Genomic DNA, 72,089 nt, shown 5'->3' on the forward strand with positions numbered 1-72,089 from the left:
AAATATAATTGATGGAATTTTTCCAATAGAGTTGATACCATGAACTTGAGGTTGCTTCCTCGGAAAGTGTACCGTATGCTCATTACCATTAACATGAAAAGTGACATTGCCTTTAGTGCAATCAATAACAGCCCCTGTAGTATTCAAAAAGGGTCTTCCAAGAATAATAGACATACTATCGTCCTCGGGAATATCAAGAATAACAAAGTCCGTTAAAATAGTAACGTTTGCAACTACAACAGGCACATCCTCACAAATACCGACAGGTATAGCAGTTGATTTATCATCCATTTGCAAAGATATTTCAGTAGGTGTCAACTTATTCAGATCAAGTCTGCGATATAAAGAGAGAGGCATAACACTAACACCGGCTCCAAGATCACATAAAGCAGTTTTAACATAGTTTCTTTTAATGGAGCATGGTATAGTTGGTACACCGAGATCTCCAAGTTTCTTTGGTATTCCACCCTTAAAAGTATAATTAGCAAGCATGGTGGAAATTTCAGCTTCCAGTATCTTTCTTTTATTTGCAATAATATCTTTCATGTACTTAGCATAATGATTGGTTTTGAGCATATCAGTTAATCGCATACGCAAAAAGATAGGTCTAATCATTTCAGCAAAGCGCTCAAAATCCTCATCATCCTTTTTCTTAGATGGCTTGGGAGGAAAAGGCATGGGTTTCTGAACCCAAGGCTCTCTTTCTTTACCATGTTTTCTAGCAACAAAGTCTTTCTTATCATAACGTTGATTCTTTGATTGTGGATTATCAAGAACAAATGCAGGTTCAATTTCTATATCATTATCATTACTAGGTTGAGTATCATTATGAACATTATTATTAGTATTATCACTAGTTTCAGGTTCATTACCAGATTGAGTTTCATCATCAGAAATAAAAATATCATTTGGATTCTCAGGTGTTTCATCAATAGGATCACTAGAAGCATGCAAAGTCCTATCATTTTTCTTTTTCTTCTTTTTAGAATAACTAGGTGCAACTATATTATTTCTCTGAGGATCTTGCTCAATTCTCTTAGGGTGGCCTTCAGGATACAAAGGTTCCTGAGTCATTCTACCAGTTCTAGTAGCCACTCTAACAGCATTATCATTATTCTTATTATTCAATTCATTGAGCAAATCATTTTGAGCTTTAAGTACTTGTTCTACTTGAGTGGTAACCATAGAAGCATGTTTACTAATAAGTTTGAGTTCACCTTTAACATTAGCCATATAATCACCCAAGTGTTCAAGCATATTTGAATTATTTTTCAATTGTCTACCAAAATAAGCATTAAAATCTTCTTGCTTAGCCATAAATTTATCAAACTCATCTAAGCATGGGCTAGCAAATTTAGTAAATGGGATTTCAGCTTTATCATATCTATAGAGAGAATTTACCTTTACTACCTGTGTTGGGTTATCAAGACCATGAGTTTCTTCAATAGGTAAAGGATTTGGATTATATGTTTCTTCAACAGGCGGTAAATTAAGACCATGTATTTCTTCAATAGGAGGTAAATTCTTAACATCTTCAGCTTTAATACATTTTTCTTTCACAGATTTCTTTGTCTCTTGCATATCTTCAGGACTGAGAAATAGAATACCCCTCTTCTTCGGAGTTGGTTTAGGAATAGGCTCAAGAATGTGTCCAATTATTTTCATTTGTCAACATATTGTTCAATAAAATTTCAGCTTCATCCGGTGTTCTTTCCCTGAAAACAGAACCAGCACAACTATCCAGGTAATCTCTGGAAGCATCGGTTAGTCCATTATAAAAGATATCAAGTATTTCATTTTTCTTAAGAGGATGATTAGGCAAAGCATTAAGTAATTGGAGAAGCCTCCCCCAAGCTTGTGGGAGACTCTCTTCTTCAATTTGCACAAAATTATATATATCCCTTAAAGCAGCTTGTTTCTTATGAGCAGGGAAATATTTAGCAGAGAAGTAATAAATCATATCCTGGGGACTACGCACACAACCAGGATCAAGAGAATTAAACCATATCTTAGCATCACCCTTTAATGAGAACGGAAATATTTTAAGAATGTAAAAGTAACGGGTTCTCTCATCTTTAGTGAACATGGTGGCTATATCATTTAATTTAGTAAGATGTGCCACAACAGTTTCAGATTCATAACCATGAAAAGGATCAGATTCAACCAAAGTAATTATATCAGGATCAACAGAGAATTCATAATCCTTATCAGTAACACAGATAGGTGAAGTAGCAAAAGCAGGGCCAGGTTTCATTCTAGCACTTAGAGATTGCTTACTCCATTTAGCTAATAACCTTTTAAGTTCATTTCTATTTTCAGAAGCTAAAATAGCTTCTTGATCAAAAACATAACCCTTAGGAATAACAAGTGATTCTTCATCATCACTTTCATCGGTATCATCAGATTCAATATTTTCAATTTCTCTAGCCCTAGCAATTTGTTCATCAAGAAAATCACTAAGTGGCACAGTAGTATCAGGCATAGAGGTAGTTTCATCATAAGTATCATGCCTAGCAGAAGTGGCATCATCAATAACATGCGACATATCAGAACGAATAGCAGAAGCAGGCGTAGGTGTCGCAAACTTACTCATAACAGAAGGTGAATCAAGTGCAGAGCTAGATGGCAGTTCCTTACCTCCCCTCGTAGTTGAGGGATAGATCTTGGTTTTTGGATCTCTTAAGTTCTTCATAATGATAAGTAGATATATATCCCAAGTGACTCAAAGAATAGAGCTATGCTCCCCGGCAACGGCGCCAGAAAATAGTCTTGATAACCCACAAGTATAGGGGATCGCAACAGTTTTCGAGGGTAAAGTATTCAACCCAAATTTATTGATTCGACACAAGGGGAGCCAAAGAATACTCTCAAGTATTAGCAGCTGAGTTGTCAATTCAACCACACCTGGAAACTTAATATCTGCAGCAAAGTGTTTAGTAGCAAAGTAATATGATAGTAGTGGTAACGGTAGCAAAAGGTAACAGTAGTAAAAGTAATGTTTTGGTATTTGTAGTGATGATAGCAATAGCAACGGGAAAGTAAATAAGCGAAGAACAATATATGGAAAGCTCGTAGGCAATGGATCAGTGATGGAGAATTATGCCGGATGCGGTTCATCATGTAACAGTCATAACCTAGGGTGACACAGAACTAGCTCCAGTTCATTGATATAATGTAGGCATGTATTCCAAACATAGTCATACGTGCTTATGGAAAAGAACTTGCATGACATCTTTTGTCCTACCCTCCTGTGGCAGCGGGGTCCTTACGGAAACTAAGGGATATTAAGGCCTCCTTTTAATAGAGAACCGGAACAAAGCATTAACACATAGTGAATACATGAACTCCTCAAACTACGGTCATCACCGGTAAGTATCCCGATTATTGTCACTTCGGGGTTAACGGATCATAACACATAATGGGTGACTATAGACTTGCAAGATAGGATCAAGAACACTCATATATTGATGAAAACATAATAGGTTCACATCTGAAATCATGGCACTCGGGCCCTAGTGACAAGCATTAAGCATAGCAAAGTCATAGAAACATCAATCTCAGAACATAGTGGATACTAGGGATCAAACCCTAACAAAACTAACCCGATTACATGATAGATCCCATCCAACCCATCACCGTCCAGCAAGCCTATGATGGAATTACTCACGCACGGCGGTGAGCATCATGAAATTGGTGATGGAGGATGGTTGATGATGTTGGGGAACGTTGCAGAAAACAAAAAATTTCCTACTCGTTTCACCAAGATCTATCTAGGAGTTCATCTAGCAACGAGTCATCAGATGCATCTACATACCTTGTAGATCGCGTGCGGAAGCGTTCAAAGAACGGTGATGATGTAGTCGTACACGACGTGATCCAAATCACCGATGACCAAGCGCCGAACGGACGGCACCTCCGCGTTCAACACACGTACGGGACGGGAGACGTCTCCTCCTTCTTGATCCAGCAAGGGGGAAGGAGAGGTTGATGAAGATCCAGCAGCACGACGGCGTGGTGGTGGATGCAGGGCGTCACAGTAGCAGGGCTTCGCCTATACTACGAGAGAGAGACGTAACGGGGAGAGAGGGAGGCGCCAGGGGCTGGTGTATCAAGTCCCTCCTCTCCCCCACTATATATAGGAGGGCCAAGGGGGGGTGCGCAGCCTAGGAGATCCAATCTCCTAGGTGCGGCGGCCAAGGGGAGGTTTCCCTCCCCCCGAAGGCACCTCGGGGTGCCTTCCACTAGTGGGACTCCTCCCCCATGGAAACCCTAGGCGCATGGGCCTAGTAGGGCTGGTGCCCTTGGCCCATCTAGGCCTAGGCGCACCCCCTACAGCCCATGTGGCCCCCCGGGACAGGTGGCCCCACCTGGTGGGCCCCCGGGACCCCTCCGGTGGTCCCGGTACAATACCGATAACCCCGAAACTTGTCCCGATGGCCGAAACAGCACTTCCTATATATAATTCTTTACCTCCGGACCATTTCGGAACTCCTCGTGACGTCGGGGATCTCATCCGGGACTCCGAACAACATTCGGGTTCCTGCATATACATATCTTCACAACCCTAGCGTCACTGAACCTTAAGTGTGTAGACCCTACGGGTTCGGGAGACAAGCAGACATGACCGAGACGACTCTCCGGTCAATAACCAACAGCGGGATCTGGATACCCATGTTGGCTCCCACATGCTCCACGATGATCTCATCGGATGAACCACGATGTCGAGGATTCAATCAACCCCGTATGCAATTCCCTTTGTCAATCGATATGTTACTTGCCCGAGATTCGATCGTCGGTATCCCAATACCTCGTTCAATCTCGTTACCGGCAAGTCACTTTACTCGTACCGTAATGCATGATCCCGTGACCAGACACTTGGTCACTTTGAGCTCATTATGATGATGCATTACCGAGTGGGCCCGGTGATACCTCTCCGTCATACGGAGTGACAAATCCCAGTCTTGATCCGTGTCAACCCAACAGACACTTTCGGAGATACCCGTAGTATACCTTTATAGTCACCCAGTTACGTTGTGACGTTTGGTATACCCAAAGCACTCCTACGGTATCCGGGAGTTACACGATCTCATGGTCTAAGGAAAAGATACTTTGACATTGGAAAACTCTAGCAAACGAACTATACGATCTTGTGCTATGTTTAGGATTGGGTCTTGTCCATCACATCATTCTCCTAATGATGTGATCTCGTTATCAATGACATCCAATGTCCATAGTCAGGAAACCATGACTATCTGTTGATCAACGAGCTAGTCAACTAGAGGCTTACTAGGGACATGTTGGTGTCTGTTATTCACACATGTATTACGATTTCCGAATAACACAATTATAGCATGAATAAAGACAATTATCATGAACAAGGAAATATAATAATAATGCTTTTATTATTGCCTCTAGGGCATATTTCCAACAGTCTCCCACTTGCACTAGAGTCAATAATCTAGTTACATTGTGATGAATCGAACACCCATGGAATTCTGGTGTTGATCATGTTTTGCTCTAGGGAGAGGTTTAGTCAACGGATCTGCTATATTCAGGTCCGTATGTACTTTACAAATCTCTATGTCTCCATCTTGAACATTTTCACGAATGGAGTTGAAGCGACGCTTGATGTGCCTTGTCTTCTTGTGAAACCTGGGCTCCTTGGAAAGTGCAATAGCTCCAGTGTTGTCACAGAAGAGCTTGATCGGCCCCGACGCATTGGGTATGACTCCTAGGTCGGTGATGAACTCCTTCACCCATATTGCTTCATGTGCTGCCTCCGAGGCTGCCATGTACTCCGCTTCACATGTAGATCCCGCCACGACGCTCTGCTTGCAGCTGCACCAGCTCACTGCTCCACCATTCAACATATATACGTATCCGGTTTGTGACTTAGAGTCATCCAGATCTGTGTCGAAGCTAGCGTCGACGTAACCCTTTACGACGAGCTCTTCGTCACCTCCATAAACGAGAAACATTTCCTTAGTCCTTTTCAGGTACTTCAGGATATTCTTGACCGCTGTCCAGTGTTCCTTGCCGGGATTACTTTGGTATCTGCCTACCAAACTTACGCCAAGGTTTACATCAGGTCTGGTACACAGCATGGCATACATAATAGAACCTATGGCGGAGGCATAGGGGATGACACTCATCTCTTCTATTTCCTCTGCCGTGGTCGTACATTGAGCTGAGCTCAATTTCACACCTTGTAACACAGGTAAGAACCCCTTCTTAGAATGATCCATATTGAACTTCTTCAATATCTTATCAAGGTATGTGCTTTGTGAAAGACCTATGAGGCGTCTCGATCTATCTCTATAGATTTTGATGCCTAATATATAAGCAGCTTCTCCAAGGTCCTTCATTGAAAAACTCTTATTCAAGTAGGCCTTGATGCTGTCCAAGAGTTCTATATCATTTCCCATCAACAGTATGTCGTCTACATATAATATGAGAAATGCTACAGAGCTCCCACTCACTTTCTTGTAAACGCAGGCTTCTCCATAAGTCTGTGTAAACCCAAACGCTTTGATCATCTCATCAAAGCGAATGTTCCAACTCCGAGATGCTTGCACCAGCCCATAAATCGAGCGTTGGAGCTTGCACACCTTGTCAGCATTCTTAGGATCGACAAAACCTTCCGGCTGCATCATATACAATTCTTCCTTAAGGAAACCATTAAGGAATGCCGTTTTGACGTCCATTTGCCATATCTCATAATCGTAGAATGCGGCAATTGCTAACATGATTCGGACGGACTTTAGCTTCGCTACCAGTGAGAAAGTCTCATCGTAGTCAACCCCTTGAACTTGTCGATAACCCTTAGCGACAAGCCGAGCTTTATAGATGGTCACATTACCATCCGCGTCTGTCTTCTTCTTAAAGATCCATTTATTCTCTATGTCTCGCCGTTCAACGGGCAAGTCAGTCAAAGTCCATACTTTGTTTTCATACATGGATCCTATCTCGGATTTCATGGCTTCTAGCCATTTGTCGGAATCCGGGCCCGCCATCGCTTCTTCATAGTTCGAAGGTTCACCGTTGTCTAACAACATGATTTCCAAGACAGGGTTGCCGTACCACTCTGGTGCGGAACGTGTCCTTGTGGACCTTCGAATTTCAGTAGGAGCTTGATCAGAAGTATCTTGATCATCATCATTAACTTCCTCTCTAGTCGGTGCAGGCACTTCAGGAACATTTTCTTGAGTTGCGCCATTTGCCGGTTCAAGAGGCAATACTTCATCAAGCTCTACTTTCCTCCCACTTACTTCTTTCGAGAGAAACTCTTTCTCTAGAAAGGACCCATTCTTGGCAACAAAGATCTTGCCTTCGGATCTGAGGTAGAAGGTGTACCCAATAGTTTCTTTAGGGTATCCTATGAAGACGCATTTTTCCGACTTGGGTTCGAGCTTCTCAGGTTGAAGTTTCTTGACATAAGCATCGCATCCCCAAACTTTTAGAAATGACAGCTTAGGTTTCTTCCCAAACCATAATTCATACGGTGTCGTCTCAACGGATTTCGACGGAGCCCTATTTAAAGTGAATGCGGCAGTCTCTAAAGCATAGCCCCAAAAAGATAGCGGTAAATCGGTAAGAGACATCATAGATCGCACCATATCTAATAGAGTGCGATTACGACGTTCGGACACACCGTTACGTTGAGGTGTTCCATGCGGCGTAAGTTGTGAAACTATTCCACATTTTCTTAAGTGTGTACCAAATTCGTGACTCAAGTATTCTCCTCCACGATCTGATCGTAGAAACTTGATTTTCCTGTCACGTTGATTCTCAACCTCACTCTGAAATTCCTTGAACTTTTCAAAGGTTTCAGACTTGTGTTTCATTAAGTAGACATACCCATATCTACTTAAGTCATCAGTGAGGGTGAGAACATAACGATAGCCACCGCGAGCCTCAACACTCATTGGACCGCACACATCAGTATGTATGATTTCCAATAAGTCGGATGCTCGCTCCATTGTTCCTGAGAACGGAGTCTTGGTCATTTTACCCATAAGGCATGGTTCGCACGTGTCAAATAATTCATAATCAAGAGACTCTAAAAGTCCATCTGCATGGAGCTTCTTCATGCGTTTGACACCTATGTGACCAAGGCGGCAATGCCATAAGTATGTGGAACTATCATTATCAACCTTACATCTTTTGGTACTCACATTATGAACATGTGTAGCATTACGTTTGAGACTCATTAAGAATAAACCATTCACCATAGGAGCATGACCATAAAACATATCTCTCATATAAATGGAACAACCATTATTCTCAGATTTAAATGAGTAGCCATCTCGAATTAAACGAGATCCCGATACAATGTTCATGCTCAAAGCTGGCACTAAATAACAATTATTGAGGTTTAAAACTAATCACGTAGGTAAATGTAGAGGCAGCGTGCCGACGGCGATCACATCGACCTTGGAACCATTCCCGACGCGCATCGTCACCTCGTCCTTCGCCAGTCTCCGTTTATTCCGCAGCTCCTGCTGTGAGTTACAAATATGAGCAACGGCACCGGTATCAAATACCCAGGAGTCACTACGAGTACTGGTAAGGTACACATCAATTACATGTATATCAAATATACCTTTGGTGTTGCCGACCTTCTTGTCCGTTAAGTACTTGGGGCAGTTCCGTTTCCAGTGACCCTTCCCTTTGCAATAAAAGCACTCTGTCTCAGGCTTGGGTCCATTCTTTGGCTTCTTCCCGGCAGCTTGCTTGCCAGGCGCGGCAACCTCCTTGCCGTCCTTCTTGAAGTTCTTTTTACCCTTGCCTTTCTTGAACTTAGTGGTTTTATTGACCATCAACACTTGATGTTCCTTCTTGACTTCTACCTCCGCTGATTTCAGCATTGAGAACAACTCAGGAATGGTCTTTTGCATCCCCTGCATGTTGAAGTTCATCACAAAGCTCTTGTAGCTTGGTGGAAGCGACTGGAGGATTCTGTCAATGACCGCATCATCCGGGAGATTAACTCCCAGCTGAGACAAGCGGTTATGTAACCCAGACATAGTGAGTATGTGCTTACTGACAGAACTATTTTCCTCCATCTTACAGCTGAAGAACTTATCGAAGACTTCATATCTCTCGATCCGGGCATGAGCTTGAAAAACCATTTTCAGCTCTTCGAACATCTCATATGCTCCATGTCTCTCAAAACGCTTTTGGAGCCCCGGCTCTGAGCTGTAAAGCATGCCGCACTGAACGAGGGAGTAGTCGTCAACACGTGTCTGCCAAGCGTTCATAACATCTTGGTTCTGTGGGACGGGTGGATCACCTAGCGGTGCTTGTAGGACATAATCTTTCTTGGCAGCTATGAGGATGATCCTCAGGTTCCGGACCCAGTCCGTATAGTTACTGCCATCGTCTTTCAGCTTGGTTTTCTCTAGGAACGCGTTGAAGTTGAGGACTATGTGGGCCATTTGATCTACAAGACATAGTGTAAAATATTTTAGACTAAGTTCATGATAATTAAGTTCATCTAATCAAATTATTAATGAACTCCCACTTAGATTAGACATCCCTCTAGTCATCTAAGTATTACATGATCCGAGTTAACTAGACCGTGTCCGATCATCACGTGAGACGGACTAGTCAACGTCGGTGAACATCTTCGTGTTGATCGTATCTTCTATACGACTCATGCTCGACCTTTCGGTCTTCTGTGTTCCGAGGCCATGTCTGTACATGCTAGGCTCGTCAAGTTAACCCCAAGTGTTTTGCATGTGTTCCGAGGCCATGTCTGTACATGCTAGGCTCGTCAACACCCGTTGTATGTGAACGTAAGGATCCATCACACCCGATCATCACGGCGTGCTTAGAAACGACGAACTTTAGGAACGTTGCACAGTTAGGGGAGAACACTTCTTGAAATTGTTATGAGGGATCATCTTATTTACTACCGTCGCTCTAAGTAAACAAGATGCAAAACATGATAAACATCACATGTAATCAAATAATTAACGTGACATGATATGGCCAATATCACATAGCTCCTTTGATCTCCATCTTGGGGCTCCATGATCATCTTGTCACCGGCTTGACACCATGATCTCCATCATCGTGTCTCCATGAAGTTGCTCGCCAACTATTACTTCTACTACTATGGCTAATGCGTTTAGCAATAAAGTAAAGTAATTTACATGGCGTTTCTTGATGACACGCAGGTCATATAAAAGAATAAAGACAACTCCTATGGCTCCTGCCGGTTGTCATACTCATCGACATGCAAGTCGTGATTCCTATTACAATAGCATGAACATCTCATACATCACATATAGATCATTCATCATTCATCACAACTTTGGCCATATCATATCACAAACCACTTGCTGCAAAAACAAGTTAGACGTCCTCTAATTGTTGTTGCAAGTTTTACGTGGCTGATTTAGGGTTTTAGCAAGAACGTCTTCTTACCTACGTTAAAGCCACAACGTGATTTGTCAACTACTATTTACCCTTCATAAGGACCCTGTTCATCGAATCCGCTCCAACTAAAGTGGGAGAGACAGACACCCGCCAGCCACCTTATGCAACTAGTGCATGTTAGTCGGTGGAACCGGTCTCACTAAGCGTACGTGTAAGGTTGGTCTGGGCCGCTTCATCCCACAATACCGCTGAAGCAAGAAAAGACTAGTAACGGCAAGAAAGTTGACAAATCTACGCCCACAACTCATTGTGTTCTACTCGCGCAAGAAGAACTACGCATAGACCTAGCTCATGATGCCACTGTTGGGGAACGTTGCAGAAAACAAAAATTTTCCTACTCGTTTCACCAAGATCTATCTAGGAGTTCATCTAGCAACGAGTCATCAGATGCATCTACATACCTTGTAGATCGCGTGCGGAAGCGTTCAAAGAACGGTGATGATGTAGTCGTACACGACGTGATCCAAATCACCGATGACCAAGCGTCGAACGAACGGCACCTCCGCGTTCAACACACGTACGGGACGGGAGACGTCTCCTCCTTCTTGATCCAGCAAGGGGGGAGGAGAGGTTGATGAAGATCCAGCAGCACGACGGCGTGGTGGTGGATGCAGGGCGTCACAGTAGCAGGGCTTCGCCTATACTACGAGAGAGAGACGTAACGGGGAGAGAGGGAGGCGCCAGGGGCTGGTGTATCAAGTCCCTCCTCTCCCCCACTATATATAGGAGGGCCAAGGGGGGGTGCGCAGCCTAGGAGATCCAATCTCCTAGGTGCGGCGGCCAAGGGGAGGTTTCCCTCCCCCCCAAGGCACCTCGGGGTGCCTTCCACTAGTGGGACTCCTCCCCCATGGAAACCCTAGGCGCATGGGCCTAGTAGGGCTGGTGCCCTTGGCCCATCTAGGCCTAGGCGCACCCCCTACAGCCCATGTGGCCCCCCGGGACAGGTGGCCCCACCCGGTGGGCCCCCGGGACCCCTCCGGTGGTCCCGGTACAATACCTATAACCCCGAAACTTGTCCCGATGGCCGAAACAGCACTTCCTATATATAATTCTTTACCTCCGGACCATTCCGGAACTCCTCGTGACGTCCGGGATCTCATCCGGGACTCCGAACAACATTCGGGTTCCTGCATATACATATCTTCACAACCCTAGCGTCACTGAACCTTAAGTGTGTAGACCCTACGGGTTCGGGAGACAAGCAGACATGACCGAGACGACTCTCCGGTCAATAACCAACAGCGGGATCTGGATACCCATGTTGGCTCCCACATGCTCCACGATGATCTCATCGGATGAACCACGATGTCGAGGATTCAATCAACCCCGTATGCAATTCCCTTTGTCAATCGATATGTTACTTGCCCGAGATTCGATCGTCGGTATCCCAATACCTCGTTCAATCTCGTTACCGGCAAGTCACTTTACTCGTACCGTAATGCATGATCCCGTGACCAGACACTTGGTCACTTTGAGCTCATTATGATGATGCATTACCGAGTGGGCCCGGTGATACCTCTCCGTCATACGGAGTGACAAATCCCAGTCTTGATCCGTGTCAACCCAACAGACACTTTCGGAGATACCCGTAGTATACCTTTATAGTCACCCAGTTACGTTGTGACGTTTGGTATACCCAAAGCACTCCTACGGTATCCGGGAGTTACACGATCTCATGGTCTAAGGAAAAGATACTTTGACATTGGAAAACTCTAGCAAACGAACTATACGATCTTGTGCTATGTTTAGGATTGGGTCTTGTCCATCACATCATTCTCCTAATGATGTGATCTCGTTATCAATGACATCCAATGTCCATAGTCAGGAAACCATGACTATCTGTTGATCAACGAGCTAGTCAACTAGAGGCTTACTAGGGACATGTTGGTGTCTGTTATTCACACATGTATTACGATTTCCGAATAACACAATTATAGCATGAATAAAGACAATTATCATGAACAAGGAAATATAATAATAATGCTTTTATTATTGCCTCTAGGGCATATTTCCAACAGATGATGACGATGGCGACGGATTCCCCTCTCCGGGGCCCCGAACGGACTCCAGATCAGCCCTCCCGAGAGGTTTTAGGGCTTGGCGGCGGCTCCATATGGTAAAACGTGATGATTTCTTCTCCCTGATTTTTCTCTCATCGAAACTCAATATATGGAGGTGGAGTTGGAGTCGGAGAGGCAACAGGGGGCCCACGAGGTAGGGGGGCGCGCCCACCCTCGTGGCAAGGTGGTGGGCCCCTGGCCTTCATCTTTTGCAAGTATTTTTCTTATTTTCTGAAAAGTGGCTCCGTGAAGTTTCAGGTCATTTCGAGAACGTTTGCTCCTGCACATAAATAACACCATGGTAATTCTGCTGAAAACAGCGTCAGTCCGGGTTAGTTCCATTCAAATCATGCAAGTTAGAGTCCAAAACAAGGGCAAAAGTGTTTGGAAAAGTAGATACGTTGGAGACGTATCAGGTACCAAAGTAATCCAGGAGTGGATCACTGGACAGCGGTCAAGAACATCCCGAAATACCTGAAAAGGACAAAGGATATGTTTCTCATTTATGGAGGTGACAAAGAGCTCGTCGTAAATGGTTACGTCGATGCAAGCTTTGACACTGATCCGGATGATTCTAAATCGCAAACCGGATACGTGTTTTTATTAAACGGTGGAGCTGTCAGTTGGTGCAGTTCTAAACAAAGCGTCGTAGCAGGATCTACATGTGAAGCGGAGTACATAGCTGCTTCAGAAGCAGCAAATGAAGGAGTCTGGATGAAGGAGTTCATATCCAATCTAGGTGTCATACGTAGTGCATCGGGACCAATGAAAATCTTTTCTGACAATACTGGTGCAATTGCTTTGGCAAAGGAATCCAGATTTCACAAGAGAACCAAGCACATCAAGAGACGTTTCAACTCCATCCGGGACCAAGTCCAGGTGGGAGACATAGAGATTGGCAAGATACATACAGATCTGAATGTTGCAGACCCGTTAACTAAGCCTCTTCCATGAGCAAAACATGATCAGCACCAAGGCTCCATGGGTATTAGAATCATTACTATGTAATCTAGATTATTGACTCTAGTGCAAGTGGGAGACTGAAGGAAATATGCCCTAGAGGCAACAATAAAGTTATTATTTATTTCCTTATATCATGATAAATGTTTATTATTCATGCTAGAATTGTATTAACCGGAAACATGATACATGTGTGAATACATAGACAAACAGAATGTCACTAGTATGCCTTTGCTTGACTAGCTCGTTGATCAAAGATGGTTATGTTTCCTGACCATAGACAAAGAGTTGTCATTTGATTAACATGGTCATATCATTAGGAGAATGACGTGATTGACTTGACCCATTTTCGTTAGCTTAGCACTTGATCGTTTAGTTTGTTGCTATTGCTTTCTTCATGACTTATACATGTTCCTATGACTATGAGATTATGCAACTCCCGTTTACCGGAGAAACACTTTGTGTGCTACCAAACGTCACAACGTAACTGGGTGATTATAAAGGTGCTCTACAGGTGTCTCCGAAGGTACTTGTTGGGTTGGCGTATTTCGAGATTAGGATTTGTCACTCCGATTGTCAGAGAGGTATCTCTGGGCCCACTCGGTAATACACATCACTTAAGCCTTGCAAGCATTGCAATTAATGAGTTGGTTGCGGGATGATGTGTTACGGAACGAGTAAAGAGACTTGTCGTTAACGAGATTGAACTAGGTATTGAGATACCGACGATCGAATCTCGGGCAAGTAACATACCGATGACAAAGGGAACAATGTATGTTGTTATGGGGTTTGACTGATAAAAATCTTCATAGAATATGTAGGAGCCAATATGAGCATCCAGGTTCCGCTATTGGTTATTGACCGAAGACGTGTCTCGGTCATGTCTACATAGTTCTCAAACCCGTAGGGTCCGCACGCTTAAAGTTAGATGACAGTTATATTATGAGTTTATATGTTTTGATGTACCGAAGATAGTTCGAAGTCCCGGATGTGATCACGTACATGACGAGGAGTCTCGAAATGTTCGAGACATAAAGATCGATATATTGGACGACTATGTTTGGACACCGGAAAGGTTTCGATCATTTATCGGAGTACCGGGGGTTACCGAAACCCCCCCGGGAACTAATGGGCCTTGTTGGGCCTTAGTGGAGATAGAGAGGGGCCGGCCAGGGCAAGAGGCGTGCCCCCTCCCCTTGAGTCCGAATAGGACAAGGAAAGGGGGGGCGCCCCCCTTGACTTTCCCCTCTCCCTCTCCTTCCTTCCCCCTCCTTCTTGGATTAGGAAAGGGAGGGGCAAACCTACTTGGAGTAGGTTTCCCCCTCCTAGGGTGCGCCACTACCTTGGCCGGCCCTCTCCTCCTCCCCCCTTTATATACGGAGGAGGGGGGCACCCCATAGACACAACAATTGATCTCTTGATCTCTTAGCCGTGTGCGGTGCCCCCTCCACCATAATCCACCTCGTTCATATCGTAGCGGTGCTTAGGCGAAGCCCTGCGTCGGTAGAACATCATCATCGTCACCACGCCGTCGTGCTGACGAAACTCTCCCTCAACACTCGGCTGGATCGGAGTTCGTGGGATGTCATCGAGTTGAACGTGTGCAGAACTCGAAGGTGTCGTACGTTCGGTACTTGATCGGTCGGATCATGAAGACGTACGACTACATCAACCGCGTTATGCTAACGCTTCCGCTTTCGGTCTACGAGGGTACGTGGACACACTCTCCCCTCTCGTTGCTATGCATCACCATGATCTTGCGTGTGCGTAGGATTTTTTTTGAAATTACTACGTTCCCCATCAATGTTGTACTCTGATGTATTTCAATTATGAAATTCTGCTTCCTTAATATGGAAATGAAATATATTGTGTGCTTAATATGAATGTCAATTAGATTAATAAATGGATTATTAATAATAGGGCAATTAGCCTGCTAATGCAGAATTAGTCTGCTAATTGGGTTTTGATATTGCAAACGGTTGTTGAAAAAATACCGTGAGCGATGACCTCAGGCAACGCACACAGTTTCTAGGAATAAACCATGTTGGATCAATGAACAATCACACACGACTTTCTCTTGAAAACTGTTTGCGTTAGGCCACCTTGCACAAACGTTTACCACATAAAAACTGTGTGTCATGGACAGCCTTTGCCACATAGTTTCTTCTATGGACCGTGTGTGCTACATTCAATAACGCAAACGATTTAACGGGAAAAATTGTGTGTGATGTACCTGTGAACGAAAACGTTTTCTTTGAAGCGACTGTGTGGGATGTGCATACGAACGGAAACGTTTAGCGGGGACTGACTGTGTGGGATGTACTTGTGACCGGAAATAATTTCGCCGTATACTTGTATTTTTTAGCTCTACTGTACGTATTTCCGTATTTGAGTGCTCGCCGGTCGCACACGACCTCATTTTGCCGAACATGTGTGCCAGGAGGGCACATCCCCGACGGTTTCTGGGTCATGTGGGAAGGACCCCCCCTATCGCCCACACTCACTTGGCGACGGTTTCAAATGCCATCACGGAAAGGGGTAAAAAACCGTTTGTTTAGGACCGACGCACACTAGTGGTAGGCTCACCGGCTGCGTTGCTGCCCTGAGTAGGTTCATCTTCAAATATGCTTAGCGCGCCCTCCCCTTTTTCAAAGTTTTGAAAAAGGCGGGTCCAGTAAAATGGACTCTGGAGGTAGAGGCAGCACTGCAAGATTTGAAGAGGTACCTCTCCTCCGCGCCAATACTAGTCGCGCCTAAACCACGGGAGCCATTGCTGCTGTACTTAGCAGCAACGAATCAAGTGGTCAGTGCTGCACTGGTGGCATAGAGGGAACTTGAGGGAGAAGCAGCAGTTGCAGCAGAGCCGTCGGATGGCGAGCCGGGGTCCTCCCCGGCAGAGCCTGACGCCGGCAAACCAGAACCCCCGGCAATGCCCGGTCTCGGCGAGGCAGAGTCTGAGCGGATGGGCGAAGTGGGACAGAAGAAGAAGATGGTGCAACACCCAATGTATTTTGTCAGTTCCCTCTTGCAGGGGGCTAGGTCAAGATATTCTGGAATGCAGAAGCTGCTTTTCGGCCTCCTCATGAACTCGAGAAAGTTGCGCCAATATTTTCAAGCGCACGAGATCACCGTCGTCACCCGCCTCCCTTTGCAACGGATTTTGCACAACCCAGATGCGACAGGGAGGATTGTGGAGTGGGCATTGAAGCTGTCGAGCTTTGGCCTCAGGTTTGAAAGTACTTCAATGATCAAGAGCCGAGCTTTGGCAGAGTTCATATCAGAGTGGACCGCAACGCCCGACGAGGAGCTTCAAGAGACCACCCTTCCCGGCAAGGAGACGAGCAGTGAGTGGATTATGTACTTTGACGGAGCTTTCTCACTCCAAGGTGTTGGTGCTGGCGTACCGAGGGGCCCACAAGGTAGGCCCCCCCCTAGGGCGTGCCCTCCACCCTTGCCGCCGCCTCGTGGCTCTTCTGACTTGCACTCTAAGTCCCCTGGGTGTCTTCTGGTCCAAGAAAAATCATCATGAAGTTTTATTCCGTTTGGACTCTGTTTAGTATTCCTTTTTCGCGAAGCTCAAAAACAAGGAAAACCAAAACTGGCACTGGGCTCTAGGTTAATAAGTTAGTCCCCAAAAATAATATAAAATAGCATATGAATGCATATAAAACATCTAAAACAGATAATATAATAGAATGGAACAATAAAAAAATTATAGATACGTTGGAGACGTATCAATGCCCTCTGGCGTGCTTATCTTTGGGCTGGTTGGCGTGCTTATCTTTGGGCTGGTTGCGACAAGGTCACGGGTAGGAAATGTAAGGTCAACTGGGATCAAGTTTGCAAGTCAAAGCTGCATGGTGGTCTTGGGATCCTAAATCTTTAGAAGTTTGCGGCTGCTCTCCGTCTTCGTTGGTTGTGGTTTGACTGGCAGGACCCGATCAAGCCTTGGTCGGGCTTGGGCACCCCTTGCGACAAGAATGATCAAAATATCTTCACGTCGGCCTCCAAGGTTCAGGTGAGCGATGGTCTTCGTGCCACTTTCTGGGAGTCAGCTTGGCTAGATGGCATCAGGCCAAAAGATATTGCTCCCAAAATTTACGACATCTCCAAAAGAAGAACTCTTTCGTTCATAAGGCATTGCTCAATGGCTTCTGGATCTCCAGGTGAATGTTGCCTCAAGCATCACCTCTGAGCGCATCGTCCAGTTTGTTGCGCTTTGGGAAAGACTCACCCACATCTAGTTAAACCCAGACATGCCAGATTCCATCACTTAGAAACTCACTACTGATGGCCACTACTCCGCAGCCTCAGCATACAGGGCTCAGTTTCTTGGCTTGGTGGACACGGATATGAATCAAAATTTGTGGAAGAACTGGGTGCCCCCAAAGTGTATGTTTTTCGCTTGGCTTGTTATCAACAATAGAATTTGCACGGCTGACAGACTCCACCGCCGTGGGTGGACGAATTGCAATCTCTGTCCGCTATGCCAACAAGTTCAGGAATCGGCGGCCCACCACCTTTTCCAATGTCGGTACACCATTCGAGTCTGGGCATGATCAAAGGTTGGCTTGCACTTCATGATGTTCGGCCCGATGAGTGGATTGTTCTGGACTCGGTTAAGGATTGGTGGAGTCAGAATGGCACAAAGCAAACTCCGTCGAGAAGGCCGCCTATCTCACTGATGATGCTCATCTCTTGGGAAATATGGAAGGAACGAAATGCTAGAGTTTTCCGCAGCACTCCAGTTCCAGTGGGAGTGTTGGTCGCTAAGATCAAAGAGGAGTGCTCTCTTTGGAGCTTTGTGGGAGCAAAATATTTGAGTAACATTATGCCGCGAGAGTGATGTGTTGTATTCTAGCCTTTGGCCTTATACTGTAAAACCCTTCTCTCTTAATCAATGAAAATGGCAAATATTTTGTCTCGTTAAAAATAATAATTCTCAGGTACTAGGAAATGGACCCAGAAACTCGACTCATTCAATTTATGTATTGGATGATACGCCAACACATCTCCATACATCCTTGATAAATACTGGTGCCATCACCTTCACAAAATGGGAAAACAAATTCGATGAGGCCTCGTTTTTTTACGCTGTCAAAGAAGTACTACATGTCAACATGAATCACAAAGCACCCTGGTCTTGGATCCTTCCTCCTCCTCCGACTCCCTTCTTTTTCCCTGATCATCTACCGGTTTATTGTCTGGTCAGTACTCAGTAGTATCCTTCACGGTAATGCCCCGGTACCTCATCTCACACAACTCCATCCTTCCCTCACATCTACAAGTACTTCAATCCCCAAAAGCTCTTAGCCCGTTATGTCATGGCCCTCATGGATCCTTTCCTCTCACGAAACTCCTCAGCTAAAAATAAAACATCAATCTGTTTGTAGTACTCAGTAGTATCTTTCACGGTAATGCCCCGGTACCTCATCTCACACAACTCCATCCTCCCCTCACATCTACAAGTACTTCAATCCCCAAAAGCTCTTAGCCCGTTATGTCATGGCCCTCATGGATCCTTTCCTCTCACGAAACTCCTCAGCTAAAAATAAAACATCAATCTGTTTGTAGTACTCAGTAGTATCTTTCACGGTAATGCCCCGGTACCTCATCTCACACAACTCCATCCTCCCCTCACATCTACAAGTACTTCAATCCCCAAAAGCTCTTAGCCCGTTATGTCATGGCCCTCATGGATCCTTTCCTCTCACGAAACTCCTCAGCTAAAAATAAAACATCAATCTGTTTGTAGTACTCAGTAGTATCTTTCACGGTAATGCCCCGGTACCTCATCTCACACAACTCCATCCTCCCCTCACATCTACAAGTACTTCAATCCCCAAAAGCTCTTAGCCCGTTATGTCATGGCCCTCATGGATCCTTTCCTCTCACGAAACTCCTCAGCTAAAAATAAAACATCAATTTGTTTGTCTACGTACTTGTTTAAATCAATTTTTTCAGGAGCGAAGTTGAAGTTGGGCCGAGGGTACCTCTCGTCGCTGTGTACCTCTGGCAAACGGCCCAGGTTACATGTCAAGTTTGGCCCGGGAGCTCCTGTTCGGCGCCTTAAGCGCCCGAAGCAGTGCGTTGTTGGGCCGGCCCGTAATGAGAAAACGTGGTGATCACAAAAAGCTAGAATAACGCAAAAAAAATGCCTGCTCCTGCAATCGAACTCGCGAGCTCGCGAAGCCAAGGCTTCTTGGACCATAGGTGGCCACCACAGCCAATTGTCACTTGTGATTTTAAATAGCGGTAACTGTACATGAACTAGCATTCCCACGCTATTTATTTATCATTTAGTTTATTTATTTATTTTTATAAAATCGTGAATATAAAACGTTCATCGATTTTGAGACAAAATTTCAAAAACTTCTAAAAAGTTCAACGATTTTGAGAAATAGTGCATCATTTCTGAAGAAAAGTTCACAAACTTTAAAAAGTTCACAGATTTTGGAAAAAAACTTTATGATAAAGTTGAAAAAGTTCATCGTTTTCAAAAAAAAGTTCATCATTATCAAAAAAGTTCATGGGTTTTGACAAAAAGTTCACCGATTCTGAAAAAAGCTCACCAATTTGAATGAAAAATTCATCAATCTTGGAAAAAGTTCATCAAATTTGGATTTTTTTACCAAATTTGAAAAAGTTCATAAAATTTGTAAAAAGTTCTCAAAAATTGAAAAAGTTCATCGAATTTGAAAAAAAATTTGTCAAAATTTTAAAAAGTTCATCGAATTGAAAATTGTTCATTAAGTTCGAAAAATAGTTCATCAGTTTGAAGAAAAAGTTCATTGAATTTAAAAAGTTTGTGCATAATTAAAATAGAAAAATGAAAAGAAAAGAAACAGAAAAATAAAGAAAAATAGAAAATACAAACAGGGAAGAGAAAAAAGAAAGAACAAAAAGAGCGAATGGGAGAAAGTAAACATACCACGTGTGTTGTCCCAGGTGGTTACCGCATCTCGCCCTGAGCCAAGAGATCGCGTGTTCGACCCACTCTTTTTCCAGTTTTTACAGAAACAGTGAAGGAAACCAACTGGGCCGGCCCAATCGCGGCGGGGGGACGTGCGCTGCAGGCGCCCGTTAGCCAAATAGGGTTTGCCGTTCGGCTTGTACCCAGTCGCGGCGCTCCCGTGAACGAGACCGACAGGAACCGCGAAGCGCGCCGGCGGCCGCCCAGATCCTCGCCGCGCAGCTTGCCGCCGCGTTCGACGAGGGAGCCGGAGAAAGTAAACATACCACGTGTGTTGTCCCAGGTGGTTACCGCATCTCGCCCTGAGCCAAGAGATCGCGTGTTCGACCCACTCTTTTTCCAGTTTTTACAGAAACAGTGAAGGAAACCAACTGGGCCGGCCCAATCGCGGCGGGGGGACGTGCGCTGCAGGCGCCCGTTAGCCAAATAGGGTTTGCCGTTCGGCTTGTACCCAGTCGCGGCGCTCCCGTGAATGAGACCGACAGGAACCGCGAAGCGCGCCGGCGGCCGCCCAGATCCCCGCCGCGCAGCTTGCCGCCGCGTTCGACGAGGGAGCCGGAGAAAGTAAACATACCACGTGTGTTGTCCCAGGTGGTTACCGCATCTCGCCCTGAGCCAAGAGATCGCGTGTTCGACCCACTCTTTTTTCAGTTTTTACAGAAACAGTGAAGGAAACCAACTGGGCCGGCCCAATCGCGGCGGGGGGACGTGCGCTGCAGGCGCCCGTTAGCCAAATAGGGTTTGCCGTTCGGCTTGTACCCAGTCGCGGCGCTCCCGTGAACGAGACCGACAGGAACCGCGAAGCGCGCCGGCGGCCGCCCAGATCCCCGCCGCGCAGCTTGCCGCCGCGTTCGACGAGGGAGCCGGGGCAAGCAAGCCTGCCTATAGCATATAGAGAGAATTGTTCGGGGATGCGGGCCAGTGGCGCGGCAACGTCGCGGGTAGTGCAGCGGACGCGCATCTCTACGACGACCCGGATGCCGCCGCCATCCCGGCGCGCCTCGACCTCCCGCTTCCACGGCGAGAAGGTCGACGCTCATGCGCCTCCACGCCCTCATCTAGCAGGGCTTCTACGTCGCTCACCTCTTCCCGCAGGTCCCGCTAGCGCTCCACTCCTCGTCTCGTCTCATCTCATATCACGCCGTAGATTCCGGCGACTGAATTGCGTGTGTGTGCTTGCAGCGCAGGCGGTCAAGAACGTGCCGGCATGGTTGATCGAGGTGAAGAAGCTCGTCCACCTTTACCTGTTCCACCACGCCGAGAAGTAAGCTCAGCCCCCCTTCCTCATCTGCACTCCTCCCTGCCTGTGATAAGAAGCCAAATCCTAACTAGATTCGTCTGCAATTTTTTTCCCTGTGATTAGTCGAACCAAATGCTAAGTAGATTCGTTTGCATATTTTTCCTGCATGTGATTAGTCGAGGCAGATTTGAGCTAAGTGGGAAATTAAAAAAAACAATCTCTTCTTTATCAAAATCAAGTTCTTTGGATGCTTGGACCATGAAATTGCTGTCATTGCAATTTTGATATGTTAAAATATAATCTTCTGATGTTGTGGACACTTGCATTTCACACTTGTGCACAATCTTGATTCTAGACGTGAGTAATCCTATCGAACAGACATGATGCGTTTTTATTCAGGCAAACTATTTTGTTTGAGGAAGTCTGAAATCTGTATAATGCTTCTATAGTGAAAAACTTCTGTCTGCGTTCAGCTTAGTGCATTGAGTGAAAAACTCGACAAAATTAAATCATGGCCGTGGGTAATCTTAGTCCTACTCTCCTGAACAGACTTGATGCTTTGCACTCGGAGTTTAGAAATTAGAATGTGATGTTGTAATTTAGTTGTCTGAAAAAGTCTGAACCATATGCATTGTTTTTCTAGCGAGGAAACTGCACTTGTCCCCAGTATAGGAGGGAGGCTGATGGTTAACTACTGAGTATTCATTAGGGTGAGATAGTATATCTCACAAGATCTAATCAGTGCACCGTGCTTGCATGTTGTGTGCAATAATATAGGTAGCATATATGACTTTGGTATGATGCTTGATTGTGAACTTCATATATTGCTTGATTATCCTGGTTTTGCTGCTCATGTGTGGCTTGTGTGATCGCCCCAATGCAGGTTTAAATCGGCGTGTAAGTGAAGGTGTATTTCTCCTTCACGCCTTCGACGTCGACCCCCTTCCCCTTGGTGTAGTACTGTTTAATCAGGCAGACCCGTTCTGGCCCACAATGCCATTTCTCTTTTTCTAAAATCCAGGGTACTTCAAAATTCATCGAAAATTTCCCTCTTTACTATGATACTACTTCTGTAAATTTTGGAGCCCTTTGCACATATTGTTTATTGATTGTGTGTTATTTTTTTTCCAATGAGTAGAAATCAATATCTTTCAAAAGATTCAAGGACGTTCGAGGAGTGACCAAAACCATTGAAGACTTTGCTGAGCGAGGCAAGCAATCTACTTTGATCATGTTGAACCCATATTTGCATTACACTTATAATTAATTTTCATGCATAAAGTATTATTTACTAGTATTGCTATGTTAAGTAAATTAGCTAGGGTTTAGCTATGCCATATGTCCTTAATATTGAACACCCTTTGACATTCTTATGCTAAGTTAATTAGCTAGGGTTTAGCTATCCTCTATGTGCTTATTATTGACACCCTCCTTTGACATTCTTAAAACCCCTCCTTTCTAACCATGTAGTGGTCACAAATAAATGTGCGTCATATGTGCAAGTTTAATAGTAATGCTTAGCCATGCTAGTCGTGTAAATCATAGGACTTGGGAAGAATCTTTGTTACTCATAAATGTTTTACAAAAACCCAAGGGTGTCACTAATGCCCATGGGATGATTCTGAAAATACGGTTTTACAAAATGGAGATGAAGTGGAGATTTAGTTAGGTGATTGTAATCTTGACGAGATAGTCAAAGATGTTCGGTGAATTATGAAAATTTATGTCTAGTAAATGAGCATGGTGGTTATTATATTGGTGGATAAATGGATCTTTAATAAACTTGAAGCAATTTGGGTTTAGTTAGGCGATTATGATCTTGAACCAAATTTTATGGTGGATTACGAGATTTTGATGCAGTTCATTGTGATCTTGAGGAGATAGTCAAAGATGTTTGGTGGATTAATTAATCTTGGATAATTTGGATTTAGTTAGGTGATTGTGATATTGAACCGTGTTTCATGATGGATTATGAGATTTTAGGTGGATTTAGTTACGTGATTTAATCTTGAGAAGATAGTCTAAAATGTCCGGTTGATTATGAGAGTTTAGGTATGGTAGATGAGCATGATGATTATTATATTGGTGGATAAATAGATCTTTAATTTTGTTTGGAACATTTTGGATTTAGTTAAGTGATTGTGATCTTAAACCAAATTTTACGGTGGATTATGAGGTTTTGGTTGGAATTAGTTAGGTGAGTGTGATCTTGACGAGCTAGTAAAAAATGTTTGGTGGATTATGTGAATTTAGGTCTAGTAGGTGAGCATGGTGGTAGTTATATCGGTTAAGTAAGTAAATTTTTAGTAAACTTGAGAAAATTTGAATTTAGTTAGGAAATTGTGATCTTGAACCAAATTTCATGGGGGATTATGAGATTTTAGATGGATTTAGTCAGTTGATTGTGATCTCGAGGAGATACTCAAAGATTTTTGATGGATTAATTAACCTGGAACAATTTGAATTTAGTTAGGTTATTGTGATATTGAACCGAATTCCATGATGATTTATGTGATTTTAGGTGGATTTAGTTAAGTTATTATGATCTTGAGAAGATGGTCAAAGATGTTAGGTGGATCTTAAGATTTTAGGTCTAGTACGTGAGCATGGTGACTATTGTATTGGTGGATAAATAGACCTTTAATTTAGTTTGAAACAATTTGAATTTAGTTAGATGATTGTGATCTTTTAAGCAAATTCACGATGGATTTTGATGTTTCGGCTAGATTTAGTTAGGTGATTGTGATCCTGACGCGATAATCAAAGATGCTCGATGGATTATGTGAGAATTTATGTCTAGTAAGTGAGCATGGTGGTTATTATATTGGTGGCTCAATAGATTTTTAACAAATTTGGATTTAGTTAGGCGACTGTGATTTTGAACCAAATTTCATGGTGAATTACAGGATTTTAAATGGATTTAATTAGTTGATTGAGATCTTGAGGAGATAGTCCAAGATGTTCGGTTGATTAATTAATCTTTTTTTAACACAGTACATACGCAAGCGCTCATACAAACGAGCATACACTCATCCCTATGAACGCGCACACACACACCCTATCCCTATGAGCACCTTCGAGAGACCGAGCCAGGATATCGTCTTGAGATTTTACGAAGATGCCGTAGGTGCCTTTTAGTCGACGGGAACAATTTGAAGTTAGTTCGGTGATTGTGATATTGAACCAAATTTCTCGGTGATTTATTTGATTTGAAGTGGATTTAGTTAGGTGATTGTGTTTTGAGAAGATAGTCAAAATGCTCGATGGATTATGAGATTTTAGCTATGGTAAATGAGCATGGTGATTATTATATTGGTAGATAAAAAAATGTTTAATTTAGTTTGGATCAATCTGGATTTAGGTAGGTGATTGTGATCTTTTAACCAAATTTTACAATGGATTATGAGGTTTTGGTTGGATTTAGTTAGGTGATTGGGATCTTGACGAGCTAGTAAAAGATGTTCGGTAGATTATGTGAATTTAGGTCTAGTAGGTGAGAATTTTGGTTATTATATTGGTGGATAAATGGATTTTTAGAAAACTTGGAAAAATTTGGATTTAGTTAGGCGATTGTGATCTTGAACCAAATTTTATGGTGGATTATGAGATTTCTGATGGATTAGTTAGTTGATTGTGATCTCGAGGAGATAGCTAAAGATATTCGGTGTATTAATTAATCTTTAACAATTTGGATTTAGTTAGGTGATTGTGATATTGACTAATTTCTCTGTGATTTATGAGATTTCAGTTGGATTTAGTTAGGTGATTGTCTCTTGAGAAAATAATCAAGGATGTTTGGTGGATTATGAGATTTTAGGTCTAATAACTGAGCATGGTGATTATCATATTGGTGGATACACAAATATTTAATTTAGTTTGAAACTGTTTGGATTTAATTCGGCGGTTGTGATCTTTTAATAACCTAATTTTACGGTGGATTATATGGTTTTGGTTGGATTTAGTTATGTGATTGTGATTTTGACAAGCTAGTAAAAGATGTTCGGTGGATTATGTGAATTTAGGTCTAGTAGGGTGAGCATGTTGATTACTATATTGGTTGGATAGAGATGAGGGCCACACAAGTGACTCAAGGCGATGATGCCACTAGTGAAAATAGTTGGTAAACAAGGCAAAGAGGAGAGAATGGGGATAGTGGCAGCAAATGGACTTTGATCCAGCATCCCACGTGCCTGTGCACTCTTCGTTCCCCGCTGTTCGGCTTGGTGTTCTTGTCCTGTTTGCGGATTTTGTGTCACGCACTTGATTAAGCATCGCACGTTCTCCTAATGTGTGCCCTTGGCCTTGACGATAGGTAGCGCCGTGTTCTCGGGCGCGTCCCCTGGGTAAAATTCAGGTATGCGTCGATTTTCTGAGCTCTTGCTCACCATTGGTGGTACTTAAGCGTGTGGTCATGGTGTCGCCCAACAAGGGAACACGGGATGTGGGATCAAGACAGCACACATAGCAACCCGTCACCAGGCAACGGACGCCCGTCCGGACTTTCTGGGCGCGGAGGTGGACACAAAGGTGGATGTTGAGCTCCATAGCAGTCTCAATAGTGTGCTTATCAGTAAGAGCAACACAAGCAAGAAGATCCTGGATATACTCCTCTTAGGAAATAAAGAAGGCATTAGAGGTAGAAGAAACCTCAATCTCAAGGAAGTAGTGACTTCTTTAGTAAATACGGAGCAATTTGGATTTAGTCAGGTGATTGTGATCTTAAACAAATTTCATGGTGGATTACGAGATCTTTCAATGGATTTAATTGATTGTGATCTTCAGGAGATAGTCAAAGATGTTCGGTGCATTAATTAATCTTGAACAATATGGTTTTAGTTAGGTGATTGTGATATTGAACCAAAATTCTCTATGATTTATGAGATTTTAGTTGGTTTTAGTTAGGTGATTGTGTCTTGAGCTGATAATCAAAGATGTTTTGTGGATCATGAGATTTTAGGTCTAGTAGAGGAGCATGGTGATTATTGTATTGGTGGAATATATATATATATATTTAAATTAATTTGGAACAATTCGAATTTGGTCAGGTGATTTTGATTTTTTAGCCTAATTTTATGATGGATTATAAGGTTCTTGTTGGATTCAGTTACGTGATTGTGATTTTGACGAGGTAGTAAAAGATGTTCGATGAATTATGTGAAATTAGGTCTAGTAGGTGAGCATGCTGATTATTATATTAGTGGATAAATGAATTTTTAATAAATTTGGAACAATTTGGATTTAGTTAGACGATTGTGACCTTGAACCAAATTATATGGTGGATTATGATATTTTTACGGACTAGTTAGTTGATTTTGATCTTGAGAAGATATTCAAAGATGGTTGGATTAATTAATCTTGAATAATTTGGATTTAGTTAGGTGATTGTGATATTGAACCAAATTTTACGCCGGATTATGAAATTTTAGGTGGATTTAGTTAGGTGATTGTGTCTTGAGAATTGTCAAAGATGTTTGCTCGACTATGAGATTTTAGGTTTAGTAGATGAGAATGGTGATTATTATATTGGTGGATAAAATAGATCTTTAATTTAGTTTGGAATAATTTTGATTTAGTTACGTGATTGCTATTTTTTCAAACAAATTCACGGTGGATTTTGAGGTTTTGTTGGATTTAGTTAGGTGATTGTGATCTCGACGAGTTAGTAAAAGATGTCTGGTGAATTATGTTAACTTAGGTCTAGTAAGTGAGCATGGTGGTTATTATATTGGTGGATAAATGGTCATTTAGTAAACATGGAGCAATTTGGATGTAGTTAGGCTATTATGATCTTGAATAAATTTCATAGTGGATTACAAGATTTTCGATAGATTTAGTTAGTAGATTGTGATCTTGGGGAGATGTCAAAGATGTTTGGTGGATTAATTAATCTTAAACAATTTGGAGTTGGTAGATGATTGCGATATTGAACCAAATTTCTCTGTGATTTATGAGATTTTAGTTGGATTTAGTTAGGTGATTGTGTCTTGATATGATAATCAAAGATATTTGGTGGATTATGGATTTTAGGTCTAATAACCGAGCATGGCGATTATTATATTGATGAATGAGCATATATTTAATTTAGTTTGAAACGGTTTGGATTTAGTTAGGTGATTGTGATTTTGACAAGCTAGTAAAAGATGTTCGGTGGATTATGTGAATTTAGGTCTAGTAGGTGAGTATGTTGATTATTATATTGGTGGATAGAGATGAGGGCCACACAAGTGACTCAAGGCAATGATGCCACTATTGAAAATAACTGGTAAACAAGGAAAATGAGGAGAGAATGGGGGTAGTGGCAGCAGATGGACTTTGATCCAGCATCCCACGTGCATCTGCACTCTCCATTCCCCGTTGTTCGGCTTGGTGTTCTTGTCCTGTTTGCGGATTTTGTGTCACGCACTTGATTAAGCATCCCACGTTCTCCTAATGTGCGTCCTTGGTGTTGACGATAGGTAGCGCCGTGTTCTCGGGCGTGTCCCGCGGGTAAAATTCAGGTATGCGTCGATTGTCTAAGCTCTTGCTCGCCATTGGTGGTGTTTGAGCGTGCGATCATGGTGTCGCCCAGCAAGGGAACACGGGATGTGGGATCAAGACAGCACACATAGCAACCCGTGACCAGGCAACGTCGCCCGTCCGGACTTTCAGGAAGCGGAGGTGGACACAAAGATGGATGTTGAGCTCCATAGCAGTCTCAATAGTGTGCTCATCAGTACGAGCAACACGAGCAAGAAGATCCTGGATATACTACTCTTAGGAAATAAAGAAGGCATTAGAGGTAGAGGAAACCTCAATCTCAAGGAAGTAGCGACTTCTTTAGTGAACATGGAGCAATTTGGATTTAGTCAGGCGATTGTGATCTTGAACTAATTTCATGGTGGATTACGAGATTTTTCAATGGATTTAGTTGATTGTGATCTTGAGGAGATAGTCAAAGATGTTCGGTGTATTAATTAATCTTGAACAATATGGATTTAGTTATGTGATTGTGATATTGAACCAAATTTCTCTGTGATTTATGAGATTTTAGTTGGATTTAGTTAGGTGATTGTGTCCTAAGTTGATAATCAAAGATGTTGTGGATCATGAGATTTTAGGTCTAGTAGAAGAGGATGGTGATTATTGTATTGGTGGATAAATAGATATTTAAATTAATTTGAAACAATTTGAATTGGTCAGGTGATTGTGATCTTTTAACCTAATTTTACGATGGATTATAAGGTTTTGGTTGGATTTAGTCAGGTGATTGTGATTTTCACGAGGTAGTAAAAGATGTTCGATGAATTATGTAAATTTAGGTCTAGTAGCTGAGCATGTTGATTATATATTGGTGGATAAATAAATTTTTGATAAATTTGGAACAATTTGGATTTAGTTAGGCGATTGTGACCTTGAACCATATTTTATGGTGGATTATGAGATTTTTATGGATTAGTTAGTTGATTCTGATCTTGAGAACATATTCAATTGGATTAATTAATCTTGAATCATTTGGATTTGGTTAGGTGATTGTGATACTGAACCGAATTTTACGCTGGATTATGAGATTTAAGGTGGATTTAGTTAGGTGATTGTGTCATGAGAATATAGTCAAAGATGTTTGCTGGACTATGAGATTTTTGGTTTAGTAGATGAGAATGGTGATTATTATATTGGTGGATAAAATAGATATTTAATTTAGTTTGGAACAATTTTGATTTAGTTAGGTGATTATTATTTTTCTAACAAATTCACGGTGGATTTTGAGGTTTTGTTGGATTTAGTTAGGTGATTGTGTCTTGACCTAATAATCAAAGATGTTTTGTGGATCATGAGATTTTAGGTCTAGTAGAGGAGCATGGTGATTATTGTATTGGTGGATAAATAGATATTTAAATTAATTTGGAACAATTCGAATTTGGTCAGTGATTTTGATTTTTTAGCCTAATTTTACGTTGGATTATAAGGTTCTTGTTGGATTTAGTCACGTGATTGTGATTTTGACGAGTTAGTAAAAGATGTTCGATGAATTATGTGAATTTGGGTCTAGTAGGTGAGCATGCTGATTATTATATTAGTGGATAAATGAATCTTTAATAAATTTGAAACAATTTGGATTTAGTTAGGCGATTGTGACCTTGAACCATATTTTATGGTGGATTATGAGATTTTTATGGATTAGTTAGTTGATTCTGATCTTGAGAACATATTCAAATATGTTTGGATTAATTAATCTTGAATCATTTGGATTTGGTTAGGTGATTGTGATATTGAACCGAATTTTACGCCGGATTATGAAATTTTAGGTGGATTTAGTTAGGTGATTGTGTCTTGAGAATAGTCAAAGATGTTTGCTGGACTATGAGATTTTAAGTTTAGTAGATGAGAATGGTGATTATTATATTGGTGGGTAAAACAGATCTTTAATTTAGTTTGGAACAATTTTGATTTAGTTAGGTGATTGCTATTTTTTCAAACAAATTCATGATGGATTTTGAGGTTTTGTTGGATTTAGTTAGGTGATTGTGATCTCGACGAGTTAGTCAAAGATGTTTGGTGAATTATGTTAACTTAGGTCTAGTAAGTGAGCATGGTGGTTATTATATTGGTGGATAAATGGTCCTTTAGTAAACATGGAGCAATTTGGATGTAGTTAGGCTATTATGATCTTGAATAAATTTCATAGTGGATTACAAGATTTTCGATAGATTTATTTAGTAGATTGTGATCTTGGGGAGATGTCAAAGATGTTTGGTGGATTAATTAATCTTAAACAATTTGGAGTTGGTAGATGATTGCGATATTGAACCAAATTTCTCTGTGATTTATGAGATTTTTGTTGGATTTAGTTAGGTGATTGTGTCTTGAGATGATAATCAGAGATATTTGGTGGATTATGGATTTTAGGTCTAATAACTGAGCATGGCGATTATTATACTGGTGGATGAACATATATTTAATTTAGTTTGAAACGATTTGGATTTAGTTAGGTGATTGTGATTTTGACAAGCTAGTAAAAGATGTTCGGTGGATTATGTGAATTTAGGTCTAGTAGGTGAGCATGTTGATTATTATATTGGTGGATAGAGATGAGGGCCACACAAGTGACTCAAGGCAATGATGCCACTATTGAAAATAACTGGTAAACAAGGCAAATGAGGAGAGAATGGGGGTAGTTGCAGCAGATGGACTTTGATCCAGCATCCCACGTGCATGTGCACTCTCCGTTCCCCGTTGTCCGGCTTGGTGTTCTTGTCCTGTTTGCGGATTTTGTGTCACACACTTGATTAAGCAGCCCACGTTCTCCTAATGTGCGTCCTTGGCCTTGACGATAGGTAGCGCCGTGTTCTCGGGCATGTCCCGTGGGTAAAATTCAGGTATGTGTCGATTGTCTAAGCTCTTGCTCGCCATTGGTGGTGCTTGAGCGTGCGGTCATGGTGTCGCCCAGGAAGGGAACACGGGATGTGGGATCAAGACATCACACATAGCAACCCGTGACCAGGCAACGGACGCCCGTCCGGACTTTCAGGAAGTCCGGACTTTCAGGAAGCGGAGGTGGACACAAAGATGGATGTTGAGCTCCATAGCAGTCTCAATAGTGTGCTCATCAGTACGAGCAACACGAGCAAGAAGATCCTGGATATACTCCTCTTAGGAAATAAAGAAGGCATTAGAGGTAGAGGAGACCGCAATCTCAAGGAAGTAGCGACTTTTTAGTAAACATGGAGCAATTTGGATTTAGTTAGGCGATTGTGATCTTGAACTAATTTCATGGTGGATTACGAGATTTTTCAATGGATTTAGTTGATTGTGATCTTGAGGAGATAGTCAAAGATGTTTGGTGTATTAATTAATCTTGAACAATATGGATTTAGTTATGTGATTGTGATATTGAACCAAATTTCTCTGTGATTTATGAGATTTTAGTTGGATTTAGTTTGGTGATTGTGTCTTGAGATGATAATCAAAGATGTTTTGTGGATCATGAGATTTTAGGTCTAGTAGAGGAGGTTGGTGATTATTGTATTGGTGGATAAATAGATATTTAAATTAATTTGAAACAATTTGAATTGGTCAAGTGATTGTGATTTTTTAGCCTAATTTTACGATGGATTATAAGGTTCTTGTTGGATTTAGTTACGTGATTGTGATTTTGACGAGGTAGTAAAAGATGTTCGATGAATTATGTGAAATTAGGTCTAGTAGGTGAGCATGCTGATTATTATATTAGTGGATAAATGAATCTTTAATAAATTTGGAACAATTTGGATTTAGTTAGACGATTGTGACCTTGAACCAAATTATATGGTGGATTATGATATTTTTATGGACTAGTTAGTTGATTCTGATCTTGAGAAGATATTCAAAGATGGTTGGATTAATTAATCTTGAATAATTTGGATTTAGGTAGGTGATTGTGATATTGAACCGAATTTTACGCCGGATTATGAAATTTTAGGTGGATTTAGTTAGGTGATTGTGTCTTGAGAATAGTCAAAGATGTTTGCTGGACTATGAGATTTTAAGTTTAGTAGATGAGAATGGTGATTATTATATTGGTGGGTAAAACAGATCTTTAATTTAGTTTGGAACAATTTTGATTTAGTTAGGTGATTGCTATTTTTTCAAACAAATTCACGGTGGATTTTGAGGTTTTGTTGGATTTAGTTAGGTGATTGTGATCTCGACGAGTTAGTCAAAGATGTTTGGTGAATTATGTTAACTTAGGTCTAGTAAGTGAGCGTGGTGGTTATTATATTGGTGGATAAATGGGCCTTTAGTAAACATGGAGCAATTTGGATGTAGTTAGGCTATTGTGATCTTGAATAAATTTCATAGTGGATTATAAGATTTTCATTAGATTTAGTTAGTAGATTGTGATCTTGGGAAGATGTCCAAGATGTTTGGTGGATTAATTAATCTTAAACAATTTGGATTTGGTAGATGATTGCGATATTGAACCAATTTTCTCTGTGATTTATGAGATTTTAGTTGGATTTAGTTAGGTGATTGTGTCTTGAGATGATAATCAAAGATGTTGATGGATTATGGATTTTAGGTCTAATAACTGAGCATGGTGATTATTATATTGGTGGATGAACAGATATTTAATTTAGTTTGAAATGATTTGGATTTAATTTGGTGATTATGATCTTTTAACCTAATTTTACGGTGGATTATAAGGTTTTGGTTGGATTTGGTTAGCTGATTGTGATTTTGACAAGCTAGTAAAAGATGTTTGGTGGATTATGTGAATTTAGGTCTAGTAGGTGGGCATGTTGATTATTGTATTGGTGGATAAATAATTATTTAATAAACTTAGAAAATTTTGGATTTAGTTAGGCGATTGTCATTTTGAACCAAATTTTATGCTGGAGTATGAGATTTTTGATGGATTAGTTAGTTGATTGTGATCTTGAAGAGATAGTCAAATATGTTCGGTGTATTAATTAATCTTGAACAATTTCGATTTAGTTAGGTGATTGTGATATTGAACCAAATTTCTCTGTGATTTATGAGATGTTAGTTGGATTTAGTTAGGAGATTGTGTCTTGAGAAGATAGTCAAAGACGTTTGGTGGATTATGTGATTTTAGGTCTAATAGATGATCATGGTGATTATTATTTTTGTGGAAATGAATCTTTACTAAATTTGGAACAATTTGGTTTTAGTTAGCCGACTGTGATCTTTAACCAAATTTTATGGTGGATTATGAGATTTAGTTTGGCTCCGCTCCGCCTCTTCCTCAAGGAGCATGTTTAGTCCGGTGGTGCGGCGGCTCGTGCGGCGTGCGGTGGCCTTGGAAGATGGGCGCCGACACCTGCTGCTTGTGCACAATGGTGACTTCACGCATCTCCTGTGCCCCACAACCCTCTCCTTCCCGGCATAGGAGGAGCAGGAGCAAGGATGCCGAGGCGGTTCAGGTTTGCCTCCACCTCCGCTCTCCTTCCTGCTCTCACTCTTGTCTCCCTTTTTTTCTCATTCTGCAGCTTTATTCAAGCATATATTTTAAATTGCTAGGTATTCCAGGTAGTTAGCTTATCTATGGACTACACCTACATTTGATGTTAGAATTCTGATACTAATTTATGTTCTTGTTGCATAGATGAATGTGTTAGAGTTATAATATAAGTCATGTACCCCTTTGTATTTATCCCGTTGTATAAGGGGTTTCCTGCATATGTTTCACACCTGTACATGTATATATATATATATCGGCCTATGGCCTCATGGGAATACAAATTGCATATTCCTAACATGGTATTAGAGCCCTAGGGTTTTTTTTCGCACGTGCAACTCGTGCTCTTCGATCCAATTTCCGGCGTCGATTGCCGCTGCTCCTCTCTTCGGCCGACTGCTGCTGCTCATCTGTGTACGCACAACCACAACTCTCCTGATCGCCGTTGTGTTCGTCCGCACCCGATTCTCCGCTGGCCGCTGCTGCCCCGATCCATCTGCCTGTCCGGATCGGGTCGCGCCCTCCAGATCGGGTCGCCTCGATCCACTCCCCGCCTGCTGGGTCACCCGCCGCAGCCCAAGACGTGTCGTCTGAGGTGTTCGTCCGCTGCTGCCGTTCTCCAGCCCCAGCTCTTTTCCCCGATCGACGGTGCCGGCCTCGATCTCCCAGTAGCGCCGATCTCCCGCTCGAAGCTGCTCCGTCGCTAGCGCTCTCTCTCCCGCTCGGATCCCGTCGCTAGCGTCCTCTCCAGCGGACGCCCGATCCAGTTTCCAGTCGCCAGCGCCGGCCCGATCAGGTCGCCCGATCCACCAGTATCTCGCGCCTGATTCTGCTGTTCCCGCTCTGCTGTCGCTGGTGCTCTCGTCGGTTCTCAAAAAAAAAATGTCTGCTGCAACGGGCTATGTTGCTGTCCCTCGCTGTCCGGTGATCTTTGATGGTACCAACTACACCGAGTTTACTGGCTTCATGCGCATTCACATGCGTGGCATCCGTCTTTGGGGTGTTCTTTCTGGCGAGGTCTGCTGTCCGCCACGTCCAGTTCCTCCGGTGGCCCCTACTCCGCCAACTCCATCGGTTCTTCCTACGGATGCTAATCAGGCCGCCAAGGATGCGGCTAAGGTTGCTGATGAGGCTGCTGATCGTGCTTATGATGAGAGGGTTTTGGCTTATGAGGAGGCTCTTCAGACGTATCATGGTGCTCTGTCTGTTTACACCCAGTGGCTTGATGATGATGCTCGTGCTGCAGCTGTTCTCACTGCTAGTGTTCTGCCTTAGTTTGCTTCTGAATTTCTGGGTCTTTCTACTGTCTTTGAGATGTGGACCCGTCTTCGTGAGCGCTATCAGCCCTCTGGTGATGCCTTATACCTCTCTGTGATCCGTCAGGAGCATGCTCTTCAGCAGGGTGACTCCACTGTTGATGACTTCTATGCACAGAGTTCTGCTATCTGGCGCCAGCTTGATTCTCTTCGTAGTGCTGGGTGTCGTACCTGCCCCTGTTGCCAGGCTGTCCAGGCCAATTTGGAGTTTCATCGCGTCTATGAGTTCTTGTCTCGGCTCCGTAAGGAGTTTGAGCCCCGGCGTGCTCAGTTGTTTGCTCGTGGCCGTATTTCTCTCATGGAGGCGCTTTCTGAGATTCGTGCTGAGGAGACTCGCTTACATGGTGCTGGTTTGCTGGAGGTTCCCTCTGTGCTCGCTACTCGGTCTTCTTCCACGCCACCTGCTGCACCGACCCCTTCTCGCTTGAGTGCTCCGCCGCTCTTGCCCACTCCTTCTGGAGGCTCAGGTCGCCCCCGTCCACATTGCGATTACTGCAACAATGATGGTCATATTGAGTCTCAGTGCTACACGAAGAGGAAACACCTGCGCAAGGCGCGATCATCATCTTCAGGTACTTCGTCATCTACCTCGACAGCTTCAGCCATTGCTTTGACTGAGCAGGATATTCTGAGACTTAAGCGTCTGCTCGCGGCTTCAAGTTCTTCCTCGATGGGTACTGCTGGTTCTGTGACTGATGCTTCCCGCACTGAGCAACCGCCCTCTACACAGTCAGGTACGTCCCCATGGGTTCTGGACTCTGGAGCTTCTTTTCATATGTCTTCTCATTCTTCCACTTTGTCCTCTCTTCGATCACTGGATTCTCCTGTTCATGTCTTCACTGCTGATGGTACTCCACTTTCTGTTGCTAGTAGAGGAAATCTTACTACTCCTTCTTATTCTGTTCCTGATGTTGCTCATGTTTCTCGACTTACCATGAATTTGTTTTCTGCTGGTCAACTTACGGATTTTGGTTGTCGCGTCATCCTTGATGTTGACTCTTGTTCTGTCCAGGACCGTCACACGCACACTCTGGTTGGGGCTGGCCCTCGCCGCCGTGATTCTCAGGGTCTTTGGGAGTTGGACTGGCTTCATGTTCCTTCTGGTGCTTTAGCTTCAATGACCAGTTTTATTGCTAAATATTTTTCCCATTGAAAGTGTCAAAGAATATACAACTTGGTATGGAGAAGTTTTCTTATGGGGAATTAAAGATTCCTGTATGCAGAACTATTTGGGCTCCCGCAGCTGTATCAGTTGGTTTTAGTTCTCAGATTTTTACTTTGCTTTTCTTGGCAAAAAGTTGGATGTATGAATCTGAGATCTGGACCTCAAGTTCACTACTTTTCTTTTCATCTGCAGTCGCGAGGAAGAGTAGGAAGATCAGGCAGAGAGGGTTTTACATACCTCTTCCACACTGACAAGTCTTTGCTTTTCAGGATTGCCATGGCGTGCTGCTGCTGTAATGCTTTCATTTTCTGTTGTTTTGTCACTTTGTTAAACTTTGTTCTCTTATTCTGATGCTATGGTTTGTGATGGCTGGATGAGATTTGTGGTGAAAAGTCTCCTTTATTTTGTTTACCTACAGATCTTGAATGCACGATTGATAATTTTGCTGGATAGGTTAGAAATCTAAATAATAGACATTTTAAAGGATGTAGTTGGTAAACATGGAAAGCCAAGAAAAATATATAGCTTACTTACAGTGTTGTTTGATCCATCGCTCTGCGGCAGGCTCACTGATGGACTTGAAGTATGCCTAATCTTGGACTGCATTTATTGCCTTTTGTTGGTCTGCTTCTTTTATTCTATATTTAGGGGGTTCTAAGCTATTGAATTAGGAAGCATATAGTTTATCCATTTGAGACCCGCTTCAGTCTGTTGGCTACTGCAGGGAGCTTTGGATGGTGGTCTTGGTATTCCACACAGTGACAAGAGATTTGCTGGCTTCAAGAAGGATAAGAAGTAGCCGGGCGCTGAGATTCACCGCAAATACATCTATGAAGGTCATGTTGCTGACTACATGAAGGTGAGTTCCATTGCCCTCGTGGTATTATAATGCCATTTCTTCATTCCCTAGGGTTGTCGTTGTTGTATACATGAATTCTTTCTGGAAGATATATCTGGGCCCGATTCACCCATATAAAGTATCCTAAAGCAAGTGTACTTTCTTCTTATTTCTGAAGCAGCTTACTGAATCTCGTTTTAACTTCTGCCCTACCCATATTTCAGTCAATAGCTGATGAGGAACCTAAGAAGTACCAAACTCACTTCAGTGAGTACATCAGGAAGAATATTGCGGCCGATGACATGGAAGCACTGTACAAGAAGGTTTATGCTGCCATTTGTGCTTATCCTACCATGGCAAGATCAACTAAGGAACCTCCAAAGACGCACAAGAATTGGATATATCTTGCTGTTTATTAAAGTCAAACAACTGATAATGAAGTTTATCAATATATAGTAATGGGTATAAATGTTTCCTCATACTCATGTAGTCCGTTCATTCCTAAACTATATGTTCTTCCTTTGTTAAAACCTTAAAATATTAAGATGTTACGGTAAATAAATTCCTTCAGAATCAATAATAGAAAAGTTCTGCTATGCAATAAGATACAGTTGTATGCAAAAAATAATCTTGTATTATATAGTTATATATCAAAACTATGGATTTTCTATGCACTTCCTGCGATCATTAATGTTCATTGTCTTTCTTCGGATTTTGTTGGGCACCTGCGGCAAGCGGTGTCAAACACGACGGACGCTGCCAGGTCCGCGTCAACATCGTGCTCACAGAGCCTGTCCGCTGCGTTGTGTTCTCCATTTTGCAGTGCATGGTGAACTACACGGCAAAGTTCAGCTGCAGTTCCTCTATTTTCTTCCTACTAAGAGCCCTGACGATTTGTACTACTTGGCTGCAAATTTGTGCCGTTTGCATCACCAGACGGATAGTGGTAAGAATGCAGCAGCAAATCCAATAGTAGGTAATCGTGACAGTATTTCACCACCAGTAATCTTGCTGTCTTTTATGGTTGCAGGTTTGTTCTTCTGGCATTATTCATGTTTCTCATCATAGCCATACTGAATGATGCAGGTGGCATACCTGAATTTATCATATGAATTATGACTTTATGAGCTTGCTTGGCTACTGACCTGCTGTTTTGGAAGGGCGTCCTTTTACCAGAGCTATGGATTTTATTATGCTCCATTTCCTTCAGGTCTTTTATCGCTCCATCCTTGATTTATCTGAGTCCATTGGGGTTGCTCATGAATTACAGAATTTAGGCTTACAGTAAGATGAACTTCCTTGAGAATCAATAATAGAAAAGTTTTGGTTAAGAGCAATTTCCAACGCGTCGTCAATTTTGTTTTTCTGATGTTTGGGTCTTGGCTTGTATGCTTTGTTTGCCTATATGCTCTGTTCTCCTTTTGTCTTGGTCTGAATTCATGGATTTTGAAGCATTTTGAAGCACTGAATTTGTTTTTTTTTGCCACGCCTTACAGGAATGTGATTTCATGATGAATTTTTGCAGGCACTTAGAACTTTTGTCAATGTTTCTCCCAAAAAAAAATTGGAATTTTTTGAATTTTTTTTGATTTTTTTTCGATTTTACTGTTCATGCGGGAGCATATGAGCTTGGGTGCAGAATGGACTTTTCGCGCATTTTTACGCAGAACTGAAATTTCACAGAAACTACACTAAACTGCATTGAGATTATTGAAAAATGTTAATTAAATGTTAAATGGATAACTTTGTGATAATCTACACCATATCTTTATGGACTAGGACCAATCAAAACAACATGCAGGAATTGTTCATCCTCATGGAACCAAAAAACCATCCATCCATTTTCACTGCAAGTCAACACTGTACTGAGCTTTCCCTGTCCATACACTTCCGAAACAGAATGCCAGATTGTTAAATACTGACCAAGATAATGATATTGAGAAACAAATTACCTCACCCTCAGCTCTTTCTGATTCGTTTTTTGCTGCTGAACTATTGCTGTCGGCTGTCGGAGTGCCTTTGCTGCTTGGGGTTCTTGCTTAACTTCCGCCTGCTGTGGATGCCGCTTTGTGCTTGAGTTCTTGCTTAACTTCCGCCTCATGTGGATGCCGCTTTGTGTTTGGTTCTTTCCTTCTTGCTGCTGGTGTCACTGTCTTATTGCTGGCCAGGGGCATGATATCTGGGGCAGCAGCCAATCCTCCACGGGTGAAGTGAAGATTTATGTTTGTTACTGGTAGGATCAAGTACTCTACCAGGTCTAGAGCGTAGGTGGTAAGGGAAGGATGGAGGGAGACGTGGCGAGGATCGGGCGCGCCGGCGGCAGGGCGCCGTCGCGGCTAGGAGAAGGGCGGCGGCTAGGGCTGTTGGCGGCTAGGGTTCCGGCTCCTCAGGGAGCCGGGCAATAGGAGATAATATTCTTCTTATTGCTTGCATTCAAAAAGAGTCTTACAACCTATATTTATATCCTAGATAACTTGTAGAAGAATCAACCTAAGATAACTTGCCTAATCTGAAAATAAAAACTAAGATAACTTGCGGGCCTAAGCCGGCCGGCCATAACACTTCTCCCCGCCTGCACAAACAGCTCGTCCTCGAGCTGCAAGGTGGGGAAGCGCTTGCTTGAACTCTTTGAAGTAATCAACCAGCGTCAAACACCTTCTCGACATCTGGGGCGGCCAGGTCAGCGGCGACGACGTCCTCCGGAATGTAGTCTGCCACCTCCAGGTAGAAGAGTCGCGGGCAGGCGTGGCCGGGCTTGTAGGGTTCGTTGCAGTTGAAGCACAACCCTTGGCCGCGACGCTCGAGTATCTCAGCTGGGGTGAGCCGGCGGAACGGGCGCCCCGCGGTCGCGGCGAGGGGTGCCGCAGAAGCCTGCACAGGCCGACCCTGCGCGGAATCCGGTCCGGGTAGCGACCCAGTAGTCTAGGACGGTGATTCCTGCTGGATGGCCACCGCGCGACACTTGAACGCGCGGGCGTAATACATGGCTGACTGGAGATCCTGGGGTCCCCGAAGCTCCACGTCCATGCAGATATGGTCCGGTAGACCGCCCACAAATAACTCGGCGCGCTGAGTGGCGGAGACGCCCGGCGCGTGGCACGCCAGGGCCTGGAAGCGGTCGACGTAGTCCTGCACCGTGGATGTGAAAGGTAAGCGGCCGAGGGCCGCCAGTCGGCTCCCGCGGATAGGAGGCCCGAACCGGAGGAGACAGAGCTCCCGGAAGCGCTCCCATGGTGGCATGCCGCCCTCGTCCTGCTCGAGGGCGTAGTACCAGGTCTGCGCTGCGCCTCGAAGATGATAGGACGCGAGCCAGATGCGATCCGAAGCGAGCGTCCGCTGCCCTCGAAAGAATTGCTCGCACTGGTTGAGCCAGTTGAGGGGGTCCTCCGTGCCCTCGTAGGTGGCGAAGTCCAGTTTGGCGAAGCGAGGGGGTGTCGGCCCGCTGTGCCCGGGGGCGGCCGTAGTTGCCGCCGGCGCGTATGGGTCGGGAAGCGCCGGGGCGTAGTTCGCCGAGCTGGAGGGGTGATCAAACCGCAGGGAGGGCGTCGGGTGTTCCGGCGCTGTGGAGTAGACCGGCCCCGAAGACGAGCCGGTCGCCCAAGCGGGGATCGGCGATGGTGACGGTGGAAACTGCACCTGGTGCAGGGGCCGACCCGTAGCCCTGGGCGCGGGTGGTGGTACTGTTGATGGCGGCGGCGCCTGGTGGAGCTGCACCGGCGCCTGCGGCGTGGGGGCCGGCGGTGACGCCGGAAGAAGCTGCTGGGTCTGGCCCTGCTCCGAGGCGCCGGTGCCCAGGTTAGGGCTGGGCGGGGCCGGTGGAGGACCCTGCTCCGAGGCCGCTGGAAGGTAGGGCGCGACGGAGGACGGCGCGGCCGGCGCGGTCCAGGTGGGCCACTGCGGCCCCGTGGTGGCGAGAAGTGGCGGGGCTGCCGGCACGATTTGCGGCTGCCACTGCGCCCAAGGCGGTGGTGCGGCCGCTGGGGCGGGGAGCGCCGGGTAGCCTCCGGTGCCGAGTACCACGGAAGCGCCTGCTGACCCGCGGCCATGGCTGGATGGAATCCGGTGATGGCCCTCGGTGCCAAATACCACGGAAGCGCCTGCTGACCCGCGGCCATGGCTGGGTGGAGTGGTGGGGGCGGCCCGTACGGACCTGCCAGGTAGAGGCGGATCCCTTGAACCGCGGTGACGAGGTCGTTGAGGACGCCCGCCATGGCCTCCGGCGTGAACTGTTGCGGCTGCGGGGGAGGTGATGGCGGCGGCGAGTGTTGGACGGGGGCCTGTGGCTGCCCTTGGCCCGGCGTGGTGCCGGGTGCCGTTAGGACCGGCGCTGAGAGCGACACAGTGGTGCCCGCCGAGAGCGAGGCCGTGACGCCCGGCGCAGAGGCGGCGGTGGTGGTGGCGGTGGAATTGGCGGAGACATGGTCGAAACCCGGTTACCTGATACCCGGCGTGGTGCCAGGTGCCGTTAGGACCGGCGCTGAGAGCGACGCAGTGGTGCCCGCCGAGAGCGAGGCCGTGACGCCCGGCGCAGAGGCGGCGGTGGTGGTGGAGGAGTTGGCGGGCAGCGGTGGTGGTGGCGGTGGAATTGGCGGAGACATGGTCGAAACCCGGTTACCTGATACCAAATTGATAGGATCAAGTACTCTACCAGGTCTAAGGCGTAGGTGGTAAGGGAAGGATGGAGGGAGACGTGGCGAGGATCGGGCGCGCCGGCGGCAGGGCGCCGTCGCGGCTAGGAGAAGGGCGGCGGCTAGGGCTGTTGGCGGCTAGGGTTCCGGCCCCTCAGGGAGCCGGGCAATAGGAGATAATATTCTTCTTATTGCTTGCCTTCAAAAAGAATCTTACAACCTATATTTATATCCTAAATAATTTGTAGAAGAATCAACCTAAGATAACTTGCCTAATCTGAAAATAAAAACTAAGATAACTTGCAGGCCTAAGCCGGCCGGCCATAACAGTTACAATTTTCAATATTAGCATAGTATGTATTTGCATGTTGCAAAGATCTCAATATGAGGAGATTTAGATTCATTCAACTCAACCATTGCAGGCAGGGAGACAACAAAGGGGGCAGTATAATTGCATTCCATTATTATTTTTCTCTTTATTAGATGGCGTATTGTTATTTGTTCTATATATACTTAACGTCCCCGTGTGGCTGCTTATGAGAAAAAAAATCGTATTACCATGTATCCGTGTTTCTTAGTTCTTAATCATCCTAAGTTTTAGCAGATTAATTAATCATTTGCTTTTCTCAATTTTATTGTTTTGGAAATTTTATTCCTCTACCATTTATAAGTACGGTTTGCGAGAGGTGGTTGCTATTCGTACGTTCTAGATTAGCCTTGGCAGTTCAGAATCTGGTATTGAACGTGTTACAATGTATTATCGTAATGTAATATGTTTTGGTATTTACTTGAGAGCTAGCATCCATGTAGTATCTGTTTTGTATTGTTTTGCCGGCATCTATATGTAATACAAAATGTACTTCTCATTCAGTATTTAAATGATTTGGTGTCGTTCTTTTGCATGGCATTTGAATTGCCCGATGCTTGGTTGTGAGAGATGATATCCATCTCAGAAAGGAGAAAGGGTCACTGCTGGTCAAATGCTTTGTGCCTAGGACTGATATGAACTTCTCTTCCACAACTAGACAATTATCCGATCTATTTCAATTGTCTGGATGTTAACTTGAGGTAAGAGCAAGTGCTACGACAATTCCCATTACACATTTATAAGCAGTATTTCGGTTAAAAAAGAGTGAGATGGATAGCTCATGGTAGCATTCAAGGCATATTTTTCAGACTTGACACAGTAGCAGTTTAATATTTTTCAGACTTGGACACCGTGGCAGTTTAAGCGGCGCAGCAAGGCGCGCGTATGCTTCTAGTGTCCATTGAAGCTATTTGATAAATGGAGATCGTAGCCAAAACTCAGGTTAGGGACCTCAATTGCTGTGACATGAAGAAACTTGTAGCTGGAAAATGTATCTGTGAAAAATCAACTCGAGATGGCAAACACTACCAGCTGGAAACATTTTAAGGAGAGGGGCCAACAACATAGATTCAGACCGCTGTCTCTGTGCTTATGTAACTACTGGTACATCGAAATGACATGTCGTCACTCGCTCCCTAAGATGATACAGCAGATCAGATGCCTGTTCCACTCTACAACCTGCAAAGCAAATCACACTCCCTCACAGCCGACGACGATGGAGACCCGAGGCAGAAGAAGTAGGATAGTATTATGCACCGGAACCTGAATGAACCTGCTTACCCAATCCGTGGGGCAGAGAGATCTGTAGTAGCGCTGGAACTTGCCGCACTCCGACGTGTCACCCTCCTTGGCCTTCATGCATCGGTGGTACTCGAGGTAGCGCACGTAGCAGTGGCACGTATGGTTCTGGATCGGGAACCGGAAGTCGCACGGCGCCGTGCGCCGCTCGACGCGGGCGGCGGCGGCGGCGAGTCGGCCACGCTGCCGGGCTCGTGCGGCGGCCTCGGCGCCTGCTCCCCTCGGGCCACTTTCCCCACGTCCCTGGCACGCATCTTCTCGTGTGGGTTCACTACGGTGCTCGGATCGGTGCTCTGAACGGCGATCGGTGCTCTGGATAGCGCGGGGCAGAACGGTGACTGACCGTGTGGGTGCTGGTTGATTTTGTACTGGCGCTGAGCGGTGGAAGCACCGAAGAAGGAGAGATGCCAAGCCACGGTGGCAGCTGTTTGTTCCGAGCGGAGGCACGTGTCATGGTGCGCACACGTGTACACATCCACTATCAATGCTACGACTCAACACCAGGTCCTAGATAGACGTTGATCTAGGTTACATGACGCCAAGGTTCCAGACAGCCAAACTGGAACTCACAACCGACTTCACATCATGTACAGATAGGACATATAGGACTGACAGTACCTTCCCAGATATTACCAAACTAGTTAGAGAATTCAACAAAGCTGGACAATTTCATTGGGGAAATCCTTCCTTTCGCCCGACTGATTTTCTACCCGAAATCAACCGCCTCAAAGGATCGCCACGTGTCTCCGTGTGGGCGCAGGAATTGCTCAACCTCCTCTGCCTTATCTCATGCAGCGAAGCCCCTCCACTCGTTCTTCTTCCACCCACACGCGTTGACTACATCCTTTTGGACCTCGCCGGCATGTCTTCACACGCTCCTCCGCCACTACTCCCTCGCTCAAGCTGACTTGCGCTGCATGGACTACAACGAGAGCGCCGCTGCTACAAAACCACGCTGCAGTGCTTTGAGTGGAGGAAAAACATTTTTACGAGCGCCTCGACACCACTGCGAGCTGACGTTCGCCGGTGCTCGCGGGGGGTGACGGCAGGTGGTGAGATGTCGCGGCGGACGCTGCTGCGAACGAACGGGACTGCAACCAGGGGCTCTCCGGTGCTACCATGGAGCATCCTCCGGCCGCCGTTTGCTGCGACGGAGCATCGTCAGAACGCCAGAGCTTCACGGTGCTGCGATGGAGCATTTGTCGTGAGACCTTTTACGGTATATCAAGATAATATGAGCTGTTTATTTTTGTGCATGAAGGGTTTAGATAAAGTAATACTACACCTGAATATAAGCAGTATTTTTCAGACAGAAGGGTAAATTTGGCATGTTCAATTCCGCTGGGGGACATGGCAACCGGCGCCGCTGCTCCCGTACGTCGTTTCCCGGAGAGATGTGCATTGGTACTGGCTAGTACGTAGCAGATCAACTGAGCAGCTAGCTTCGTACGTGAGTTCATCAAGGATTCCTGGAGATCAATTTGTATGTTTGTCTGTATCTCGACTATTCCACCTGCCAGGTTGCTTTGGGAGATCAGCTTGTACGTTTGTGTGTGTCTCTCGATCAAAAGCATCGGCAAATCAAGTCGTACAAGTATATGCCGGAAGGTATTTCGTGTATGGGGTTGTGCTAACAGATTGATGCACCAGGAGGGCTGAGCGAGACGCGAGCAGTCGAGCACGCCATGGTTAATCTCGCAGGGCTCCTCGAGGCGACATGCCATCTTGCCGTCGTATTGGTGCTCCTTGTATCATGGGAGGTTGGTAGAGGGAGGCAGCTGCATGATGGAGGCGGGCAGGCCGCGTCAGGATTCCGGCGAGGTCGCTCCAGTGCGTGGCGTTGTGAAACGACCAAGGGAAATTACATATCTATCCTTCAGTTTAAATTAAAACTGCAGCATAATAACCGTTGGATCGACTTAATACTACCCACTAATTTCGGTAGTATGATGTACCGTAAAAAATTTCATCATCTGGGGCCGCCGGAACATCGCCGTTGCAGGGATGGAGCTTTGCAAAGCATCACCGGAGCATCATCGAGGCCGCCGGAACACCATCATTGCTGCAATGAAGCATCTCCGAGCAGTCAGAGCATCGCCGCTGCTACAACAAAGCATCACCGGTGTTGTTTTGGGGCATTGCCGGGCTGTCGGAGCATCACCGATGCTGCATCGAAGCATCAGCGGTGTTGTGTTGGAGCATTGTCGGGCCGTCGGAGTATTGTCGGTGTTGCAACGAAGCAGCACCAGTGTTGTATTCGAGCATTGCCTGGCCGTCGGAGCATCGCCGGTGCTGCAACAAAGCATCACCGTTGTTGTGTTGGAGCATTGCCGGGCCACCGGAACATCGCAGGTTCTGCAACGAAGCATCACCGGTGTTGTGTTGGAACATTGCTGGGCCGACGGAGCATCGCTGGTGCTGCAACGAAGCATCACCGGTGTTATGTTGGAGCATTGCCGAGCCGCCGGAGCATTGCCGGTGCTGCAACGAAGCATCACCGGTGTTGTGTTCCAGCATTGCCGGCCGCCGGAGCATCGCCGGTGCTGCAATGAAGCATCATAGGTGTTGTGTTGGAGCATTGTCGGGCTGCCGGAACATCGCCGGTGCTTCAATGGATGGTTGCAGCAGCGTCGTTGTCGCAACCTGGCGCTGCACCTGTGGCCGTGCATGGCGACCTCGTGGGCGGTTTCCCGTGAGATGACCTGTGAGTCTGTGACGGGGCTGCCGCAACCTAGAGAAACGAGGATGCTGTGCACATAGCCGATAGCTAGCTGGTCTAGAGACCAAACGGCCCAAGTCAAACCAAATCAACGGCTGACAAGGCGGTTTATAAATCCCTAACATCAGCCAGTTTACGGCTAGCAGTGGCCATTTCATCGAGAAGAATGATAGGATTCACCGCATAACTATTAATCGTAGGGTCGGTCTGGCTCTTTATATACAGGAGTGTACAATAGAGAAAGGGGATTGTGGCGAGAGATAACGCCAAGGGAGGGGCTGGACTAGCGAGGCCCGCTCCCGCGACTCGCTCCCACCCCCGAAACCCTCGCCGCCGTCACCTCCCCTGCCCGTCTCCGGCGGGATCCGGCCGCCCTCGCCGGCGCGCGGCCCGAATCCGCCCCCTCCCCCGCCCTTCCTTCCCAGCCCCTCCTTCCGCTCTCGCGCCGCCTCCCCGGGAGGCGGCCCCTGCGTCTCTCCCCTCGGCTTCGCATCCTCTTCCTCTCCCCTGCCGTCGCCGGCGGGCGCCCCCGGCTCCGGCTCGGGGGGTGCCGACGGCGACAGGTGTTGGGTAACGTTGCAGAAAATAAAAAAAATTCTACGGTTTCACCAAGATCCATCTAGGAGTTCATCTAGCAACGAGTGATTAGATGCATCTACGTACCTTGTAGATCGCGAGCGGAAGCGTTCAAAGAACGTGGATGAGGGAGTCGTACTCGACGTGATTCGAATCACCGAAGATCCTAGCACCGAACGGACGGCACCTCCGCGTTCAACACACGTACGGAACAACCACGTCTCCTTCTTCTTGATCCAGCAAGGGGGAAGGAGAGGTTGAGGGAGATGGCACCAGCAACAGCACGATGGCGTGGTGATGATGGAGCTGCAGTACTCCGTCAGGGCTTCGCCAAGCGCTATGGAGGAGGAGGAGGTGTTGGAGAGGGAGAAGGAGGCAACCAAAGGCGTGTTCTGAAAGCCCTCCTTCCCCCACTATATATAGGAGGGCCAAGGGGGGGGGGGCGCCGGCCCTAGGAGATCCAATCTCCTAGGGGGTGCGGCCAAGGGGGAGGAATCCCTCCTCCCCAAGGCACCTAGGAGGTGCCTTCCCCTCCTAGGACTCTTCCTCCTTGAAACCCTAGGCGCATGGGCCTCTTGGGGCTGGTGCCCTTGGCCCATGTAGGCCAAGGCGCACCCCCTACAGCCCATGTGGCCCCCCGGGACAGGTGGCCCCACCCGGTGGGCCCCCGGGACCCTTCCGGTGGTCCCGGTACAATACCGATAACCCCGAAACTTGTCCCGATGGCCGAAATAGTACTTCCTATATATAATTCTTTACCTCCGGACCATTCCGGAACTCCTCGTGACGTCCGGGATCTCATCCGGGACTCCGAACAACATTCGGGTTACTGCATATACATATCCCTACAACCCTAGCGTCACCGAACCTTAAGTGTGTAGACCCTACGGGTTCGGGAGACATGTAGACATGACTGAGATCGCTCTCCGGTCAATAACCAACAGCGGGATATGGATACCCATGTTGGCTCCCACATGCTCCTCGATGATCTCATCAGATGAACCACGATGTCGAGGATTCAAACAACCCCGTATACAATTCCCTTTGTCAATCGGTATGTTACTTGCTCGAGATCCGGTCGTCGGTATCCCAATACCTCGTTCAATCTCGTTACCAGCAAGTCACTTTACTCGTACCGTAATGCATGATCCCGTGATCAAACACTTGGTCACTTTGAGCTCATTATGATGATGCATTACTGAGTGGGCCCAGTGATACCTCTCCGTCATACAGAGTGACAAATCCCCGTCTTGATCCATGTCAACCCAACAGACACTTTCGGAGATACCCGTAGTATACCTTTATAGTCACCCAGTTACGTTGTGACGTTTGGCACACCCAAAGCACTCCTACGGTATCCGGGAGTTACACGATCTCATGGTCTAAGGAAAAGATACTTGACATTGGAAAACTCTAGCAAACGAACTATACGATCTTGTGCTATGTTTAGGATTGGGTCTTGTCCATCACATCATTCTCCTAATGATGTGATCCCGTTATCAATGACATCCAATGTCCATAGTCAGGAAACCATGACTATCTGTTGATCAACGAGCTAGTCAACTAGAGGCTTACTAGGGATATGTTGGTGTCTATTATTCACACGTGTATTACGATTTCCGGATAATACAGTTATAGCATGAATAAAGACAATTATCATGAACAAAGAAATATAATAATAATACTTTTATTATTGCCTCTAGGGCATATTTCCAACAGCAGGATCTCCTCTCCCCACACGCGCGTCCTCCTGGCCCGGGGCAGGGGGCGGCGGCGGTGTCGCTCGGTTTGGCGGCGGTCCGGTGACCCGGCGGGGTGGCCGGCGGCGGACGTGGTGGCGGCGCTGCTCCTTGGCGGCGGGGCGACGTGGTGGTGCAGGGTGGCCGATGTCGCGCCCCCGGTCCAGATCTAGGCCCGGCGGGCCCCATCTGGGTCCTAGCGGGCCAGGCCCCGGCGTGGCCTCGTTGTCTGTGGCGCGGTGAGGAGGAGGAGCGGCTCGGATATGGGGCGTTGGCGCCGATGGCGTGCCGGCAGCAGCGCGAAGGCGGGAGCTTTACGGGCCCATGAGGGCTCGGCCAGGCCTGGTGTGCTCCTGCTATTGCGTCCGGACGGCTACCATCGCTGACGGTGGAGGTGGGGCCCTCCCGCGTGCCGACGGTGCTGATGCCCTAGTCCCAACTCAGATTCTTCGTCGCGTTGTCCTCACTTCGCGGTGTCGTGGTGAGATGGCGTGGAGGCCTCATGACCGCGTTGGCGCATGGTGGTGGTTGGTTTGGTGGTTGGATCCGGAGCGCCCGAGGTGTGGGTTGGGATTGGGGGAAACCCCTGTCGGCGTGCCCGACACCGGCGCGGTGGCGCCTGTGGGTGCCACCTGACCTTCCGGGAGGGCATCGGGGGCTACCCTTCCTCTCGCCTTGTCGTGTACCGGGGGAAACCCTTGGCAGCAGTGTTGTCATCGTCGCAATCCTTCTTGGAGGTGTTGATAGGTGCCGGCACTTCGGAGTCTTGGAGCCTAGTGGAAGATCCCGGTGGGCGCAGTGATCGGGAGGCTTCTTTGTTTTTGTTGATCCGCCGTTGTCGGCATTTGTTTCTTTTGCTTTATCTCCATCGTTTCTTTTGGGCGTGACTGTGCTGCTTCCGCCCCAGCACCTATCTCTGTATGGTTCGGTTGGTTGCTTTGTATACAAAGCGGGGGGAAACCCTTTTTCGGTAAAGGGGATCGTGGCCTAGCTCTACGTGACCACGATCACCGTGTTGGCCGTGGGCGTGCGGACGTGCCTGAGTCAGCGTCAGGAGTGGAGGAAGACTTCCAACAGCCCCCACAGCTGCATCACGATCTTCGACAATGTTGAGGCTGGATCGGAACTCGGTGAAGATGGTCGTCAGCAGCCCTTTGGTGAAGATGTCGGCGAACTGGGATGTCAAGGGCACCTGGAGTACGTGCACGTCGCCGAAGGACACACGCTCGCGGACGAAGTGGAGGTCGATCTCCACGTGCTTGGTGCGCTGGTGTTGCACTAGGTTGGAGGAGAGGTACATGGCGCTGACGTTGTCGTAGTAGACGATCGTCGTGCTCGCCGGCGGTCGATATGCAGCTCATGGAGAAGCTGTCGGAGCCAATAGGTGTCCGCCACGGCGTGCGCCACCGCGCGGTACCCCACCTCCGCGCTGGAGCGCGACACCGTGTGCTGCCTCTTGGATGACCAATAGATGAGATTGCCGCCGAGGAAGACGCAGAAGTCTGACGTGGAGCATTGCGTGTTCGGGCATCCCACCCAGTCGGCGTCGGAGTAGGCCACGAGGTTGGTGTCGCCGCTGCATCATAGATGAAGCCCGAGGTGAGCAGAGCCGCGCACGTATCGTAGAACGCGCTTGAGGAGAGTGAGGTGCGCCTCGCGCGGATCATGCATGAACAGGCACACTTGCTGGATGGCGTAAGCAAGGTCCGGCCGTGTCAATGTCAAATATTGTAGGGCGTCGGCCAAGCTCCTGTACAACGCGGGATCGGAGACAGGAGCCCCGGTGAGCGATGAGAGCTTTCTTTTGGTGTCGGCTGGCGTGGCGACAGGCTTGCAGTTGAGCTTGGCGGCGAGGTCGAGTATCTCGAGGGTGTACTGCTGCTGCGAGAGGAAGAGACCGGTGGCGGCGCGATGCGTGGTGATGCCGAGAAAGTGGTGCAGCTCACCAAGGTCGGTCATGGCGAACTCAGCATGCAGAGCGGCGATGGTGGAGCATAGCAGGTGGGCTGAGCTGGCTGTGAGCAGTATGTCATCGATGTAAAGCACTAGATACGCCATGCCGGCGGCGCTCTGGAGTATGAAAAGCGAGGAGTCGCACTTGGATGCATGGAAGCCGAGCGAAAGAATGAAGGTGTGGAAGTGTTGGAACCTCGCCGTGGGGCCTGTCGGAGTTCGTAGAGCGACTTGCGGAGATGGCAGACGTGTGTGGACCAATCGGCGTCGACAAACCCTGAAGGTTGCTGGCTGTAGACGGTGGTGTCGAGCTCGCCATGCAAGAAGGCGTTCTTCAGGTCCAGTCAGTGAACGGGCCAGCTCGACGACACGGTGAGGCTGAGGACGACCCGGATCGTCGCTGACTTCACCACCGGACTGAAGGTCTCACCAAAGTCAATGCCAGGCCATTGAGTGAATCCGCGGAGCACCCATCTTGCCTTGTAACGGGCTAGAGTGCCGTCGGGGTGCAGCTTGTGGCGGAAGACCCATTTCCGCGCCTACTCCCGTCAATCAAAAAAATTAAAAATCCTGCCGTGCCTGCTCCCGTCACTCAAAATATTAAAAATCCTGCCGTGCCTGCCGCACCCAAAGACTAGAGCAACACCGTGCTGGATATTTAAATTTACCTGTCGGCAAGGAGATAAAACAAGGGTGAAGTAACAAATGTGGCGGCGGCCTAGCTAATCGGTCACTCTAGCCCAACTAGCTAGCCACAGTGCTTCACTGATGTACTCGGCGGGAAAGGTGGTCTTTCATGATTTGACGACTCATTTACTTGCTTCGGCGCTACAACCGAGGAGGACCCAGAAAACGTGCGGTAGGGTGTCCCACGTCTCGGCAAGGAAGAATATATGCGTGCACCACCCGGGAGGACCCTGAAACCGCACGGTAGGGTGTGCCACGTCTCGGCACGGAGGAAAAATGTGCGTGTAAACATATACTGTATCAGACGTAGTAGTACATATGGTTCGACCTCGGGACCCAGCGAGTCGGTCGAAAACACCCCACTAGCCACACAGCTCCATCATGCTAATGTGGCACGGAGGATAGGTGTGGTTAGCTCCGTCTCGACCAGCCACAACGTCTCTTGTTCTAGGCGATTCTTCTATTTTCCAAGCTTTTTTAGTTATAATAACACCACGGCAAGCTAGCGCCGCTCTTCGTGTGTGCCCGTGCGTCTAAAGGTTAGACGATGGAGAGGAGAGAGAGATCGCAGACCTATGACTCACCAGTAAGTGAGTCAACGATCATGCACATGTTGACGAGGCACTCCCTCTACTCTACTCAACGTAATACTGTATAAAATCAAGTTATGGGACAAAGCCAACAACCGTTGTTGTTTTTGGCTATTAACTTACGCTTTGTAGTCCAGGTTGCCATTTAGAATCTCGTCTTTCAGATTTGTTAGTTTTAAGTCCAAATTTGGTCAATGACAAGTGGGACTCCCGTGTGTTGTTCCAATATTTCAGTGTAGGATGGTTTTTTTGAACAAACACTTTGCGCGGTTAGACAAGTAACGACACAAGTTACACGTATTTTGGAAGTTTACGAACAAAAATGGCAATGATATAGAATATCACATCCACCCCGCAACTTAGATGCTATGGTGATACGAGTTTTTACATCGTTGGAAATGAGATCCAATGGCTTGGGAGTAGTCTTTGTAATTATGCGCAATTTCCCAACTCTCCAAAGGTTTTTTTGCAAATAAAACATTCAGGCCTCGTGTGTGCTACTGCATCTTGGATCCAACGGCTCCCCGTTGCTCATATTAGGTGCTCCCCGTAGCTTAATTAGCCGCTACGGTGATACGAGCATATAGGTCGTATGATATGTGATCAGATGGCACATGCGTAGTACTTGTACTTTCTGCACTATTCCCAAACTCTCTCAGTCGTTTATTGCAAAAACATTCAAACCTCCTACTGTGGGCCATTAGATCTCTATGAACTCGTATCACCATAGAATCTACGGTGCGGGATCACATCATATTCTCCCGTGTGAGAAAACATCAGGTGCTCTCGCAGCTTGGATGCTATGGTGATACGAGCTTTGAGGTTGTTTGATCTGAGATCCAATGGCATCTGAGCAATCTCTGTGCTTGTAAGCAGTGGCCGAACTCTTTGGGGGCTTTTCTACAAAAAAAACCATTCGAACCACCAAGGAGTTGTTGGGTCACAAATCCAACGGCTCCGAAGAGCTTGTATCACCAAAGCATCTAAGTTGTGGTAGCACATGATATTCTTACATACAGGAGAATGTGATGTCCTCCTTCATCTTAGATGCTACGGTGATACGAGCTTCGAGGTCGTTGGATATGGGATCCAAGGGCATCTGAGTAGTTTTTGTACAAATTGTGTGCAATTCTCAAACTCATTAAGGTTTCCTGTAAAAATATTAAGACATCACGTGAGCTGCTATATCTCAGATCTACAAGCTCCAAGCAACTCGTATCAGCATATTGCATCTAAGGTGTGGGGGCACATGATATTATCTCGGGGAGGAGGGGGTGCACAACCAATCGGTGTTTGGGAGCTAGGGTGGGGATAAATATAATCTAAAAATCCTAAACAGATGTTCACAATTTTATCTAAGGTCGAGGGGTTAACCCCCGACAATCTACATAGCTCCGCGTAAACACAACATTTGCACGTACTGTAGTACTAGACTTAATATTCATGTTTCGGTTTCCTGTTCATTTTAAATATTGAATTGAGGACCATGCATGTCTTACATTTTACTCCTTCGTTCCTAAATATTAGTCTTTTTAGATATTTCAAATGGACTGGCACATATGGAAGTATATAGACATATTTTAGAGTGTAGATTCACTCATTTTGCTCCATATGTTGTCACTTGTTGAAATCTCTAAAAGACTAATATTTAGGAACCGAAGGAATATTTTTGAATTCGTGTCATACATGTGTAACGCCCTCGATGCGGCTATATCTCCCACGTGTCGAAGCACGACTTAGAGACATAACCGCATTGAAAGCAATGTCGCAAGTGAGGTAATCTTCACACAACCCATGTAATACATAATGGAAAGAGATACATAGTTGGCTTACAATCGCCACTTCACACAATACATGAATAAAGCATTACATCATCCAGATACAATCAAGGTCCGACTACGGAACCAAAATAAAAGAAGAACCCCAAATGCGACAAGGTCCATGATCGACCCCAACTGGGCTCCACTACTGATCAACTAGAACGAGATAACACAAAGGACAAGATCTTCATCGAGCTCCTCCTTGAGCTTGGTTGCGTCATCGTTACGGACTCATCGGCACCTGCAAGCTGGTTTTGGAAGTATCTGTGAGCCACGGGGACTCAGCAATCTCGCACCCTCGCGATCAAGACTATTTAAGCTTATGGGTAATGTAAAAGGTATGAGGTGGAGCTGCAGCAAGCGGCTAGCATATATGGTGGCTAACATACGCAAAAGAGAGCGAGAAGAGAAGGCAAAAGCACGGTCGATAAAAGTATGATCAAGAAGTGATCCTAGAACAACCTACGTCAAGCATAACTCCAACACCGTGTTCACTTCCCGGACTCCGCCGGAAAGAGACCATCACGGTTACACACGCGGTTGATGCATTTTAATTAAGATCAACTTCAGGTTTTCTACAACCGGGCGTTAATAAATTCCCATCTGCCCATAACCGCGGGCACGGCTTTCGATAGTTCAAATCCCTGCAGGGGTGTCCCAACTTAGCCCATCACAAGCTCTCACGGTCAACGAAGGAATAGACCTCCTCCCCAGACATTCCGATCAGACTCGGTGTCCCGGTTCTTCAAGACATCCTCGACAATGGTAAAACAAGACCAGCAAAGCCACCCAGATGTGCCGACAAATCCCGATAGGAGCTGCACATATCTCGTTCTCAGGGCACACTGGATGAGCCAGACATCGGGTGGGCCAGCCCAGAGTTGCCCCTGGTAGCTCCGGACATCGCTCAGTTGGACCAACACTTAGAGAAGCACTGGCCCGGGGGGGTTAAAATAAAGATGACCCTTGAGCCGGCCGACTCAAGGGAAAGAAAAGGCTAGGTGGCAAATGGTAAAACCAATGTTGGGCCTTGCTGGAGGAGTTTTATTCAAGGCGAACTGTCAAGGGGTTCCCATTATTACCCAACCACGTAAGGAACGCAAAATCCGGGAACATAACACCGATATGACGGAAACTAGGGCGGCAAGAGTGGAACAAAACACCAGGCATAAGGCCGAGCCTTCCACCCTTTACCAAGTATATAGATGCATTAATTAAATAAGAGATATTGTGATATCCCAACAAGATAAACATGTTCCAACAAGGAACAAACTTCAATCTTCACCTGCAACTAACAACGCTATAAGAGGGGATGAGCAAAGCGGTAACATAGCCAAACAATGGTTTGCTAGGACAAGGTGGGTTAGAGGCTTGGTTCAACAATATAGGAGGCATGATAAGCAAGTGGTAGGTATCGCAGCATCGGCATAGCAAAAGAGCGAGCAACTAGCAAGCAAAGATAGAAGTGATTTCGAGGGTACGATCATCTTGCCTGAAATCCCGCAAGGAAGAAGAACGAGTCCATGAAGAAGACAAACGGACGTAGACGAACGGATCCTCACAAATGCGACGTTACCGGAACCAACCCGAAGAAGCAAACACCGGAAAGAAGCACACAACGTAGTAAATAAACCAACACATGAACATGGTATGATATGCAGGATGCGGTATGCGATGCACAAGCATGATTTGACAAGGAATGACTGAACCTGGACTCAACTTGGAAATCCAAGTGTGCCACTGGAAAGGTGAGATGAAATCGCTTGAAAACGATATAAAGATCACCGGAATCGGAGTTACGGTTTGGAAATGGCAAGCGATTCGAATATGACAACGGTCTGCGATATACAGCAAGTAGTCATCTAAATGCAACAAGATGAACATGCTACAGCACTCAAACATGGCAACAAAAAACATGGCAGGGATCCATTCATGATGCTTAACAAAAGATGAACACTGAGCTACGGCCAATTCATCCATTAACAGGTTCAAACAAGCATGACAAAAATGCATTTGGTAAACAGATTTCAGACTTGGTGAAATTAACACTTGTCTGGAATTTCAGATCAGATAGCACACTTTGGAGCATGAAAACTATATGCTACAGGACCTGAACATGGCAAAGTAAAGCATGGCATGGAGCTAATCAAAGAGCTTAACAAAAGTCCCATAGTGACCTTGAGCCAAAAGGGATCAGAAAATACATTTGCAAGCATGTGAACATGGCAAAAACATAATCAGATCACAGACTTAGTGAAAACTGGAGCATGCTGAAACAGATATCAAGTAGGCATGTTTACGAGCTCGATGCACTCACTACAGAGCATGTCATGACAATCTAAGCATACACCCATCAAGAATACACAAAATACAAGCTAGACATGGCAAGAACAATAACATAGCATGCACTGATCAACTACAACATCCTCGGCAAAATCGCTAACAAGTAGACAATCTGCCCAGATTCACGAAATAGCAAAAGTAGAGCTCGATTGACTCAAGCTAGGGTGCTCCATAATTGCAAACAAAGACATGGATGGATAGAGCACTACAAGATTAACAAATCATCCTTACTGATCATCCTCAGAAGAGGCACGGATCACTAGGAAGCAACATGAACATATGGCATATTGAAATAAACAGATCAAGGACTTAGTGTCACCGCTAAGTCCCTGAAATCAGCATTAACGAATGCACCACTTTGCAAGCTTGTGCTAGTCACCACACACATCACAAAAATACAAGGGTTGCACCTCTGGATAGATGGCAAAACATATAATGAAACACATGCAGAGCTCAGGGGCATATCATGCACACAATAATCATGGCAAAATTGACAAATAGCTATTTGATGCAGCAGATCTGATAATTAACTCAAATAGCACTCTTTCAACAGTATTTTGGGCATCAAGATGAGCTCAAATGAAAATGATGCAATGAGATGAAATGATGTGCTCTCTGAGATGACCATTTTGATATGCTACACGCATGAATCGGAGCTACGGATGCAAAGTTACGACATGATGAACATGGGCATATGAAACATGGAAAACTCGGGGACTTAGTGAAATATAGACCTCTTCCAGATCTAGGGTTGGCACGGAATCCGAGGCACGGACAGAGACACTGTAGCCGGCCGGATTCGTCGGGGAAGAAGAAGCAGCGGCCGGCGGGAGGATGTGGTGGCCGGATCCGGTGGCCGGCGACCGGATCGGGGCGCAGGTGCTCCGGCATGCTCGCGCGGCGGCGGCAGTTGAGGCGGCGGCTTCGCGCAGAGGGGACGGGCGGCGCAGTGCCGGCGAGACGTGGCGGCGCCGGCGACGACTCGCGGGAGAAGCTGCAAGCTCGGGCGGCGCGGGCGCACTCCGGCGGCGGGGCAGGCGCGTGGGGCTCTCGGCCCGGTTGCGGGCCGGGAGGGCCGACCGTGGGCCGGGTGGGCCGTGGCGGCGCGGTGAAGTGGGCGCGGGCGGCGGCGAATCAGTGGATGCCACGTGGCGGCGGACAGCGGAGCGGACATGTCCGTCGGCGGGATATGTGTCCAGCGCGCGAGGAGAGGGAGGGGGCTAGGGTTTGACCGCGAAATTTGGAGAGGGGCACATATTTATAGGTGGAGGGAGCTAGGAGAGTCCAAATGAGGTGCGGTTTTCGGCCACACGATCGTGATCGAACGCTCTAGATGATGGAGAGAGTTTAGGTGGGTTTTGGGCCAAATTGGAAGGATGTAGGGCTGCAACACACACGAGGCCTTTTCGATCCCTCGGTTAACCGTAGAAGTATCAAACAAAGTCCAAATGATACGAAACTTGACAGGCGGTCTACCGGTAGTAAACCAAGGCCGCATGACAAGTCTCGGTCCAATCCGGAAATGTTTTATGCCCACACACGAAAAGAAGGTAGAAATGACCACCGGAGGAGATAGGAGCGCTGGGTTGCAAAACGGACAACGGGAAAAATGCTCGAATGCATGAGACGAACATATACGCAAATGAAATGCACATGATGACATGATATGCAATGCATGACACGCAAGCAATGACAAGGCAACAACAGCGAATAACTGGAGGACACCTGGCACATCGGTCTCGGGGCGTTACAACATGCATGGTTTGGAAAAATAGATGCACTATACTTGTTGGATTGTTGTTGTGTTCGGGGCGTTACAACATACAATTTTTTCTCACCACCATATTGTTCATCTTTTAAATTTGAGTTTGCAATGAAAAACTTACTAGGGATACCATGAAATGTGAAATCCATGTTGAGATCACTATATCACAAACTCACTCTAATTCAAGAAGTCGTCATAAATCAATTACCACGTCGAGATTACTATTTGCAAGGAAAATACGGGCATTGTAATACACATAGATTCGTTCGGCAATTTAAAAGATTCCTTTCGTATTCTCGAATGGTACCCAAGGGCGTACCAGCCAGACCTTGGTTCGTGTTGATCCTAAAAAAATGGGCTCGTGTCCTTCTGGTGGTGTGCGTGGTACGCACATTAGCCAACCCCAACTAGTCAAGCCTCCACGTTTCGAGTCGAAATATCTGGCGGCCATAATTCTAGCCCTCGGAAATTCCCCTCATGTCCCCGATCCATAATGACTACCGATGAATAATGGAGGGATGATTTAGTAACTAGACAAAATTACCTACCATGCCGAGAACGGTCCAATTCCCTCGGTCGCCGCTCCCCAAGGTCACCTGTCAACTGCATGAGCACAAAATTGAGCTCGTTTGTTTGTGCCTAGTACTTGAGTTAATATATCAGGCACCCCTCAAAAAAAGAGTTAATATATCAGGCAATGCACTAGTACGGACGGATTATCCTTTTACTCTACATATATAACTTGTCTGAAGTCTAACTAAGCAAAATGTTTGACCAAATCCTTTCTTAAGAAATACAACAGGACAGATGTATCGCTTGAAAATTTATTGCATGATGCAGGTTATGATATTGTTTCGAATCCTGGATTTTAAATTTCAGAAAATCCAAAAGTGACCAGAAATTCATGAAACTGAGCATGGTCACGTGATATGGCACAAATATTCCTTCGTAATTTATTTCTTCAATTTGAGACAAGCTGCTTATGACAAGTTGCACAAATGAAGAGCCAAGGTATTTTGGAACAAAGACCTGTCACGTTAAGGCGAACGCTTTCACTATTGAAACCGTGGGCGTTTACGTGCCGTCACGAGTCCCGCTTCTCATCGGCAGGTGTCGTCCGAGCAAGCGTGTGAGTCGACGGGAGGCGTGCGAGCAGACCGCTGCGCCTGTTGACAGGGAGGCATGCAAGCGGACCACTGTGCAGGCTCATCGGGAGGTGAGCCCTTTGACCAGGCTCCGCTGCCCACCTTCGTCCCAACTGCTGCCACTTTTAATGTCGTCGGTGCCGCGGTTTAAAATCAACCCTGCACTACCCGATATTGCTACAATCTTCTCTCTTCCTCTCCGATTCTCCTGATAATAAGGCGCTTTGGGACGAGCTTGAACCGGCCTTGCGGGAAGACGCCGCACCTGTCCCCGCTCTCGTTCTGGCTCCTGTCGCCCCGACCGCGCCAGCGCCCATCCCCGTGGCATTGATGGGCTGGGAGCCGCACACTATCGCCGAGCTTGATGACACGGGATTCCATGAGGTCCCCGCCGACTTTCACGCGCCCGTGCACCTGCCAGCGCATGCGCCTGCGCGTGCACTAATGCGCACGCCCGTGCCGATGCCTGTGCACCTGCCATCGCATGCGCCTGCACGTGCACTCAAGTGCGCGCCCGTGCACATGAATATCTCCGCCGCGCCATTGCCAGCGCCTGTCCCCGCGCGGGTGCCAGTGCCCCCTCAATGGCATGGATGGCCGCCGTCGACCGCTTCCTTGCACCAATGCCAGTCGCCTCCTCCCGCCAGTTGACTCGCTCCTTGAAGCTAGGGCCAACGTGAGTACGCCAACAATGGTGCAAGACACCGCCGTCGCCATCGTTCAGTGGCCTGACGACACACAGAGCACGACAGAGGAGCCTCTTCCCACTGCAAGACGCCCCTGCTGCCGCCGCGTAATCTAAATTTTCCATGAAAAACGTTCGGATTGCCATGCTTAAAATCCGAACATTTATCATTTCCGTTTATTTTAGATCGATCATCATATCAATGTAAACTCGGAGTCAGACTGAATGAAATCTATGGTTTGATCGATTGAATGTTCTGCTAGAGCCGTATCAAATTAAATATAAAACGTCATAATGCCACATGTATTCCTTCTCATCCAACGACCTAGAGTGCTTCAATGTCGAGCGCTCAACACGTTTAGCGTGCGGTTAATTTCATGCCAAAAATAGTGCTAATCACATAATAACATGCAAATAATATCCTACTTAATATCCGCATGGACTTAATATACTTCCAGATTAACGGCATTGCATGTACACATTGATTAGTACTACTAGTACGTGAAACTGGTGCCGTAACTTGTGAACGCGTCCAGATATGGTCAACGGCAACATAGCACGCGAGTTCTTCGTGTTTGCCCGTGCGTCTAAACACAGAAGGAGAGGAGATAGAGAGAGCACACATGGAACCCACCAGTAAGTGAAGGCGAATAGTATGTGCTAACGAGACGGTCCCACTAATGTACTAAAAATAATATTACATGTTATCCATTAAATAGGTTGTGGTAATATAAAAACATTATATGAAGAAAGGGGGTACAACAAACATTGTTGTTCTACGTATGTTGTCTATTGACATGTGGCTTGAAGGACCTAGTCGCATGTTCGATCCTCGTCCTTTATTTTTTAATTTGTATATGGGTCCAAATTTGTTTCATGATAGGTGGACCCCTCGGTGTGTAGTTTGTGGCACTTTAATTTGTGGGTCGAAATTTGTTCCATTCCAAGTGGACTATCGGTGTTTAGTTTTGTAGCTTATTTGTAATTATCAGAGTTTTTTGCAATAATACCATGGTGCGATGTTGAAGGCAAGAAAAGAAGTGCGAGAGAGTGATGACCGAGCCAGAGGGAAATCAATTGGGGGAGGTGCGGGTTTTTTATGGTAAGGACAGTAGGAGAGGCTCCTACTGTGTTTTCATATATAATGTAGGTGTGCCTACAGTTACATCATATTTACAACGTCTCCCCACGTTCACAGACAGAGCTGTGGGTGGTCAAGAAAAACTAATAGAGCTGGAAGAAAGCCTACAACTGAAAACACTAATCAAAGATCAGCTAGGAAGGAGGAGATGAGAGCAGAATGTGCCCTCTTGGTTCTGTGTTGTAGTAGGCCAAAATCTTTCTTGAACCTCTGAAGCCAGGCGTTAACAGTAGGGTCCACCCTTCTAAAGTGCTTATTGTTCCTTTACTTCCATAAGCTCCAGGCTGCCACGAGGAATGTGTCGAAGAAGAGGGGGCCCCTCCATTTGTCTTTGGCCATTTGCAACAGATCGAGGCGGCATTCGAATCCAGGCCAGGTGATACCAAGTTTCTGCAAACAAGTTCGACTGAATGGGTAAGTAAAGATCATGTGGTCCACTATTTCTTCCACCTGACCATCGCAAAGGAGACAACTATGATCATCACCAATATTATAATGGCGTCGTTTTAGCATGTTGCGCGTGTTGAGCTTGTCATGTAGCAAGAGCCAGCCAAAGATCTTGATCCTCATGTTGCAGTGCGAACACCAAAGGCATTTGAAGATGGGATGAACAGTTGCATCTCTGAAGTAATATTTGTAGTAGTCGGCAGGCTTATAGTCTGTTTTTCCCCAAGTATAGAACCAGACATCATTATTGGAGGTGGTTGGGCTCATACGGGAGGAAACCATTTGGATGTCCCGCACCTCGTTTAAAGCTTGATGGGAGAGTGGAAGGTGGAAGGCCACCGAGAGTGACGTGTTCTCCAAGAAATCCTTGACTGACACGTCTTCATGTACGTCAAAGGAGAATGCATGGGGGTGTGATGATTGCAGTACATCATTGCTCCAAAGATCTTTCCAAAACAGTGTCGTCGTGCCCGACACCACCTGTATTTGTGATACACCTCGGAATGTGGGGGTAAGTTTCAGAATATCGCACCACGAGAACGAACCAATTGGAGCCATATCATGCGGTATCTTGTCTGTGTAATATGTGTCCCAGAGAAGCCGCACCCATGATATAGCCATCTTGTTGTAGAATTTGTGGAGAAATTTCATGAGTAATGCATCGTTTTGCAGCTTGATGTTGATGACCCCGAGTCCTCCAGGTTTTTTGGGTTTACACACCATTTCCCATGCGGCTAAAGAATTGCATGTATCCCCTTGTTCAGTTTTCTTGGTCCAAAGACATCTTCTTATGATCTTGTCAAGCATCTCGATTAGCTTTGGAGGGAACTTAAGCATGCACATGGCATAAATAAGGAGAGAAGTAATGGTTGCATTGAGCCAAGAGAGTTTGCCACCATAAGACATCATCGTGATAGTTGAGGTGAGGCGGCGCTCAACACTACAAACCAGTGGCATGAGGTCAAGGACCGTGGGCTTCGACCTGCCATGAGGCAAGCCAAGGTAAGTGAATGGCATTGTTCCAATTGAGCAGCCGAATAGATTTGCAAAAGCAGCCGCCATGTCCGTAGAAAGATTGATTGGGATGAGTGTGGATTTATGGAAATTAATCCACAGTCCAATGGAGGAGGCATAGTCGGTCAGAATTCCTTTGATGATGGTTGCTTGTTGTGGGCAGGCCGGCATTACCAAGATCGTATCATCCGCGTATTGAATTACCGGATATTCTGTTTGTCCCGCACAAGGAAAAGGTAGGTGGATTCGGCCTTGTTTGAAGGCAGCATTAATGGAGGCTTGGAGGAGGTCAGCGGCAAGCACGAAAATAAGGGGAGAGAGAGGATCCCCTTGTCGTACACCGGTCCGGCAATGAAATTGGCGACCAGGAACTCCGTTTAGCAGTATAGATGATCGGCCAGTAGAGAAGATGCTATGAATCCAAGAGAGCCACTTGTCATTAAAACCCATGTGTTTCATGATGTTAAGCATGGGCGTGTGTCCAATTGTATCAAAGTCCTTGGCAAAATCAAGTTTGGGTAGGATAATTTCTCTCTTCGAGGCTTGGCACTGATGAATGTATTGAAAGGCCAAGGCAAGACAATCTTGGATCGTGCGCCCTTTAATGAAGCCATATTTGTTTGTATGGATAATTTTCAGGATAATGTGTTGTAACCGATTGGCGAGGAGCTTGGTTATCAGTTTTAGGCAGCAGTTGAGCAACGTGATCGGCCTATAATCATTTACAGTCTCAAGTGAGTTGGTTTTAGGGATGAGAGTAATCAACCCATCGTTTATGCTTGTGAGATCAAGGCTGCCTTCATGGAATTGATCACACAACGAGTAGAAATCATGTTTGATGAGTGGCCAGCATGCTTTGAGAAAGGCTCCACTAAAACCATCAGGGCCAGGGGCACGGTCAGCCGGCATTTCTTTAATCACCACGTCAATTTCAGCATGTATAAACAGATCAGTTAGGTGGTCCAGGTTTGTGTGCCAATGGATGATATCTGGGAGATTGAACTTCATATCAGTTGGTCTGGAGGTACCCAGACGGTCCGTGTAGGTTTGGAAAAGCAACGCTTCTTTCCCAGCATGATCATCCACAGTTATCCCCTCATCATTTGTAAAGCTGGCAATGGTGTTACGTCTGAACCATTCAGTTGCAACAGCTTGGAAAAACTTCATGTTTTCGTCACCAAATTTGATCCAGCGGATGGTACACCGTTTCTTCCAGTACTGATTTTGATAGTAGAGTAGGCGTAGTAGGTGTTTCTTGAGGATTGAATGAAAGTTCATCTCAGGTATTGACAATATTCTATCGTTTTCCAGCTCATCTAAATGTGCCAGGGTCTCATTACAGTTTGCGATGGCCACCGAGAGGCAAGAAAGAAGTTTGCTCCAAGTTTTCAGGGCATGTCTGAGTGCTGTGAACTTACGGCCAAGGACCGTCGCAGCATTAGAGGATGTAATAGGTCTGTTCCAAACCTCTTGTACTAGGTCCGTAAAGCCCGGGTGCAGAATCCAATAAGGTTCGAATCTAAAAACTTTGCTGCGAGGTATAGAGGTTTGGATGGAGACTAGGCACGGGACGTGGTCAGAGACAGGCTTACCAAGGGGTTTAACCATGGTGTTTTACTTTATGTGAAGGTTTTTATTATACCCATCTTGGATGCCTATCATATCTGGACTAATTTTATAGCCAAAGCAAATTACCATGCTGTTCTAAAAGACTCTCAAAATGATATAAGTGAAGCATGAGAGATCAATAATTCCTATAAAATAAAACCACCACTGTGCTCTTAAAAAGATATAAGTGAAGCACTAGAGCAAAATTATCTAGCTCAAAAGATATAAGTGAAGCACATAGAGTATTCTAATAAATTCCGATTCATGTGTGTCTCTCTAAAATTTGTGTACAGCAAGGATGATTGTGGTAAACTAAAAGGAAAAGAATCAGATCATACAAGACGCTCCAAGCAAAACACATATCATGTGGTGAATAAAAATATAGCCTCAAGTAAAGTTACCGATGGACGAAGACGAAAGAGGGGATGCCTTCCGGGGCATCCCCAAGCTTAGGCTTTTGGTTGTCCTTTAAGTTTACCTTGGGGTGCCATGGGGATCCCCAAGCTTAGTCTCTTGCCACTCCTTGTTCCAAAATCCATCAAATATTTACCCAACAACTTGAAAACTTCACAACACAAAACTCAACATAAAATCTCATGAGCTTCGTTAGTATAAGAAAACAAACCACCACTTCAAGGTACTGTAATGAACTCATCCTTTATTTATATTTGTGTCAAACCTACTGTATTCCAACTTCTCTATGGTTCATACTCCCCAATACTAGCCATAGACTCATCAAAATAAGCAAACAACACACGAAAAACAGAATCTGTCAAAAACAGAACAGTCTGTAGTAATCTGTAGGTTTCGAATACTTCTATAACTACAAAAATCCTACCAAATTACGACGGCCTAAATAATTTGCATATTGATCTACTGCAATTGGAATCAGTATTTTATCGCTCTCTGGTTAAAACTGAAAATTATTCTCGTGAGCGCATACTTTCTGTTTTTTTCAGCAAGATCAAACAACAATCATCCAAGAAGATCCTAAAGGCTTTACTTGGCACAAACACTAATTAAAACATAAAAGACACAATAATAACAGAGAATAGATTATTTATTTATTACTAAACAGGAACAAAAAACAAGAAACAAAAATAAAACTGGGTTGCCTCCCAACAAGCGCTATCATTTAACGCCCCTAGCTAGGCATAAAAATAAGGATAGATCTAGGTATTGTCATCTTTTGTATGCAATTCATAAGTGGCTCTCATAATAGATTCATAAGGTAGTTTAATTTTCTTTCTAGTAAAGTGTTCCATGCCTTTCCTTAACGGAAATTGGAATCTAATATTTCCTTCTTTCATGTCAATAATTGCACCAATCTTTCTAAGGAATGGTCTACCAAGAATAATAGGACATGTAGGATTGCAATCTATATCAAGAACAATGAAATCTATGGGCACATAATTCCTATTTGCAACAATAAGAACATCATTAATTCTTCCCATAGGTTTCTTAATGGTGGAATCCGCAAGATGCAAATTTAAAGAACAATCATCAAATTCACGGAAACCTAACACATCACACATAGTTTTTGGAATCGTGGAAACACTAGCACCCAAATCACATAAAGCATAGTATTCATGATCTTTAATCTTAATTTTAATAGTAGGTTCCCATTCATCATAAAGTTTTCTAGGGATAGAGACTTCTAATTCAAGTTTCTCTTCATAAGATTGCATTAAAGCATCAACGATATGTTTGGTAAAAGCTTTGTTTTGATCATAAGCATGAGGAGAATTTAGCACGGATTGCAATAAGGAAATACAATCTATCAAAGAGCAATTATCATAATTAAATTCCTTGAAATCCAAAATAGTGGGTTCATTGCTATGTAAAGTTTTGACCTCTTCAATCCCACTTTTATAAATTTTTGCATCAAGATCTAAAAACTCCGAATAATTGGGACGCCTTTTAATTAAAGTTGACTCATCTCCAGTCCCATCTTTATCAAGATTCATATTGGAAAATAAAGATTTAATAGGAGACACATCAATCACTTTTAGATCTTCATCATTATTACCCTCTAGCTCTTCCAGTTTAGCGGCCATCTTATTAACTAAGGTGGCATGCTTATCCGAAATTTGGGCTATTAAGTTTTCAAGATGAGCGAACTAAGATTTCAAACCATAAAATTCTTTAGACATATCATTGAGTTCTTTATTCATGTACCCCATAAAACTTTTTTGTTCTTTAAGCTCGTTTCTGAAGAAATTATTATGCTCAAATTGCAAGGACATAAAACTTCTAACGTTGTTTTCAATTTCTTCCAACCTTCTAAGGTGAGGATCAACGCTTTTCGGCAGAGCCATCGCGGCAAACAATCAATCCAACACACAAGCAAACAAGAGGCAAGCAAAAAAAAGATGAACGGAAAAAGGGCGAATAAAACGGCAAGGGTGAAGTGGGGGAGAGGAAAACGAGAGGCAAATGGCAAATAATGTAATGCGAGGGATAAGAGTTTGTGATGGGTACTTGGTATGTCTTGACTTGTGCGTAGATCTCCCCGGCAATGGCACCAGAAATGGCTTGTTGACGGGAGATCAAATCTTGACTTGACTTGGTGCAAATCTCCCCGGCAATGGCGCCAGAAATCCTTCTTTCTACCTCTTGAGCATGCGTTGTTTTTCCCTTGAAGAGGAAAGGGTGATGCAGCAAAGTAGCGTAAGTATTTTCCTCATTTTTTGAGAACCAAGGTATCAATCCAGTAGGAGACTACACGCAAGTCCCTCGTACCTGCACAAACAACCAAGAACCTTACAACCAACGCGATAAAGGGGTTGTCAATCCCTTCACGGCCACTTGCAAGAGTGAGATCTGAAAGATAATAATATAAATATTTTTGGTATTTTTGTTGTATAGATTGAAAAGTAAAGATTGCAAAATAAACGGATACAGAAATAGCTAGTTGATGGGAGAATAATATAATGGAGAATAGACCCGGGGGCCATATGTTTCACTAGTCGCTTCTCTTAAGATAGCATAATCTACGGTGGGTGAACAAATTACTATCGAGCAATTGATAGCAAAGCGAATAGTTATGAGAATATCTAGGCATGATCATGTATATAGGCATCACGTCCGTGACAAGTAGACCGAAACGATTCTGCATCTACTACTATTACTCCACACATTGATCGCTATCCAGCATGCATCTAGAGTATTAAGTTCATAAGAACAGAGTAACGCATTAGGCAAGATGACATGATGTAGAGGGATAAACTCAAGCAATATGATATAAAACCTATCTTTTTATCCTCGATGGCAACAATACAATACGTGCCTTGCTGCCCCTGATGTCACTGGGAAAGGACATCGCAAGATTGAACCCAAAGCCAAGGACTTCTCCCATTGCAAGAAAGATCAATCTAGTAGGCCAAACCAAGCTGATAATTCGAAGCGACTTGCAAAGATATTTAAATCATGCATAAAAGAATTCAGAGAAGAATCAAATATTGTTCATAGATAATCTTGATCATAAACCCATAATTCACCGGATCTCGACAAACACACCGCAAAAAGAATTGCATCGAATAGATCTCCAAGAGAATCGAGGAGAACTTTGTATTGAGATCCAAAGAGAGAGAAGAAGCCATCTAGATAATAACTGTGGACCCAAAGGTCTGAGGTAAACTACTCACACATCATCAGACATGCTATGGTGTTGATGTAGAAGCCCTCCATGATTGATTCCCCCTCCGGCGGAGCGCCGGAAAAGGCCCCAAGATGGGATCTTACGGGTACAGAATGTTGTGGCAGTGGAAATAGGGTTTCGTGGTGCTCCTAGATGTTTTCAGGGTATATGGGTATATATAGGCGAAAGAAGTAGGTCGGTGGAGCTACAAGGGGCCCACGAGGGTGGGGGCGCGCCTGGCCCCCTGGGTCACTGTAACACCCCGGATGTAATTTACCTTATATGTACTCCAACTCTTGCCGTTTCCGGCGCTAAGTTATTTCATTTCCTCGGGTTTGGGTTTTTGTCTCCATGTGTTGTTGTTGTCATGCATCTCATATCATGTCATCATGTGCATTGCATTTGCATACGTGTTCGTCTCATGCATCCGAGCATTTTCCCCGTTGTCCGTTTTGCATTCCGACGCTCCTATCTCCTCCGGTGGTCCTTTCTACCTTATTTTCGTGTGTGGGGGTTAAACATTTACGGATTGGACCGAGACTTGCCAAGCGGCCTTGGTTTACTATCGGTAGACCTCCTGTCAAGTTTCGTACCATTTGGATTTCGTTTGATACTCCAACGGTTAACCGAGGGACCGAGAAGGCCTCGTGTGTGTTGCAGCCCAACACCCTTCCAATTTGGCCCAAAACCCACCAAAACCCTCTCCATCATCTAGAGCGTTCGATCACGATCGCGTGGCCGAAAACCGCACCTCATTTGGACACTCCTAGCTCCCTCTATGCCTACAAATAGCCCCTCCTCTGAAATCCCGGATCTTCTTCCACCCTAACCCTAGTCCACCTACCCCGTCGCGAGCCGGACATGTCCGCCGCGCCGGACACCGCGTCCGCCGCCGCCCGTGGCCACTGAGGCGCCGCCACATGGCACCGCCAGCCGCCTCCCGCGCGAGGCCCGCCGGGCCCAAGGCCGGCCCCCGTGGCCCGGGTCTTCCCCGCCGCCTCCTCGCTCCAGGCTCGTCGCCCCGACGTCGGCGTTGCTCGCCGCGCCGCCACGCCATCTCGCCGGCGAGCGTGAAGCTCCGCCCCGCGCCGGCGCCTCCTCACCGCCCGACCCCTCGTCGCTGGCCATCGCTCCGGCCACCGCGCCCCGGCGCGCCTCCGCCTCGTCGCCCCTCGTCGACCGCACCAAGTCCGGCGACCCCGCGTCCCTCTCCGACGAGCTCCGGCCACCACAACCATCTTCGGCGACCTCCGAGCTACAGTAACTCTGGCGAGCGCATCGGGAACCATGCCAGATCTGGATCTGAGATTTTCTCCTTGGTTGACTTTCTCCCGAAATCCTAGATATTTTGCGTTTTCATCATGCTATAACTCTGCATCCGTAGCTCTGTTTTGTGCGTGTAGCATATCAAAATGTTTGCCTCGGAGAGTACATCATTTCATCTCATTGCATCATTTTCATTTGATCTCATCTTGATGCCCGAAATGCTGTTGGAAGAGAGCTATTTGAGTTAATTGTCAGATCTGCTGCACCAAATAGCTATTTGTCATTTTTGCCATGATTAATGTGTGCATGATATGCCCCTGAGCTCTACATGTGTTTTGTTATATGCTTTGCCATCTTTACAGAGGTGCTTACCATGTATTTTTGTGATATGTGTGGTGACTAGCACAAGCTTGCAAAGTAGTGCATTCGTTAATGCTGATTTCAGGGACTTGAGATTTCTCTAAGTCCTTGATCTGTTTTTATCAATATGCCATATGTTCATGTTGTTTACTAGTGATCAGTGCCTCTTTTGAGGATGATCAGTAAGGATGATTTGTTAATATTGTGGTGCTCTATCCATCCATGTCGTTGGTTGCATTTATGGAGCAACCTATCTTGAGTCAATCTCGCTCTACTTTTGCTATGTCGTGAATCCTGCCAAATTGTTTACTTGTTAGCGATTTTGCCGAGGATGTTGTTGTTGATCCGTGCATGGTATGTTGTTGTTCTTGCCATGTCTAGCTTATACAATGTGTATTCTTGATGGGTGTATGCTTAGATTGTCATGCCTTGCTCTGTAGTGAGTGCATCGAACTCGTGAACATGCCTACTCGTTAACAGATTTGCATGCTCCAGTTTTTCTCTAAGTCTGTAACCTGATTATGTTTTTGCCATGTTCACATGCTTGCAATTATATTTTATGACCCCTTTTGGCTCAAGGTCACTAAGGGACTTTTGTTAAGTGCTTTGAGAAGCTCCATGCCATGCCTTGATTTTCCATGTTAAGTTCCTGTAGCATATAGTTTTCATGCTTCAAAGTGTGCTACCTGATCTGAAATTCCAGACTAGTGTTAATTTCACTAAGTCTGAAACCTGTTATCGTTTGCATTTTTGCCATGCTTGTTTGAACCTGTTAATGGATGAATTGGCCGTAGCTCAGTGTTCATCTTTTGCCAAGCATTATGAGTGGATCCCTTCCATGTATTTTTTTGCCATGTTTGAGTGCTGTAGCATATTTATCTTGATGCATTTAGATGGCTACTTGCTGTTTATCGCAGACCGGTGCCATATTTGTTTTCGCTTGCCATTTCCAAACCGTGCATCCGATTCCGGTGTTCTTTATATCGATTTCAACCGAAATCACCTCACCTTTCCAGTGGCACTCTTGGATTTACAAGTTGAGGCCAGGTTCAATTATTCCTTGTCAAATCTTGCATATGCATCACATACCGCATCCCGCATAGCATACCATGTTTGCATCATGTTGTTTGAGCTTTGCACGTGGTTGATTGTGTTCCTTTTGCTTGTTTGTCTTGTTTGGGTAGGGCCGGGAGACGATTTAGCTAACAAGGAGCCCGTTGAGTTTGCTTTCAAGGATCCAGTCAACTCTGACAACTTTGCAGGCAAGATGATCATACCCTCGAAATCACTTCTATCTTTTCTTTGCTAGATGCTCGCTCTCTTGCTATGCCTATGCTACGATGCCTACCACTTGCTTATCATGCCTCTCAAATTTCCATGTCAAACATCTAACCCACCATGTGCTAGCAAACCATTGATTGGCTATGTTACCGCTTTGCTCAGCCCCTCTTATAGCGTTGCTAGTTGCAGGTGAAGATTGGAGATCGTTCCTTGTTGGAACCTTGTTTTATTGTTGGGATATCATTATATTATCTTGTTATCTTAATGCATCTGTATAATTGGTAAAGGGTGGAAGGCTCGGCCTTTTGCCTAGTGTTTTGTTCCACTCTTGCTGCCCTAGTTTCCGTCATATCGGTGTTATGTTCCCGGATTTTGCGTTCCTTACGCGGTTGGGTGATAATGGGAACCCCTTGACAGTTCGCCTTGAATAAAACTCTTCCAGCAATGCCCAACCTTGGTTTTACCATTTGCCACCTAGCCTCTTTTTCCCTTGGGTTTCCGGAGCCCAAGGGTCATCTTATTTAAACCCCCCCTCGGGCCAGTGCTCCTCTGAGTGTTGGTCCAAACTAGAGCCCTGTGCAGCGCCCCCTCGGGGAAACTCGAGGTTTGGTTTTAGTTGTATGGAGCGCTCATCTGAGTGTGCCCTGAGAACGAGATATGTGCAGCTCCTATCAGGATTTGTCGGCACATTCGGGCGGTGTTGCTGGATTAGTTTTATCTTTGTCGAAGTTGTCTTGTAGAACCGGGATACCGAGTCTGATCGGAACGTCTCGGGAGAAGGTTTATCCTTCGTTGACCGTGAGAGCTTGTGATGGGCTAAGTTGGGACTCCCCTGCAGGGATTTGAACTTTCGAAAGCCGTGCCCACGGTTATGGGCAGATGGGAATTTGTTAATGTCCGGTTGTAGATAACTTGAACCTTAACTTAATTAAAATGAATCAACTGCGTGTGTAACCGTGATGGTCTCTTCTCGGCGGAGTCCGGGAAGTGAACACGGTGTTGGAGTAATGTTTGCCGCAGGTTGTTCTCTAGTTCTTCGTTCGTTCTTTGCTTTCTCTTCTCGCTCTCTTTTGCGAACAGGTTAGCCACCATATATGCTAGTCGCTTGCTGCAGCTCCACATATTACCTTGCCTTACCTATAAGCTTAAATAGTCTTGATCGCGAGGGTGCGAGATTGCTGAGTCCCCGTGGCTCACAGATTACCTCCAAACCAGATGCAGGGCCCGATGACTCCGTTCCAGATGATGCGCTTGAGCTCAAGTGGGAGTTCGACGAAGAGTCACGCCGTTACTATGTGTCTTTCCCTGATGATCAGTAGTGGTGCCTAGTTGGGGCGATCGGGACCGTGTCGCATGTTGGGGTTGATCTTTTATTTTGGTACCGTAGTCGGACCATGAGTGATTGGATGATGTAATGCTATTTATGTACTTTGTGTGACGTGGCGAGTGTAAGCCAACTATGTACCTTTCCCCTTATTATCTATTTACATGGGTTGTTGTGAAGATTACCTTACTTGCGACATTGCTTTCAATGCGGTTATGCCTCTAAGTCGTGCTTCGACACGTAGGAGATATATCCGCATCGAGGGCGTTACAGTCACGCCCTCCTACCTCGTGGCCGCCTTGCTAATTCCTTGACATCCACTCCAGGTCTCCTGGATCATGTTTGTTCCAAAAACGATCCTCATGAAGGTTTCATTCCGTTTGGATTCCGTTTGATATTCCTTTTCTATGAAACACTGAAATAGGCAAAAAAATAGCAATTTGCACTGGGCCTTCGGTTAATAGGTAGTCCCAAAAATAATATAAAAGTGCATAATAAAGCCCATTAAACATCCAAAACAGATAATATAATAGCATGGAACAATCAAAAATTATAGATACGTTGGAGACGTATCAGTCATCTGAAGTTCCAAAATGAAATTCAGCATTTTTGGAGGCTACTCCAATATGCCGCATGCGCCGGTGCTGATCAACAGACCATTCATTTTTGTGAAATAAATGTAGGGCAAACCTCATTTCCTTCAGCACCCTTGCTCTGAGAACAAAGAACCTGGCGAATATAATCTCCGGTAAGGTCCCT

General features: G+C 45.6%; 2 protein-coding genes, 1 long non-coding RNA gene and 2 pseudogenes across 5 annotated transcripts; 3 read left to right on the forward strand and 2 right to left on the reverse strand.

The window, feature by feature from the left end:
• The first annotated feature begins 21,162 nt into the window (after positions 1-21,162).
• On the forward strand, positions 21,163-40,101 carry LOC125549572 (uncharacterized). 2 transcript variants are annotated; one of them, XR_015599181.1, is made up of 8 exons: positions 21,163-21,531; positions 21,619-21,700; positions 22,560-22,698; positions 22,815-33,579; positions 36,820-36,954; positions 37,158-37,256; positions 37,757-37,879; positions 37,964-40,101. It is a non-coding gene; the product is annotated as an uncharacterized LOC125549572 (long non-coding RNA). The 2 variants fall into 2 exon arrangements; XR_015599184.1 differs by lacking the exons at positions 21,163-21,531; positions 21,619-21,700; positions 22,560-22,698; positions 22,815-33,579 and having other exon boundaries at positions 36,394-36,954.
• Positions 33,587-36,281, forward strand: LOC147990203 (uncharacterized). The gene is made up of 2 exons (XM_087514341.1): positions 33,587-35,664; positions 35,943-36,281. Exons 1-2 carry the CDS (start codon positions 34,929-34,931, stop codon positions 35,987-35,989), a joined length of 783 nt encoding a protein of 260 aa, XP_087370467.1. The 5' UTR covers positions 33,587-34,928; the 3' UTR covers positions 35,990-36,281.
• LOC147990204 (uncharacterized) lies at positions 39,571-41,048 on the reverse strand (annotated as a pseudogene).
• Positions 41,049-41,112: 64 nt separating this feature from the next.
• LOC147990205 (uncharacterized) lies at positions 41,113-42,907 on the forward strand. Its single transcript, XM_087514348.1, has 2 exons — positions 41,113-42,629; positions 42,770-42,907. Exon 1 carries the CDS (start codon positions 41,143-41,145, stop codon positions 41,602-41,604), a length of 462 nt encoding a protein of 153 aa, XP_087370474.1. The 5' UTR covers positions 41,113-41,142; the 3' UTR covers positions 41,605-42,629; positions 42,770-42,907.
• Positions 42,908-42,969: 62 nt separating this feature from the next.
• On the reverse strand, positions 42,970-49,561 carry LOC125508162 (uncharacterized; annotated as a pseudogene). Its single transcript, XR_007283232.2, has 3 exons — positions 49,273-49,561; positions 43,210-43,720; positions 42,970-43,107 (listed from the first exon to the last, which is right to left on the reverse strand). The product of XR_007283232.2 is annotated as an uncharacterized LOC125508162 (transcript).
• Between the last annotated feature and the right edge of the window lie 22,528 nt (positions 49,562-72,089).

Source organism: Triticum urartu, chromosome 1A, assembly GCF_056163025.1.
Source record: "Triticum urartu cultivar PI428250 chromosome 1A, HENAU_Tu73, whole genome shotgun sequence".
Taxonomy (NCBI): domain Eukaryota; kingdom Viridiplantae; phylum Streptophyta; class Magnoliopsida; order Poales; family Poaceae; genus Triticum; species Triticum urartu.

What these genes read in the sequence shown, in the direction of transcription:
- LOC147990203 (XM_087514341.1), top strand. Translation starts at nt 34,929, where the DNA reads ATGTGGACCCGTCTTCGTGAGCGCTATCAGCCCTCTGGTGATGCCTTA. An exon ending in ACCGCCCTCTACACAGTCAG is followed by an intron (nt 35,665 to 35,942) that starts GTACGTCCCCAT and finishes TGTTCTGTCCAG; the next exon opens with GACCGTCACACGCACACTCT.
- LOC147990205 (XM_087514348.1), top strand. Translation starts at nt 41,143, where the DNA reads ATGGCCTCCGGCGTGAACTGTTGCGGCTGCGGGGGAGGTGATGGCGGC.